Here is a 72,089-nt window from a genome sequence, read left to right on the forward strand (position 1 = left end):
ATCTCATTTCTGTTCTCTCTGTCTCTTTTGTCTGTTTATTGAACACAATTTTTTGCTGCTGTTATTTTTAATTTTTTTAAATTTAAATTCAATTTAATTAACATATAGTGTATTGTTAGTTTCAGAGGTAGAATTTAGTGATTCATCAGTTGCATATAACACCCAGGGCTCATTCCATCAAGTGCCCTCCTTAATGACTGTCACCCAATTACCTCATTCCCCCACCCAACTTCCCCTCCAACAACCCTCACTTTCTGTCCTATGATCAATGTTCTTATGGTTTCCCTCCCTCTCTGTTTTTGTCTTATTTATTTTTCCTTCCCTTCCCCCATGTTAATCACTTTTGTTTCTTAAATTCCAATTATGAATGAAATCATATAGTACTTGTCTTTCTCTAACTTATTGTGTTTAGCATAATACACATTAGCTCCCTCCAGATCTTTGCAAATGGCAGGGTTTGATTCTTTTACGGCCGAGTAATATTGCACTGTGTATATATACACATCTTTGTTATCCACTCATCTCTGGATAGACATCTGGGCTCTTTCCATATGTTGCCTATTGTGGAAATTGCTGCTATAAACATTGAGGTGCATGTGCCCCTTTGAAACACTGTGTAGGTATCATTTGGATAAATACAAATCAGTTCAATTGCTGCATGGTACAATAGCTGTTTTTTAAGTTTTTTTTAAACTCCATACTGTTTTCCAGAGCGTCGGCACCAGTTTGCATTCCCACCAACAGTGTGAGAGGGTTCCCCTTTCTCTGCTTCTGGGCCAACATCTATTGTTTCCTGAGTTGTTAATTTTAGCCATTCTGACTGCTGTGAGGTGGTATCCCATTGTAGTTTTGATTTGTTTTTGCCTGATGATGAATGATGTAACCAGTTTTTAATGTGTCTCTTAACTGTTTACAATTGTGCCAAAACTCATGTGATATCTAGGAAGAAACCGAACCAAAGAGGTAAAAGATCTGTATTCTGAAATGTGTAGAACACTTATGAAAGAAACTGAGGAAGGCAAAAAGAAATGGAAAAACATTCCATGCTCATGGATTAGAAGAACAAATATTACTAAAGTGTCTATGCTTCCCAAAGCAATCTACATATTCAAATTAGTCCTTATCAAAATACCACCAGCACTCTACACAGAGCTGGAACAAATAATCTAATATGTGTATGGAACCAGAAACGACCCCAAATGTTGAACGCAATTTTTTATGTTTCTTTACACACAGGTCAGAAAGTGGCCATTCCAAAATGGAACCCAAAATGATTTGTCCCTGAGAAGCTATGAATAGGACTTTCTGTATACTATTTCTACATTCTTTATGGGAAAGGTAATATGGTGCGTATGCATCCAAATCCTAAACACTGTGTTGGAGAGGGTTTGGCAGAGGTGGGAGGCACATGGAGATAATACACATCAGGAGGAAATGGTGTGCCAATTTGTGTGGATGTGACACTGTGTGTGTGTGTGTGTATGTGTGTGTGTGTGCACAGCACGAGAGGATCTTGATGAGTGAGAGCAGTGCTTAGGGCAGAGATATACAGCATCCTCTATTATAAGGTGACCCTTATAATACACAGGCCATATTCAATCAACAGAAGATACTAAGGAGGGATTTTCAATGGCCAAGATGCTGATTGCAACCAGATAACAAAAATGCAAGAGGTACACAATGTGGACAAGGAACTCCCTGTGTCTTGAACTTTAATAAGCTATGAGGTCACATGATTCTACAAAATTCACTGCCACCACCTCTCTCTGATCACTCTTATCCATTTCCCTCAACACACAGACTTCCTTCTGAGCCTTGATTTTCTGACAAAAGCACTTGTTCAGGGCCTTTGCACCAGCCGTTTCCTCTATCAGGAAGACCTCTCTTCTTCAACCCACTCTTCCATGAGATCTCCTTTCAAACGTCACCTTCTTATCCAACCTTGACTGAACACCCAACATAACACCTGAAACATTCTCTCCCTTAAGCTGCTTCTATTCTGTTCATATCATCTCTCCCCATCTCATGATTATTTAATCTTTATATATGCATCTACCCTATCGCCATCATTGAATTGTAGGGATATTTGCCTTTCAGCACTCTATGACCAGAGTTTCCAAAACATGGTTGGGGCTCTAAATATTCCTCAAATGCATGAAATATTTTCTTACTGAAAGTGTAAAGTACCTGACCTTTTGGGGAACATCTGATGTGGTGATGAAAATTCCTAATCAGAGAGGAACTGGAGATCCTCTCAGGAGCCTGAATCTATTCACAAAATATTGTAATTAGTTTCTTGACTGGAAAACAGAAATTGTTGCATTTCCACAATGTGAGCAATGAAAATTTGTTTAAAAATTAGTTGTGCTATTTCTCCTTGTGCTGGTAGTCACCTCCAACACATGGACCCAGGGAACTATACAGGAATTTCAGAGTTCCAGCTTCTGGGATTTTCAGAGAAACCAGAACTGCAGCCCCTCCTATTTGGGCTTTTCCTCTCCATGTATGTGATCACTCTGTTTGGAAACCTGCTCATCATCCTGGCCGTCAGCTCAGACTCCCACCTCCACATGCCCATGTACTTCTTCCTGGCCAACCTGTCCTTTGTAGACATCTGTGTCACCTCTACCATCATCCCTAAGATGCTGTGGAACATCCAGACTCAGAGTAAAGTCATAACCTACACAGGCTGCATCACACAGATGTATTTTTTCATACTGTTTACAGGATTAGACATGTTCCTCCTAGCTGTGATGGCCTATGACCGCTTTGTGGCCATCTGTCACCCCTTGCACTACAAGGTCATCATGAACCCCTGGCTTTGTGGACTGATGGTTCTGGTGTCCTGGATCGTGAATGACTTGCATTCCTTGTTACACACTTCCATGGTGTTGCGGCTGTCCTTCTGTACAGAGGTGGAAATCCCCCACTTTTTCTGTGAACTCAATCAGATGATAAAACTTTCCTGTTCTGACACGTTTCTCAATAATATGATGATGTATTTTACAGCTATGTTGGTGGCTGTTTGTCCCTTCATTGGGATCCTTTACTCTTACTCTAAGATAGTTTCCTCCATACGTGGAATCTCATCAGCTCAGGGCAAGTTTAAAGCATTTTCCACCTGTACATCTCACCTCTCAGTTGTCTCCTTATTTTATTGTACGAGCCTAGGAGTGTACCTTAGCTCTGCTGCTCCCCAGAGCTCCCAATCAAATGCAGTGGCCTCGGTGATGTACACAGTGGTCACACCCATGCTGAACCCCTTCATCTACAGCCTGAGGAACAGAGACATAAAGAGGGCTCTGATGAGATTTTATAGGATGGCAGCTCTGAAAGGGACAATCATCCTGGGGCTGAAGAAGTGCCCATGATTCCCGGGCCCAAAGCCTGATCCAAAAGTTGAGATACTTTGATCATTGTGGAAGTGGACATACCTCTTTTATTTTTTTCCAGGAATTTCTATTTTTTTTTCCTTTCAGCATAATTTTTGTAACTCACTTTACTTTTAAGCTTTGTGGTAACTCTGACATCCAAGAGATTTTCCCTTTGTCATTTTCCTACTCTCTCAGTGTCATTCCTAATCTCAGGTGAGAACTATTTGGACATTGTCACTTACCCAAAGGACTATATGAATCTATTAACAAAAATTTCTTCTCAAATGCAATATTTCATACTGACTATTTTTTCTTTTGAATGAATGGTACTCTTGTGAAAACTCTACTCTTGGCCACCACAGCTATTTATACAAGTTTATAACAGAGAACAATCTGAGACCATGTGCTTCATTTTGTGAACATCATTCCTTCGTGTATCGCTACCTTCCCTGCTCCTGCAGAGGATGCAGACTGACGTACTGATGGTCAGAGCTAATCATGGGGAATTTTCTATATATACGATCTTGTCCTGTTACACAGCTTGTGTCCACCATGCCTACCATAGTCACTGGCAAAAAAAAAAATAAAAAATAAAATTATATATACATATGATAAAATGCATGTCTCCAAGTAGAATCTACACAGAAAGACAAATATGGTTAAAATAGAGTAACAATATATGGCCTGAGAATCAACCTTGGCTTTATTGTGATACAGTAAATTATTAAAAAATATTTTGATAGCTATGCAAAATATTTCTTCTCAGGCACTCATCTGTTCATTGAATTATGGCATATCAAACTTCATTTGTAAAATGTATTCATTAGATGAAAAACTTGGCATGTTTGGGCATTTTATTAAATTACTTTTTGGATTCTGGTTGAAATTTTCCTGTACTACATTAAATATGAATCCTTCCATTTCTCTAAAGGAACATCCAAAACCTCTAAAGGGGATGAACTTATCAGTATCACCCATTATATATGATCCTCATAACCACAGGAGAACTCACCAGCAAGCTTGGATTCCTGTCCAGGTTGTGATCCATGGTCTCAAGTTCTGCGTACACTAACGCATGTCCTTCCAACCTTTCCATGTTACCTCAGAGGGGTTTCAATGGAGTCGTTTTTATATACAGTTACCTGAGATAAACTTGAAGAACAGAGTCATCTTGAAAGCTAATTTCAAGTGTCAGAACAAATGCCTAATAAAAAGAATCAGATTATTACAATGCCATGTGTTCTGCCTGATTCGATTACTATATCATTTAGCATTGCTGCATACAAAGCATCCTAAAATAAAATGGCTTAGGATGGGGGTGCCTGGGTGATTCAGCTGGTTAAGCATCTGCCTTCGACTCACATTATGATCCAGTTGTCCTGCGATCAAGCCCCCCAACAGGCTCCCTGCTCAACAGGGACTCTGCTTCTCCCTCTCCTTCTGTCACTCCCCCACACCCGCCACTCATGCTTTCTCTCTAGGTTGCTCTCTCTCTCTCTCTCTCGACTTGTAAATAAATAAAATCTTTAAAAAAATGGCTAATATACTGTCTTTATTATCAAAGTAGATCATAGAGTAGGCAGCTGTTTTGATCTCTGCAGGGATTCCCATGAGTCTGAAGTCAGTTGTGACTCTCTACATTGTGTTTCTAAGGCTGATCCATGAGCTGTGTTGCTGCAGTGCTCTTCTGTCTTGATCCAATTCATGTCATTTTACTCCTTTCACATATGTACGTAATCTTCTAGTTACAAAATAAGTGAGTTTATCAAATGTGAATTGTCTTAATTTAATTCCACTATTTTAACATCCACACATGAACCAATGCTTTTCCACAGTTGGACGAGACCGCTCCCACCCCAATAGGTGTGACCCAGCTACCTGTGCTCCAGATCTGACCCTGAGTCATGCACCCCTAGAATGTTTAAATTCTAATTATATTACTAGAGCATTATTGCATGTGAGAAACCGTACATATTTAAAGTGTACAACATTGGAAATTGAAAGAGTCATTGAGAAATCATGGGTACATACTGCATGATTCCACTTCCATAAAACTCGTGAGGTGCACAATAAGCTCTCACTACTTCATTATGCAATTGTTAGTGTGTAATCCCTCCAGCCTTCTTTATCTTTTGAAGGCAAGGTGGAATCATAATCCTAATTTCCAGGGATGTTTAACACAAGATGAAATGTGTCAAAATACCTTGGTGGGTCCAAAGAATGTTCAAGGCTAAGTGTTGTGTGTATGTAAATGTATGTATATTCATGTACATATTTATTTCAAGAAAGCAAACTCTTTACAATTTAAATGAACTTATGGGAATTATTTGAATTTCATCACACTGTTCCTACTTCCATAATTGACACTTGCTTTCCTTCCTTCTTAGAGAGCAATCTTGCAAACCGTCAATGGAGAGTCAGCTACCTGTGCTCTAGATCCTACCCTTATCGATGTGCCATAGATATTTTCCCACCTAATTCAATATTTGAATATAATGACACACAATAAACTGAATATTTAAAGGGTAGAATTTGATGAGTTAAAGGAGCTACCCCAATAATGAAGAGCACATAGTGCAGGTTTCCATTTATGTATAATTAAGACTGTTGCATAAACTTGAACTGCTTTGTTAGGTAATTGTTTAAAACTTCAAATCCTGAGCCTCTTTTCTTATTCATGAAGGCAATGTGCAATGCTAAACATAACATCATACGAATGTTGTAAGAAAAGAATGAAATATGTGGAAATCAATTTTTTTACTCCAAATAAAACAGTCAAGTGTGGTGATTGTGGGAAGAATGAATGTTGAATCAACATGAAAGAAAAGGATGCAGAAATATACATGCAAAATTGTAAATGACAATGGATGACTTTAATTCAGACCATGAGTTTCTTTCCGATGTCACTGTCTCAAAGGCCTCGTAATCAGACCACATGCACATTTAAACCAGGAGGTATTTATTGTACCAGCTGATGGGACAGAATATCTTCAAATAGATTTAGGTTTTTATCTACTTAATGTGGGTTCTGTATTGCAAATTGCTCTTATCCAAGGGAAGCTATGAGTGAATTGGAAGACCTAAAATCAGTTTCCTCAAATAATTTTATTGACTATTTCAATATGAGATTCCTCTTGCTGCTGTAAAATACCCCACACTAATTGCTTAAAAAAAAATACATGCTCTTACTGTTCTGGAGAAGAAGCTTGGAAGAAGTCTCATCAGGCTAATAGCAAGATGTCTGCAGGGCTCAGTTCCAATTTCAGTGTCTCTTGCTGGCTGCTTGAATTCCTTGCTCATGGCTTTTCCTCAATCTTCTGAGCCAGTAGGCCAGCATTTATCTTTCTCTAATACCAACTCTTTTATCCCCTTCCTGAACATTCATAGAACTGTAGTGATTAATATTGTCCACCTGGACACTCACTCTCTTTATCATAATGACAGTTGATTACCAACCCTGTACAATTTGCTACCTTAATTCTTCTTTGCTATAACAAATAAGACATTAAAGGCAGAGGATATTAGAACCCAGACATATTTGTGAGGGCCTTGTCATGCATATTATGAAGTTTTTTTTCATATGTGCATTGTTTTAGTCAATTGTAAACGCAATAAACACAGATTTTACACGGCTTGTAGAATGAGTGAATACAGGTTTCCATCATAATTTCATTCAATGGTCATGTCTGGTGCAAAAGACTTTAAACTGCCTACACCTATCTCTATCCCAGGCTCACAGCCTTGCTAATGAAGAGTGATCCACATACCAAGATCTACACATCAACATCCCCCAGGAGCTTACTGGAAATACAGACTCTCTGGGCCACCCTGGACCTATGATAAGATCCTGTATTTATAGTGGGATCCCACACAGTAGGATCTGTGTGGATACGCAGGCACACTAAAGTTGAACAGATACTGGTCTAGACGGGTTCCCCAATTTTATTGTCAACAAAAGTTGCAATTTGTGGTAGGATAATAATATTTTGGGGTGCTTTCCTTTGGATTGGAAGTGTTCAGCAGCTTCCCTTCAGACATTGCCTGACATCCCCAGGGGCCTGGTTGAGAAGCACTAGCCCAGAGCTTGAGAGCTGGAAGTGTCCTGACAGAATGACACTTAAGGCCCACAACATACGCATATATTCAATGTGGACAGATCACTACACACCACCAAGCACCATGTCTACAGCGAAGATTGGAGTTCATAAATGTACTTCACTTACTTGTGGACAAGATTTTTATAAAAATTAAATCAAACTATCCCTGTGAGATACAAGCTCACGTTCTAGTACATAAAATGACCTAAACACATCTCTTGTAATTACAACCATTTTATGACAAAGGGCTAAGTGACAGCTCTTTACTTGTATAAAGTGAGAAATTCCTAACTGTAATGGCAAATGTATCTTGAAGCCGATGTGTGTAGTGGCCAAGATTTATTATCAGAAGACCTCACTCCTCTGCCTTATTGAAAAGAAGAATAGACCCTGTCTAGAGATAGCATGGCTGAGTCCCCATCACATGTCAATGCTCTGAAGATAAAGGGACCTAATCCAGGTAGCTACTGGGTCATAGACTAGGAGAAAATTATAACCTGGAGCTAGGTAAGATGCTAGGAGATTCACATGTCAGGAAGGGGACAATTTCAGGGAAAAGGACATTAAAAAAAAAAAAGAAAGAAAAAGAAAACCCGATTTCACTTGACCTCTAACCTAGTCTTTTGGGAACTAAGATTCATTAGGAAAATATCCTTTCTGTCCAGAGGACTTCTCCACTTAGGAATCATGTACTTAGAGCCTGGTTTCACAAGGGGGAAATGTGCTAATGAGCAGACACAGGAGCTCTAAATACCTCCTTGTTGCCAGTCCATCAGCCTGTGCAACCTTGGACGGGAAGGGTCAGGCTTTGCCTGTTTATTCCAAGTCCTAATTCTGGCTGGAGGCCGATGCTTCACTCCATCCTGCTGTCTTGGCTGAGGTCAGAGCTTTAGTCTCTATCATCTGCTGTCCAGGGAGGAATTCAGACTTCCACAGACACCTTCCTGTCACACACCCAGCCAGGTGAGTCCAACACCCCTGTGAACCATGGATGACAGGGTCAGAGAGAATGGAAACCAGTAACTTTGACCCATCACCACTTGAGAGCCAATTCAACTTAGCCCAGAGTGAGTGATCACTGTGTTTGCTGGTTTACTTTATTAAATAATTAATGTATTATTAGTGCTAATGTTGATTTCACTGAGTGACCGCTACTCACACTTTTGGTGGTCTTTTATTTTCTTCATTATTAAACTGCTATTATAGCGATGCTAGAAAAAGTATGTTGAGATTGTTACACTCAATGTGTGGTTCTGATTGGGTGTGATTTTGTCCCCTGGAGGGTCACTGATCACTGTCTGGAGCCAGCTTTGCCTCTCATATTGGAGAGGGGTGACTGGAGACAGGAATGTCTAAACATCCTACAATGCACAGGACACCCCCTTCCCCAGGGCAGGCTCTGGCCAGAATGTCCATGGCACAGAGACAGAGAAGCCCTGGGGTGAAGATCATCAGTATTTGGAACACAGCTGCCTTCAGCTTCTGCCTTCACCCTTGTAACACTTTCTTCCTGCAGAAAATTCACAGTAACCCTTTGGCTACCTGTTTAAAAGTTTTAACCACAGTGGTACCTGGGTGGCAAAGGTGGTTAAGGATCTGCCTTCAGCTCAGGTCATGATCTTTAGGTCTTGAGATCAAGCCCCACAGAGGGCTTTCCGCTCAGCGGGGAGTCCACTTCTCCCTTTCCCTCTGTCTCTCAGAATGCTTGTGTTCTCTCTGTCTCTGTATCTCAAATGAATAAATGAGATCTTTAAAATAAAATAAGTTTCAACCAAAAACAATATTACACCTCTGTAAGGTTCCCCCCCCCCAGGCTGCTGGTGATCCAGATGTTTTATTTAGTGGTGTTCCCCACCTGTAACACTTCTATGTCGTTTTATTGATGTTCTACTGCATTGTTTGGTTACCCTTACCCCAAGGTCATAAGCCCTCTGGGTTTTTGTAAGGTCTGAGAGAGGGGACAGGTTTCATATTCTTCCAGACAGATATCCCTTTATGCCAGCATTTATTGAGAAATTTAACCTTTTCCAACAAAATTGAAATACAACCTTGCCATGTGATAAATGTCCTTATACATTGAGACCTAATTTATAACTCATTTAACAAGTAAATACTGAGCATTCTAAGAACATTATGTATTATGTTTTTATGTGTCTAGGACTTTGGCAATTGAATTATTGATCCATATTGATATTATTACTGATTGCTATTTTATATTCTATTTCAGTTCATTTCGGTTTTTCATGCAATTTTGACTGCAACAGGTGTTTTGAAACTACTCAATTTACATTTTAACCTGGTTCTGCAATCACTTCATTCTGTTCATTCTATACCTATCCATATTCTTAGGGCTTTTTATATTAAACACATATATTCACAAAACTTGGTGAAAAAAACAAAAATGAACAAAGAAGGTGAAGTCCCTGCACTTTTGAAACATGAATCGTAACAGTGAGGACAGAGCACAATGAAATAAATGTGTGTATGAAACAATATCCACAGACAGAATGATACGAAGTTAATTATTGAGTACAAAAGGATAGAATTGCCATGGTGTGGGCAAGATTATAGAACATGGTCTGTGGACCCCTTTGCTCACCAGGTGAAACCGGAATGAGAATTAGAGTGTGCCCACTGGGTTTGTAAAAGAGACCAATACCCCAAGCTCAAGAATATCAATAAAAGATGCCACATAGAGAAGGGAGAAAGGGACTAACCTCATCCCCTATCAGACCACACAGAATGAATTGGCCAAAAATGATGCAGGACATACAGGAACAATGTCTTCTATGCTTGATATAAAAATGCCCAACTTTTGTTGTCTGTGGACACTTCCTTTTGTGAAGTGTTTGTTTAATCCATTGCTCAATTTTGAGGATATCTATATCTATATTTATTTCTAGATATATGTTAATATTTAAACATATTATTTGTCCATGGGAGGCTTAGGAATTGGCAATTCTGCATTTTGCAGGGGAAAGGTCACTGATCTGACCTACGTGGGTTGGATCCATTTCTGGCACAATCAAGATGCCGGGGACAGAAAGACAGGGGAATAACACAACCCAGGAGAGGATGGTGTCTTGCATGTGGGTGACTGTGGAGTGTGAGCAGTCCCCACAACAGGGTACCAGGACTCATAAACCAAAAGGTGACACAACACAGGGGCCAGAACTCAATCAAGAGAGGCCACTAAGAATAGAATCTGGTTCAATTCCTGGGATGCCTTTGCAACACAATGAACACAGAGGGAGAGGCAGTGTGGATAAGGAAGTCCCTGTGCCTTGACGGTTCAGAGGTAGCAAAGAGGCCACTTCCCTCCTCAGCATGTCTGACAGTGTCTCTCCTCAGTCTCCCTCCTGCTCATTCCCCTTGCAGCACTGGCTTTGCTTCTTTGACTTGAACCTTGGAAACAAGTACCTTCCTCAGGGCCTTTGCACTGGCCATTCCCTCTGCTAGGCACACATTTCCCCCACAATCCTTGATCTGTTTCCATCTCTTACTTGAGATTTCTGTTCCAGTGTCACTTTGTTCACAAAATTGGCCTAAATATCCATGAAAATAGCATGCCCTTTTCACTCTCTGCTTTATCCCTATTTTCCTTTTCTTCATAACACTTGGCACCTTCTGAAATGCTACTTATTTTCTTATTGGTTAATGTATTCTTTCTCCATCATTCAATGTTAGGAAATTTTTTTCTCTAGCATCCTATACTCCTTCCCTAGATAATGGCAGGACTTGACCAGGACTTAATTTGTATTTCTGGAATGTGGAATAATTTTTATTTAAAAGTGTGGAATACATGGCTTTTTACAAAATAGGTGATTGGAACAAAAATTCCATAACTATGTTGGTGTAGGTGATCCCCTGAAATGGACCAAAATCATGCACAAAATATTAAAAATAATACTTAGACTACAAAATTTAAAAAGTAGCATTTTAATTCTGTGAGTAATACAAGTGAATGAAAATTAATCATGCTATTTGACTCTGTCCTTGAAGTCACCTCTACCACATGAAACCGGGCAATGATACACGAATTTCAGAATTTCTTCTTCTGGGATTTTCAGAAGAACCATAATTGCAGCCCCTCATATTCGGGCTTTTCCTCTCCATGTATCTGATCACTGTGTTTGGAAACCTGCTCCTCATCCTGGCCGTCAGCTCTGACTCCCACCTCCACACCCCCATGTACTTCTTCCTGGCCAACCTGTCCTTTATAGACATCTGTTTCACCTCCACCACCATCCCCAAGATGCTGATGAATATACAGACAGAGAGCAAAGTCATAACCTATGATGAGTGCATTACTCAGATTTATTTTTTCATACTATTTGCTGTGTTGGACGTCTTTCTCCTGAGTGTGATGGCCTATGACCGGTTTGTGGCCATCTGTCACCCCCTGCACTACACAGTCATCATGAATCCCCAGCTCTGTGGACTGCTGGTTCTGATGTCCTGGATCACGTGTATCCTGAATTCCTTATTACAGAGTTTAATGATGCTGTGGCTGTCCTTCTGCACAAAGGTGGAAATCCCCCACTTTTTTTGTGAACTCAATAATATGGTCCAACTTGCCTGTTCTGACACCTTTCTTAACAACTTGGTGATGTATTTTGCAGTTGTCCTGCTGGGTGGGGGTCCTTTTGCTGGGATACTTTATTCTTATTCTAAGATTGTTTCCTCCATACGTGGAATATCCTCAGCTCAGGGCAAGTATAAAGCATTTTCTACCTGTGTGTCTCACCTCTCAGTTGTCTCCTTATTTTATTTTACGATGCTCGGTGTGTACCTGAGCTCTGCTGCTACCCAGAGCTCCCACGCAAGTGCCGTGGCCTCGGTGATGTACACGGTGGTCACCCCCATGCTGAACCCCTTCATCTACAGCCTGAGGAACAAAGACATAAAGAAGGCTCTGAAAGCATTCTTTGTGAAGGAGACTTTACATGACCAATTGTCATAAGACAGAACAAATTCTGAAGATTGCTTAATCTCAGTTTCCTGAGCAAAATTTTATTGAATAAATGTTTGTATTCGATTCCTAATGCTAATGTAAAATGACTACGTTAGTGTTTAAAACACATTTATGTTCTGACAAATCAGGGCATCAGAAGTCTGAAATGGTTCTCATTGGGCTAAAAAGATGTTTGCAACACTTGCTTCATTCTGGAAGCTACAGAGAAGAATCTATTTACTTTTCTATTCCAAGATCATAAAATAGTGCAAAGAAAATCTAAATATATTTCTTTTTTTCTTCTTCTCTTTTTTAATAATAATATTTTTTATTGCATTATGTTAGTCACCATACAGTACATCCCTAGTTTTTGATGTAAGGTTCCATGATTCATTACTTGCATATAACACCCGGTGCACCATGCAATATGTGCCCTCCTTAATACCCATCACCAGCCTATCCCATCCCCCCCGAAACCCTCAGTTTATTTCCCAGAGTCACTAGTCTCTCATGGTTCATTCCGCCTTCTGTTTAACCCCCCTTTCTTCTTCCCTTTCTACTCCTATTGATCTTCCTACTTCTTATGTTCCATAAATGAGTGAAACCATATGATAATTGTCTTTCTCTGCTTGACTTAAATATATTTCTTATATTTAAAAAATGCTTTACAAACTGAGAGCTTCATAGGGGAGGAGGGTAGGGGAATGGGATAGGCTGGTGATGGGTAGTAAGGAGGGCATGTATTGCGTGGTGCACTGGGTGTTATACGCAACTAATGAATCATGGAACTTTACATCGAAAAATGGGGATGTACTGTATGGTGACTAACAATAAAATAAAAATATTATTATTAAAAATTAAATAAATAAAATTAATTAATTATTTTATTAATTAAAATGCTTTACAATAAGGGACCAAATGACAGCTCTTAATTTACAAGTATGAAATTCCTAATCATTTGGCAAATCTTTCATGAAGCTGAGGTATGTCTTGCTCAAGGTTTTTTGTTTGCTTCTTTTTAAGATTTGTTTTATTTGTCAGAAAGAGAGAGAACACTCACAAGTAAAGGCTAGCTGCAAGAAGAGGGAGAGGCAGACTCCTTCCTGAGCAAGGAGCCTGATGTGGGACTTGATCCCAGAATTCTGGGAGCATGACCTGAGCTGAAGGCAGACGCTTAACCAACTGAGCCACCCAGGAATCACTTGCTCAAGGTATATATCAAAAAACTTAGTTATCCTTGTTCAAAAGGACAATGGTGATATTCTGTAGATGGCAGGGCTGTGTGTCCACTGCAAGCCAACATTTTGGAGATCCAAGGGATCTAATCCAGACAGATTGCTCAGTCCTAGACTTTGGGAAAAAGTTGAAGTCAGGGTTGGATAAGGTGCTGGAAGGTCTTACTTCTGGTAGCAGCAGAGCTCCTGAGGACAGGGTAATTGACTCTGGATTCACTTGGTTATAAGCTGGTCTGTTGGGAACACGGACTCTCCAGGAAACATTTCCTTTGTCCACACCAGTGTCCCACAGGGAAATCATGTGCTTAGAGGTTGGGGGAGCAGGAGGGAAACGTTACTCATGAACAGACAGAGGAAGCTCTAAATATCTCCTGTGTGGCAGTCCCTCTGCCTGTGCCACCTTGGGCTGGATGGGATCTGGGTGTTGCTTCTGGAGTCCTAAGCTTGGCCGGGAGACTGACGGTAGCCTCCTTCGTGCCGTCTTGTGTGGGGACAGACTTTAGTCACCAATATCTCCACCCAGGAGGAATTCAGACTGCCAGACGGAGACCCCATCCCCAGGGTTCCCATGAAGGTGATTCCCAGAGCCCAGCAGGTCCTGCAAGAAAGGGTCAGACACAATTCAAACCAGGCACACTGACCTGAGGTCACCAGGCAGCCAACAACCTAGCCCAGAACCTAGAGATCTCTATGGTCTTATCCTTGCCTGGTGAGCTCATTAATGGAGTCACTGATGATGTTAAAGAAAGAAGTGAACTTTGAGCTCAGCAGCACATGGGTGATTGCTGACAATGAAGCGAAGGGATGGGAGGCATAAAGTACTTCCAGTAAAAGTAGAACAAACCAGTGAGTTTTGGAATTAAACAGAGTAGGAATATTGGGGATAGAAGGATGTCCAGTGAAGTCAGGGCATTTCTTTTTTGTCTTTAAATTGGGGCATATTGGATTCTGTTTCCATACTGATGAGAAAGACCTAGACCGATTTATTGCTTGGAGATAAGACCTTGCAACAGTAATTCATGAGACATACATTTGCACAGGGTCCCATGTACTCTGGGTATTCACATGAAAACAATGATCTGAGAATGAAAACTATATGAAGGAGCTTTTCTTTGCAATGATTTCATTACCCGGGGAGCTGAATATATTTATGGATTAGTTATTCCTTGGTTTTATGTATTGTACCCTGTCTCTACCAGGTCTTTCCATTTGTACAGTGGAGTCAGGGTTTTTTTTTTTTTTATTATTCCTGTTGTGGATTGCGTTCTTTCAAACAAGGAATTAGAGGAGGGTTTTGTGTCTGTTTTACCAACATTGCTGTTTGCATCGAGTTCCAGTGTGTATGTATAGACGTGTATGTGGGGAATTGTGCTCATTAGTAGTGTGGGCTCAAATCTGTCCCTCAGTTGTATGGTGTTCTCTATATTGCTTTTTTATATTATCCATCCGGAAACATTGAGCTGCCTCTAATATTCTTCATTTGCCAGTCCTTGCAATAAACAAAAATGAAAATAAATGGCATTTGTACATTGAGTGCTAATAAATGACCTCAATACGTATTTCCCGCTTGTTTCTGCATCTCTGTCATTCCCCATGGGTCCTTTTGTCTCTGTGTGATGAGATCCATTTCTAACAGTTGCATCATCTTTGACCATCATCTCTTCTTTCCATTTGACTCAAGATTGCCTTTACCTTCATAAGTATATTTGATTCCATATTTCTTTATGTAAGATGAAATTACCACTTACAGAGTGCCTGCTCCCCGGTTGTAAAGGTCATTCTCTCATATTCTTTTTATTCCAAGTCTTTGGACATTTAATCCAGAATTAGTGACCCATCTTGATAGCACTGAATTGCTATTTTATGTCTTTATATATATTAGTTTTAGATTCTCATATAATTTTGTTTCACAGTTGTTTTGAAAACACTACACTTGACCTAATTTCATTCCTCCTGACCATCTTTATTCCTTATGTTCTTAGAGTCTTTAAAACTTATCTTCCTAGATGATGCACAAACACACATTCGACACCATACAAATGGATGAGAGGTATCCTGTGCTCATCATAAATGCTCTTTAAGTTTCAGGGCAGTCTTCTTTCCTACCTGTGTACTTTCTTCCTTCTTTCTCAATAATATCTCATGGACTTGCCTCCAGTCTACTAGAGAAGTGCTGATTCTTTATTTCAGGTTCTGCATAGTATTTCCCTGTGTGGCTGTCCTAACCACACTTGAAACCTTTTTCCATTCTTCTCAATACATTGATATTATAACAATTCTACAAAAATATCCGGAGATCATTATGTTAAAAATCTGGTTCTCCACTGGAGGAAATATCATTCCCCAGGGTGGTCCTGAGGAATTTGGAGTCACATGGGAGGTGTCAGGGGAGGCCAGGGACACTCTAAACATCCTACAAAGCCCAGGACACAGGACACCACAGAGAACAGTCTGGACCAGAATGTCAATACTATCACTATTGAGAATTGCTAGGATGAAAAAAAATGTGTATTTTCATATTAATAGCTGTCTTTAGGTTGTTTTCCCAACAATGTAACAGTTCACATTTCTGCAAGCAAAATTAGAGGAACTTCTTTTGCTACCTGTTTAAAAATTCCAACCAAATCAGCGCTGGAGATCTTTACATTGTCTCACAGGCTGATGAGTGTGCAATAGATTTCTTGTTGTTTTCTTAAACCATTACTAAATTTGAGCAAATATTCATATACTTGACCCCCAGGTTCATTGTTAGCTGCCTATTATTACTATATGTCCATGAACTCTATGCCTATTCTTCCTCTAGTGGTATTTCAAATGCAGTTAACATTATTTATTTATTGACTTTTGGTTGGATATATTGTCTATAAAAAGTTTTAAATTTTATATAGGTAACATATGTCTGTCCATGCGAAGCTTGCTGATCGGAATGTCAGGTAGCATTTTACATTGTTTAGGGGAATGATCAGTGATCTGGACAGCCTGAGTTACTGCCACTCCAGGTTCATCCTTGGACCATGGGTGGGGACTCATGGTAAGAATACAGTCCAGGGAGCAATGATGTGGGGTGTGTGCAAGTGTGAGTGTGTGTGTGTGTGTGTCTGTGTGTGTGTGTGTGTGTCTATGTGTGTCTGTGTATATATGTCTGTGTGTGTGTGCCTTGTGGAATGAGAACAGTCTTCAGAACAAGGGCACATAGTGTAATATATTCCTAGGTGACTCGTATAATACAGAGGCCAGAACTCCATCACCAGACGGTACTCAGGAGGGGCTCTATTTCCATTTACAGGATACTTTCGCAAGTAGATTATAAAATACAAGAAGTATATAGTGTGGGTGAGTGACTCCTTTTTTCTTGAAGTTGAATCAGCAGAGAGGCCACTACTTCTTTGAAACTGCCTGACACTATCTCTCATCACTCTCCTGCTATTCCCCTTCCCACGCTTGGTTCCTTTTCTGGACTCAACAGCTCAAAGTAGTCGAATCCTCAGGGCCTCCGCAGACGCCATTCCCTCTGCCAGCACACACTTCCCCAGACATGACTGCAGATCTTGCCCTCACTTCCCTGGGGCCTCTGTTCAAATGCCACCTTGTTTCCTGGTCTTGTCTGAAAACCAATTACAAAATAACACTCATATCGGCTCTCTCCTTGATATATACTCTTGTTTTCTTCATAGCACTTGTCAACTGCTAATGTATTATTATTATTTTATTTGTTTCTGCTCTCTCTCCACTATTGGATTACGGTGGGTTTTGGTTTTCAGGATCCTGTACTCATTGCCTAGACGTTGCCTGGACATGTTTGACACTCAGTACATATTCCTCAAATGCACAAAAGATATTCTTAATAAAACAGTAGAATGCAGGACCTGTGTGGGGGAAGGTGGGGAATGAGACCCAATGCCTAATCAGAGATGGGATGGGAGGGAATCTCTTCAAGGGGAACAATCCCTACACAAAATACTGAAATTAATTTCTTGACTATAAAATATAAATTGTTGTATTTGAACCATGTGAGCAATGCTTTTCATGAAAAATTTATGATGTCTTTTTCTCTTTGCTGATAGTGCAACCACGTGCGACCAGGCAATGATACATGGATGTCAGAATTCCTACTTCTGGGATTTTCAGAGGGACCAGAAGGACAGCTCCTCAGATTTGGGCTTTTCCTCTCCATGTACCTGATCACTGTGTTTGGAAACTTGCTCCTCATTCTGTCCATCGGCTCAGACTCCCACCTCCACACCCCCATGTACTACTTCCTTGCCAACCTGTCCTGTGCAGACATCTGTTTCACCTCTACCACTGTCCCCAAGATGCTGTGGAACATCCAGACTCAGAGCAAAGTCATAACCAATGCAGACTGCATCACCCAGATGTACATTTTCATAACATTTTCAGGGCTGGACAACTTTCTCCTGTGCAAGATGGCCTATGACAGGTTTGTGGCCATCTGTCATTCCCTGCACTACACGGTCATCACGAACCACCAGTTATGTGCACTGTTGGTTCTGGTGTCCTGGATCATGAGTGTCTCACATTTCTTGTTACAGACCTTAATGCTGTTGGGGCTGTCCTGTACAGTGGCAGAAATATGGGATAGATTCCTTTCACTATTGTAACAAATATCCACACCAGTGTCTCAAAACAAATAATTCTCTGAAAGTTCTGTGATCAGAATCATGAAAGGGGTTTCATGGGCTACAATAATGATGTCTGTGGGCCTTGATCCTTCTGAATGCTCTGGGGAGAACATCCCCTTTCCTGCTCCAGTATCCAGTGGCCCCCACATTCCTTGGCTCATGGCCTTTCCTCCACCTGTGAAACCAGTACAATAGTAGTTTCAAATGTCTCTCTGACTCCATTCTTCTTCCTCACTCTTCTTAGTACTAGTCCAACATGGATAATCCAGGCTTATCTTCTTATTGTAGGATAATGACTAGTAGCTTTAGTCCATCTACTATCTTAATTACCCTGCTAAGTAAGCTAACATTTTCAAGTGTTCCCCAGGATGACATCTTTTGGAGGCCCTTCCTGTGCCTACCATAAAATCTCCTCAGTATGTATTATTTGATATCCCCCAAGAGCCCTTCTACTTAAAAAATTGAGCACAGACTTTTTTCCCCACCCAAAGAGTGAGTGAAAAACATTTCTTTCAAAAATATGTGCAAGGAAGATTCTTGGTGGAGAAGACCTAAAACTACTTACAAGTGACTCTAACACAGGACCACAGCGTTTTTCTCAAACTGTGCTCCAAGACCAGGACCTGAAGAATCAACACCACCTGGGAGCTGACTAGAAATGCAGAGTCTCTAGTGGTGCCTGGGGGTGGTGGTGCTCAGTCAGATAAGTGTCCACTCTTGGATTTGTCTCAGATCATGATCTCAGGATCATGAGATTGAGCCCCATGTCAGGCTCCATGCTCAACTCAGAGTCTGCTTGACATTCTCTCTTTCCCTCTTCCTCTGCCCCTTCCCCAATTCTCAATAGATAGATGATAGATATAGATTATAGATATATAGATAGATAAAATCTTGTTTAAAATGCAGAGTCTCTGGGCCCACTGGAGACCCGAAGAGTCAGAATTTGCATTTTAACTGCAAACTTTGGTGATTTGTATGCACAATGGAGGCAGAGAAGACCTGGTCTAGAATCCTGTTTCTCACCTTCTCACTTTTTGCACTGGGGCTGGATAATTCCTTTTGCTGGGTGCTGGCCTGTGAATTACAGGTGTTTGACAGCAGCCCTTTAGACATGGCAAAATATCCCCTGTTCAGAGCCACCATACCATTGGTTGTTTTTTCCCACTTTGTCAAAGATTAGTTGACCCTAGAGTTGAGGAACCATTTCTGGGGCCTCTATTCTGTCCCATTGGTCTATGTACCTGTTTCTGTGCCAGTACCTTGCTGTCTTGATGATCATAGCTTTGTAATAGACCTTGAAGTCAGGCATTGGGATGCCTTGGATTGGTTTTCTTTTTCAACATTCCCCTGGCAATTTGGGTCTTTTCTGGTTCCATGCAAATGTTAGGATTCTTCCTTCCAGCTCTGTGAAAAATTTCTTGGTATTTTCATAGGGATTGCACTGAAAGAGTAAATTGCTCTGGGCAGCATACACATTTTTTTTAATTAAAGATTTTATTTTATTTTATTTTATTATTTTTTCCTAATAATTTTTATTATGTTATGTTAGTCACCATACAGTACATCCTTAGTTTTTTGATGTAGTATTCCATGATTCATTATTTGCATATAACACCCAGTGCTCTATGCAATATGTGCCCTCCTTAATACCCATCACCAGCCTATCCCAATCCCCCACCTCCCTCCCCTCTGAAGCCCTCAGTTTGTTTCCCAGAGTCCATAGTCTCTCGTGGTCCATTCCTCCTTCTGTTTACCCCCCTTCATTCTTCCCTTCCTTCTCCTACCGATCTTCCTGCTATTTCTTATGTTCCATAAATGAGTGAAACTATATGATAATTGTCTTTCCTGCTTGATTTATTTCACTTAGTATAATCTCTTCCAGTCCTGTCCCTGTCACTGCAAATGTTGGGTAATGGTTCTTTCTGATGACTGTGTAATATTCCATTGTATATATGGATCACATCTTCTTAATCCATTCATCTGTTGAAGGCCATCTCGGCTCTTTCCACAACTTAGCTATTGTGGACAATGCTGCTATGTCCATTGGGGTGCATATGGTCCTTCTCTTCACTACGTCTGTATCTTTGGGGTAAATACCCAGTAGTGCAATTGCTGGATCATAAGGTCCCTATATTTTTAACTTTCTAAGGGTACATAGACATTTTAACAATGTTTATTATTGCAATCCATAAGCATGGAATGTGTTTTCATCCCTTTGTGTCTTCCTCCATTTCTTTCATCAGTGTTCTGTAGTTTCTAGAGTAGAGAGTCTTTACCTCTTTTGTTAGGTTTATTCCTAGGTATTTTATGGTTTTGGGTGTCATTGTAAATGGGATCAATTCCTTAATTTCTTTTTCTTCAGTAACATTGTTAGTGTATAGAAAAGCAACTTCTTTCTGTGTATTGATTTTGTATCCTGCCCCATTGCTGAATTCTTGTATGAGTTCTAATAACTTGGGCTTTTCGTACATGATTTTTATGATATGAGGTATGGTCCCTCTATGCCCATACTTTAAAGTGTTTTAATCAGGAACTGATACTGTATTTTGTCAAATGCTTTATTTGCATCAATTGAAAAAAAGACAGTCTCTTCAATAAATGGTGCTGGGAAAACTGGACGACCACATGCAGAAGAATGAAACTAGACCATTCTCTTACACCATACACAAAGATAAACTCAAAATGGATGAAAGACCTCATTGTGAGACAAGAATCTATCAAAATCCTAGAGAACATAGGCAGTAACCTCTTTGACAATGGCCACAGCAACTTCTTCCAAAATACATCTCTGAAGGCAAGGGGAACAAAAGCAAAAATGAACTATTGAGACTTCATCAAGATAAAAAGCTTTAGCGTAGCAAAGGGAAGAGTCAACAAAACTAAGGGACAATCCACAGGATGTGAGAAGATATTTGCAAATGACATTTCAGATAAAGGGCTTGTATCCAAGATCTGTAAAGAACTTATCAAACTCAATACACACACACACACACACACACACACACACACACAAAACAACAACAAAAAAAAACAAAAACCAAAAAAAACACAAAGAATCCAGTCAAGAAATGGGCAAAAGATGTGAACAGACACTTCTCCACAGACGACATACAAATGGCTAACAGGCACATGAAAAAAAATTTACAACATCACTAGCCATCAGGGAAATACAAATCAAAACCACAGTGAGAAACCACCTTACACCAGTATAAATGGCTAAAATTAACAAGACAGGAAACAACAAGTGTTGGTGAGGATGTGGAAAAGGGGAATCCTCTGACACTCTTGGTGGGAATGCAAGCTGGTACAGCCACTTTGGAAAACAGTATGGAGGTTCCTCAAGAAGTTAAAAATAGAGCTACCCTATGACCTAGCATTCGAACTACTAGGAATTACCCCATAGATACAGAGGTAGTGAAAAGAAGGGGAACTTGCACCCCAGTGTTCATAACAGCTATGTCCACAATAGCCAAATTATGAAAGTAGCTTAGATGTCCCTCAACATTTGAATGGATAAAGAAGATGTGGTTCAAGGAGTTAAGATGGCGGAGGTGTAGGAGACACTTTTTCAGCCGGTCCCCCGAGTTGAGCTGGATAGGTACCAGACCAGCCTAAGCAACCACGGAACCAGCTTGAGACGCAGGAAGATGCATCTGGATCTCTACAAATGAACATCTCCAGCACTGAATATTGAGGTACGAAGCGGGGAGCCATGAAACCGTGCACAGATATCGGAAGATAAACGGAAGGGGGAGGGAGCTGCCACGTTCAGGCACTGGGAAGCGGTAGCCACTTGCACAGGAGAGCGGGCGGGGCTCGCGGACAGCACCCACAAAATAGCAGACTGAGACCATGAACCGGGTGCGCAAGCCACCAGGCATCACGCAGAACACCGGAATCCCAGTGCGCTCACTGGATCCAGACTGAGACCGGGAGCTTCCGGAGCGTGCGCAGGGCGGCTGGTGGCATTAGAAACACGAAGGACAGAGATGCGCCGGCCCTGGAAGTGAGGGCAGGGACACCGGGTGTGGGGCACACATCCCGGGACGCTGCAGGGTTGAGCAGCACCAACAGTAACAGAGTTAAAGTGGCCAGAACATCAGTGGAGAACGGGCCGCAATCCCTGTGTTCTGTGACAGAGGCTGAAATTCCACTGCTGCTGCTCTGACTCTCAGAAGAGGCACAGCAAACCACTGGGGAAAGCCGCCAGAGAACAAAAGCCGGGAAATACCGGCTCAGAGAGTGCCCATCCCCATCCCACCTCGCAGGGGACACGGAGACTCTACCCAAACAGGGATGCCTGAGTATCTGCGCGGCAGGCCCCTCCCCCAGAACACAGAAAGCAGGCTGAAAAATCAAGAAGCCCACAGTCTGGGCGCCTGGGTGGCGTAGTCATTGAGCGCCTGTCTCCGGCTTAGGGCGGGATCCCGGGATTCGGAAAGGAGTCCCTCATCGGGCTCCTCCGCTGGAAGCCTGCTTCTTCCTCTCCCACTCCCCTGCTTCTGTTCCCTCTCTCGCTGGTTGGCTGCCACATAAAGAAATAAATAAAATCTTTAAAGAAGAAGCCCACATCCCTAAGATCCCTAAAAAACAAGGGGCATGGCCTGGGACCCAGTCAATAATTTGGGCTCTGGACAACCCCGCAACCTCTCCTCATCAGAATGACAAGAAGGAGAAGCCCCCCCCCCCCCCCCCCCGCCCAGCAAAGAAAAGACAGTGAGTCTGTGGCCTCAGCAACAGAAGTAATGGATATGGATGTAACCAAAGTAGCAGAAATGGAATTCAGAGCAACGATGGTCAAAATGATGAGTAGAATTGAAAAAAGTATTAATGAAAAGGTTACTAAGAATATAGAATCCCTAAGGACAGAAATGAGAGCAAATCTGACAGAAATTAAAAATTCTATGAGCCAAATGCAGGCAAAACTAGAGGCTCTGACGGCCAGGGTCACTGAAGCAGAGGAAAGGGTTAGTGAATTGGAGGATGGGTTAATAGAGGAAAAAATGAAAATAGAAGATGGTCTTAAAAAAATCCACGCCCACGAATGTAGGTTACAGGAGATTACTGACTCAATAAAACGATCCAATGTTAGAATCATCGGCATCCCCGAGGGGGTGGAGGAAAACAGAGGTCTAGAAGAGATATTTGAACAAATTGTAGCTGAAAACTTCCCTAATCTAGTGAGGGAAACAAACATTCGTGTCCAAGAGGCAGAAAGGACCCCTCCCAAGCTCAACCACGACAAACCTACGCCATGCCACGTCATAGTGCATTTCGCAAATATTAGATCCAAGGATACAGTATTGAAAGTGGCCAGGGCAAAGAAATTTCTCACGTACCAAGGCAAAGGCATCAGAATTACATCAGACCTGTCTACACAGACCTGGAATGAGAGAAAGGGTTGGGGGAGCATATTTAAAGCTCTTTCAGAGAAAAAACATGCAGCCAAGGATCCTTTATCCAGCAAGGCTGTCATTCAGAATTGATGGAGAAATAAAGACATTTCAGAATCACCAGTCACTAACCAATTTCGTAACCACAAAACCAGCCTACAGGAGATATTACGGGGGGTTCTATAAAAGTAAAAAGGCCCCAAGAGTGATACAGAACAGAAAGTCACAGTTAATACAAACAAAGACTTTACTGGCAGCATGGCATCATTAAAATCATATTTCTCAGTACTCAGTCTTAATGTGAATGGCTTCAATGCTCCCGTAACGCCACAGGGTTGCAGATTAGATAAAAAGAAATGACCCATCCATTTGCTGTCTACAAGGGACTCATTTCAAACCCAAAGATGCATTCAGACTGAGAGTAAGGGGATGGAGTACCATCTTTCACGCAAATGGACCTCAAAAGAAAGCTGGGGTAGCAATTCTCATATCAGATAAATTGGATTTTAAACTAGAGACTATAGTTAGAGACGCAGAAGGGCACTATATTATTCTTAAGGGAAGAATTCAACAAGTGGATATGACAATTATAAATATATATGCCCCCAACAGGGGAGCAGCAAGGTACACAAGCCAACTCTTAACCAGAATAAAAAGACATATAAATAAAAATACATTAATACTAGGGGACCTCAACACTCCACTATCAGAAATAGACAGAACACCCTGGCAAAATCTAAGCAAAGGATCAAAGGCTTTGAATGCCATACTTGACAAGTTGGACCACATAGATATATATAGAACACTACACCCCAGAACCAAAGAATACTCATTCTATTCTAATGCCCATGGAACATTCTCAAGAATAGACCATGTTCTGGGACACAAAACAGGTCTCAACAGATACCAAAAGATTGAAATTATCCCCTGCATATTCTCAGAACACAACGCTCTGAAATTGGAACTCAACCACAAGGAAAAATTTGGAGGAAACTCAAACACTTGGAGACTAAGAACCATCCTGCTCAGGAATGACTCGATAAACCAGGAAATCAAAAATCAAATTGAACAATTTATGGAGACCAATGAGAATGAAAATACAACAGTCCAAAACCTATGGGATACTGCAAAGGCAGTCCTAAGGGGGAAATACATCGCCATCCAAGCCTCACTCAAAAGAATAGAAAAATCTAAAATTCAGTTTTTATATTCTCAACTCAAGAAGCTGGAACAGCAACAGAGGGACAGGCCTAATCCATGCATGAGGAAGCAGTTAACCAAAATTAGAGCTGAAATCAATCAAGCAGAAACCAGAAGTACAGTAGAGCAGATCAACAGGACTAGAAGCTGGTTCTTTGAGAGAATCAATAAAATTGACAGACCACTGGCAACACTTATCCAAAAGAAAAGAGAATGGACCCAGATTATTAAAATTATGAATGAAAAAGGAGAGGTCAAGACGAACACCATTGAAATTGGAAGGATTATTAGAAATCTTTATCAACAGCTATATGCCAATAAACTAAGCAATCTGGAAGAGATGGAATCCTTCCTGGAAACCTATAAACTACCAAGATTGAAACCGGAAGAAATTGATTCCTTAAACAGGCCAATGAATTATAAAGAAATTGAGTCAGTGATAAACAACCTTCCAAATAACAGAACTCCAGGTCCGGACGGTTTTCTTGGGGAATTCTACCAAACATTCAAAGAAGAAATAATACCTATTCTCCTAAAGCTATTTCAAAAAATAGAAACAGAAGGAAAGCTACCAAACTCATCCTATGAGGCCAATATTACCTTGATCCCCAAACCAGGCAAAGACCCCATCAAAAAGGAGAATTACAGTCCGATTTCCCTAATGAATATGGACGCCAACATCCTCAACAAGATACTTGCTAATAGAATCCAACAGTTCATTAAAAGGATTATCCACCACGATCAAGTGGGATTCATACCTGGGATGCAAGCATGGTTCAATATTCGCAAATCAATCAGTTTGATACATCATATCAACAAGAAAAGACTCAGGAACCATATGATCCTCTCAATCGATGCCGAAAAAGCATTTGACAAAATACAGCATGCTTTCCTGATTAAAACCCTTCAGAGTGTAGGAATAGAAGGTACATTTCTCAATCTCATAAAAGCCATCTATGAAAAGCCTACTGCAAATATTATTCTCAATGGGGAAAAGCTGGAAGCCTTTCCCTTGTGATCAGGCACTCGACAAGGATGCCCACTCTCGCCACTATTATTCAACATAGTACTAGACATCCTTGCAACAGCAATCAGACAACAAAAAGGGATCAAAGGTATTCAAATCGGCAAAGAAGAAGTCAAAATGTCTCTCTTCGCAGATGACATGATACTCTATATGGAAAACCCAAAAGAAGCCACTCCCAAACTATTAGAAGTTATAGAGCAATTCAGTAACGTGGCGGGATACAAAATCAACGCTCAGAAATCAGTTGCATTTCTGTACACGAATAACGAGACCGAAGAAAGAGAAATTAGGGAATCCATCCCATTTACAATAGCACCAAAAACCATATGTTACCTTGGAATTAACTTAACCGGAGACGTAAAGGTCCTATATTCTAGAAACTATAAATCACTCTTGAAAGACATTGAGGAAGACATAAAAAGATGGAAAGATATTCCATGCTCATGGATTGGAAGAATTAACATAGTTAAAATGTCCATGCTACCCAGAGCAATCTACACTTTCAATGCTATCCCGATCAAAATACCGAGGACATTTTCAAAGAACTGGAACAAATAGTCCTTAAATTTGTATGGAAACAGAAAAGGCCCCAAATCTCCAAGGAACTGTTGAAAAGGAAAAACAAAGCTAGGGGCATCACAATGCTGGATTTCGAGCTGTACTACAAAGCTGTGATCACAAAGACAGCATGGTACTGGCACAAAAACAGACACATAGACCAATGGAACAGAATAGAGAGCCCAGAAATGGACCCTCAGCTCTTTGGACAACTAATATTTGATAAAGCAGGAAAAAACATCCGGTGGGAAAAAGACAGTCTCTTCAATAAATGGTGCTGGGAAAATTGGACAGCTACATCCAAAAGAATGAAACTTGACCACTATCTCACACCATACACAAAAATAAACTCCAAATGGATGAAAGACCTCGATGTGAGACAGGAATCCATCAAAATTCTAGAGGAGAACATAGGCAGCAATCTCTACGACATCAGCCAAAGCAACCTTTTTCATGATACATCCCCAAAGGCAAGAGAAACAAAAGATAAAATGAATTTATGGGACTTCATCAAGATTAAAAGTTTCTGCACAGCCAAGGAAACAGTCAGAAAAACTAAGAGGCAGCCCACGGAATGGGAGAAGATATTTGCAAATGACACTACAGATAAAGGACTGGTATCCAAGATCTACAAAGAACTTCTCAAATTCAATACACGAGAAACAAATAAACAAATCAAAAAATGGGCAGAAGATATGAACAGACACTTTTCCAATGAAGACATGCAAATGGCTAACAGACACATGAAAAAATGTTCAAAATCATTAGCCATCAAGGAAATTCAAATCAAAACCACACTGAGATACCACCTTACGCCAGTTAGAATGGCAAAAATAGACAAGGCAAGAAACAAGAATTGTTGGAGAGGATGTGGAGAAAGGGGATCCCTCCTACATTGTTGGTGGGAATGCAAGTTGGTACAGCCACTCTGGAAAACAGTGTGGAGGTCCCTTAAAAAGTAAAAATTGAACTACCCTATGATCCAGCCATTGCACTACTGGGTGTTTACCCCAAAGATACAGACGTAGTAAAGAGAAGGGCCATATGCACCCCAATATTCATAGCAGCAATGTCTACAATAGCTAAATCGTGGAAGGAGCCGAGATGCCCTTCAACAGATGACTGGATTAAGAAGTTGTGGTCATATATACAATGGACTATTACTCAGCTATCAGAAAGAACGAGTTCTCAACATTTGCTACAACATGGACAGCACTGGAGGAGATAATGCTAAGTGAAATAAGTCAAGCAGAGAAAGACAACTATCATATGATTTCTCTCATCTATGGAACATAAGAACTAGTATGATTGGTAGGGGAAGAAAGAGATAAAGAAAGGGGGGTAATCAGAAGGGGGTTGAAACATGAGAGACTATGAACTATGAGAAACAAACTGAGGGCCTCAGAGGGGTGGGGGGTGGGGGAATGGGATAGGAACGTATTGCATGGCGCACTGGGTGTTATACACAACTAATTAATCATCGAGCCTTACATCAGAAACCGGGGATGTACTGTATGGTGACTAACATAATATAATAAAAAATCAATAAAAATCACCAGCAAGATAGTCTTACTTCCAACCAAACTAATTACACAGACATTGATACAAGGCAAGCTGTCTTTCCCCTAAAAATATAAAACTGCATGCAAGTTCTGGAAGTTAAGTCTCCTATGAGCATGTAATCATGGGTCTCCATTTTAATAGGATCATTTTGTGTACAGTTTGTAAAGAAACAAAAAATCAGTTCCAAGCCTTTGTGGGAAAACGTGGGGAGAAAGATCTAATAAGCTACTTTTGTAAATGATCTAAAATGCAAAACTTTTATAATAAGAAAGTCATGTTTCGCATTTTGAACCTAAGCATGTTTGTTATTTGTACTTGGAGCACCAACCAAATTTTCTGAATGTTAAAATATTCTCCCAAATCATAGGGCTCAAGCTGTCCATCCTCCTCAGGTGGTTGACAGATTTAGTGAATAGATGGAAAGATCTTAGCAGAGTTTCCTCCCCTTGATAATGAGTGGTTATCACTGGTGACGAGATTTGGCTGAGTGTTTTTTTCTCCCCAAGCCCACAGCCTTATTTCTGTTCCTTCTTGGCTCTCCACCTACCAAAGACTGGCGCCCTCTAGCCAATATTCACATTTACTCAGAGAGATCTTTCTATTTTGCAGTTAAGTCCAATTCCCTATCATAACCCCTTCCCAGTGACTCCCTGCTGGAGACTGCAACCCAAATTCCACAGCTTCCAACACTTGGCTTGCCCCCCCTGGCCCACCCACCAGGTTCCCACTCATGCCACCTTGCCCACATCGATGTCACAAACACTGAACTCGAGTTGTAGCTTCACCTGAATAGGAAGTCTCCAGGCTCAGAGCCTCCATACACCTGCTGCCTTCTGCGTGGAGTCATCACTGGTCTAGTCGGGATTATTCACCTGTCTATCTTCAAAATCCCATCGCATCTTTCAGACTGCAAGGAGTGATTGACTTCACCAACCTTTGGTTTTCTTTGTTTGTTTTTTTTTAACATTCCGGCAGAAAAAGGACACTTTCTCTTGCAACAAGATAGATGTAGGGGTTACCACTGTGTAACTTTTCTTCATTCTAGGTATGTTTCCTTGCTATACTGTGAGTGCATGTGACTACCCTTTACCCGCAGACACAGTTTCATTGGGAATACTATGAATAAGTACATTGAGTCATATATTTAAACAAATTAACTCAACCCAACTGAGACAAATACCTTATGATTTCACTCAGAGGTGGAATTAAAGAAACAAAACAGATGAACATGGGGAAGGGAAGGAAAAATAAAACAAGATGAAAATTCTTTCTGCTCAGTGGGGAACCTGCTCTTCCTTCTCCCTCTGCCTGTCTCTCTGCCTACTTATGTTCTCTGTGTGTGTGTGTCAAATAAATAAATAAATAAATAAATAAATAAATAAATAAATCAAAATTGACAGGAAGGCAAAACGTAAGAGGTGCTGAACTCTAAGAAACAAACTGAGGGTTGCTGGAGGGGAGGTAGGCGGGTGGAAGGGATAATTGGGTGTTGGGCATTAAGGAGGGCACTTGATACAATGAGCACTGGGTGTTATATGCAACTGATGAGTCACTACATTCTACCTCTGAAACTAATTTTATAAAATTGTGTAATTGGCTTAAGCTTAAACTGGCATCAAGAGAGAAGAATGGTAAAACACAAATCCTATAAAATAAAAATCTGTTATATTATAAAAGAGGAAACAAAACCAATAGAAAGGGGTGCCTGTGGAACTCAGTGAGCTAAGCAACCAACTCTTTTTTTTTTTAGTGTTTTTTTTATTATATTATATTAGTCACCATACAGTACATCCCTGGTTTTTGATGTAAAGTTCGATGATTCATTAGTTGCGTATAACACCCAGTGCACCATGCAATACGTGCCCTCCTTACTACCCAGCACCAGCCTATCCTATTCCCACACCCCCCTCCCCTCTGAAGCCCTCAGTTTGTTTCTCAGAGTCCATAGTCTCTCATACTTCATTCCTCCTTCTGATTACCCCCCCTTTCTTTATCCCTTTCTTCCCCTACCGATCTTCCTAATTCTTATGTTCCATAGATGAGAGAAACCATATGATAATTGTCTTTCTCTGCTTGACATATTTCACTTAGCATTATCTCCTCCAGTGCCATCCATGTTGCAGCAAATGTTGAGAACTCGTTCTTTCTGATAGCTGAGTAATATTCCCTTGTATATATGGACCACAACTTCTTAATCCAGTCATCTGTTGAAGGGCATCTCGGTTCCTTCCACGATTTAGCTATTGTGGACAACGCTGCTATGAACATTGGGGTGCATATGGCCCTTCTCTTCACTACATCTGTATCTTTGGGGTAAATACCCAGTAGTGCAATGGCTGGGTCATAGGGTAGCTCAATTTTTAACTTTTTAAGGGACCTCCACACTGTTTTCCAGAGTGGCTGTACCAACTTTAAGCAACCAACTCTTGATCTCAGCTCAGGTCTTAATCTCAGGGTTGTGAGTTCAATCCCTGCCTTAGGATCCACACTGGGCATGGAGGCTACTAAAAACTAACAAAGAAAAAAACTTGCCAAATTTCTTTTCTAACTCAAAAGCTTTCATTAAATCAATACACTTTTATTTTCTGGTCCTGATGTATTTAACCACCCAACCATCGGTTTTTCACTCAACAAATATTCACTGAGCATAAACTCCATCCTGAGAACTGTACTAGGCACTGCAGTCTCAATGACAGGGAAGAGACAGTTCTGAAGTTCAAGGAGTCTATATTGTGGGTGATCAGAGAAATTTAGTAAAGTCAATGTCACTGGAAGGAAAGTGAATCAGATCAGGATAAAAAGGGAGGGGAATCAAATCTTTGAGTTGGTTTTATCCAGGTGACTTGAGAAAACATCTCTGTAAATGAGTTTTGGGGACATTTCCAAGCTAGGTACACATCCATCATTCTGAGGATAGATATTAAATACATGAGATTTGACTTATTTTTTTAAGAAATCCAAACCATTACCAAAGATTACTGAGAAATACCAGCTTGTATACATACCAAGTGAAAGCAACTGGTTATAAAGTGAAAAAGGTAACCCAAGATATACCCTGAAGGAAAATAGAGAAGACAAGGAAGACCCAAGAATAGACCTGACTTAAAATGTGTACACCTGGGGAAAAAAATTAAAATAGTGGATGAAGGAAGCCAGGGTCTCTGGGCTTCCATATTGTGTGCCCAGCTACTCAGGAGAGTCCGGTGATGGTCCTGACGCTGAGAGGCACCACCCTGCCGAGGAGCCTGCTCAGGGCCCCCTTCATGTCCCTGTTCCTCAAGCTGTAGATGAAGGGGTTCAGCATGGGGGTGACAATGGTGTACATCACTGAGGCCACCAGACTCGTCCTGGAGGATGAAGTTGCTATAGAACTGAGGTATTCCCCGAGGCCTGTGCCATAGAACAAGGAGACCACTGACAGGTGAGACCCACACGTGGAAAAGGCTTTGTACTTGCCCACAGCTGATGAAATTCTCAGGATGGAGGAGAAAATCTGAGAATAAGAAAAGAGGATCCCAGAGAGAGGAAGAACACCTAGGACAATAGTCACAAAATACACCACAACGTTATTGATGAAGGTGTCAGAACAGGCGAGCTTCAGGACTTGAGGAAGATTGCAAAAAAAGTGTGGGATTTCCATGTTTGTGCAGAAGGACAGCCTCAAAAGGGTCAAGGTCTCAAGCAGGGAGCCCATGACACTGATGCACCAGGACCCCAAGGCCAGCAGCCCACAGAGCTGGGGGTTCATGATGACTGAGTAGTGCAGGGGGTGACAGATGGCCACAAAGCGGTCATAGGCCATCACGGTCAGGAGTAAATTGTCCAGGCATCCAAACACAAAGAAAAAAAATGTCTGGCTGAGGCATCCTGCATATGTGATAACTTTACTCTGAGTCTGGATGTTCAGCAGCATCTTGGGGACAGTGGTGGAGGTGAAACAGATGTCAGCAGAGGACAGGTTGGCCAGGAAGAAGTACATGGGGGTGTGGAGGCGGGAGTCTGAGCAGATGGCCAGGATGATGAGCACATTCCCAGTGAACATGACCAAGTATACGCACAGGAACAGCCCGAAGAGCATGAACTGAGTCTCCGACTTTGCTGAAAATCCCAGGAGGAGAAATTCTTCAGCGTGTGTTTGATTTCCTGATTCCATGTGGGTAAAATAGCTAGAAAAAAAGGGGAAAAAAACAGCATTCAATGACCATCACAGTGACAGCACAGAAATGTGATTGCCTTTAATTTCCAGCGAATGGATTAACAAAGTACTTCCCGGTTACAATTGCCTCAGTTGGGGAATTTGAGATGCTTCCATCCTTCCCTCTGCTGCCACTATCATCTGGAAATGTAGTCCTAGTTTCAAAGCAGTCATGCCCTTTATACCCGGCTACTCAGAGTGCGGTCCATGGACCAGCAGGAGCAGCACTGCTCAGAGCTTTTTTGAATGCAGAATCCCAGGCCACATTCAGACTTGCTGAATCACAATCCACATGGTGACAAGATCACGGGGGATTCCGCTGCTCATTCATGACTGAGTTGTGCTGGTCTACATCATCTGTGGCTTCCAGTCCTTCACCTTTTATCTTCTAACATTTATTTTCCTTTATGCCTTCCCTCAAACCTTACTTCCTATGTATGTAAAAAATAGGCGCTTGATAATTAGGGCATTTTTATGCCATGTATGTGGAGTTTACAATTTTCATACATTGGTATTAATTATTCTAAACACTGTGTATGAATCCTGTATTTACTTTTTCAATGCAAATACCGATAACTTTTACATTCTTTGCATTGTTTACATGACCAGATTACATTATTTTGCATGTTCCTTTTCTGATACTCTGTTCTTTGTCATTGGAAGATCTGCCAGCCACTGTGCCTTCTTTCTTTCATCTTTGAGTAGAATTTCTTTAAATATCACTTCTAGAAGTAAAAAAGCACCACATAATATGTTGATGGTATACTTGGGCATGTTTTGTTTTTAAGATCAGGATTCCAAATGCTGCCTATTTCATGACTCCAAGTCAAGGCTCTTCTCACTCTGCAGGGCTGCCCCAGCCAGTGCTTAACAAATAAGAGGAAAAGCTAATGTTGGAATAAAGCACAACCCAAGAGGTGAGCAGACATAGGGGAGGGTTGTTGGTTCCTGCTGCAGGAGGCGAGAGTCCCTGCGATGATGCTCTGAGAAGAGAAAAAAGAAAAGCCGAGAAGGAGTGAGGAGCAAGAATCCTCATTGGACATGAAATGTGCAGGACTTGAAATCAATCCTATTGCACTGTCTCATCAACCTGTTTACCCAGAACACATGGTTAATTAAAGCTTTCCTTCCCTCCACACCATTTTCCCAGAGTACTTACTGGACTGTTCTAGCTTTCCCTGATGCCTCACTCAATGGCTCTACAGGTCCTTCCTTCCAAGGACAATTGATGCAGAAAGGACAGGAAATGGGGGACTGGCAATTGTTCTTTGGAATAATTGGACATCTCAGAGAAGCATGGAGATGATGCCTTTAGCCTGTGGCTGATGAGAAGAAGGTGAGCCCTGCCAGGGGTTTCAGAGGCTAAATGCTCGGAGCCTCTTATTAAATAAATTCCCTTCATGTTGTTCAATTCTCCAAGCAATTCAGCTCTCCTGAAGCCAAGGGACCATAAATAAAGGAAAAATTTCTGCCACATCAGTCCCCGTGTGTCCACCCTTTCTACCAATGAGTCTGTATCCCCTGCTAATGGACATCTCTCCAATGTATATAACCACTCATGCAGGCACATCAGAAAGACCACCCTGTGGGCCTCTGAGCTGCAGCAAGTGACAGTCTCCAGTGTCTGACTCAGAGATATAGCTATGTCACCTGACCGCATCAATCCCAACTAGGATCCTCCCTGGAACTTCATCCTGACTTCTATTTTGAAAACTTCAGGCAGATTCTGAAAAAAAAAAAAAAAATGCATGTATCATTGCATTTGGTAGATGGTAAATTTTTTGGATACAGAGCTAGAGTTTTCTTTATACATGTTCCCCAAATCTGGTTATTCAGGTTTTTCATCTGGGGTAAAGGCATTCACATCTTTAAACACAGATAGGTACATTTTTCTTGCTATATACCCAGCTAGGTTACTCAGAGCATTCCTTTCCAACGAGAAAGAGTACTTTGTGGGTTTTTTGTGCGTTTTTTTTGTTTGTTTGAGCATAGTTGACACACAATGTTACATCAATTTCAGGTGTACGGCATAGTGACTTGACAAGTTTATTCACTATGCTATGTTCACCCCAAGTGCAGCTACCATCAGTCCCAATACATCGCTATTACAATATCGTTGCCTGTATTCCTTACACTGTGCCTTTTATCCTCGTGACTTATTCATTCCATAACTGGAACTCTGTACTTCCCTCTCCCCTTCACCCACTCTGCCCATCCCCCACACTCCTCCTGTCTAAAAATCATTTGTTTCTTCTCTGTATTTTTATAATTTTTTTTATTATATTATGTTAGTCACTGTATAGTACATCCCTAGTTTTTGATGTAAACTTCCATGATTCATTACTTGCGTGTAACGCCCAGGGCACCATGCAACACGTGCCCTCCTTAATACCCATTTATAGGTCTGATTCTGCTTTTTGCTCACTCATTTTTTAGATTCTACTTATGAGTGCAATCATAGGTAATTGTATTTCTCAGTCCGATGTAAGTCACTTACCATAATATCTTCTAGGTCCATAAATTTTGTCTCAGATGGCAGGATCTCATCTTTTTTATGGCTGAGAAATATTCGTGTGTGTGTGTGTGTGTGTGTGTGTACCACATTTTCCTTATCCATTTGTTATGATAGATACTTAGGTTGCTTCCGTATCTTAGCTATTGTAAACAATGCAGCAGTAAACATAGGGGTGCATGTTTTTTGTCAAATTCGTGTTTTGTTTTCTTTGATAATAGTAGTGGAATTATTGGATCTTATGGTAGTTTCTATTTTTAAGTTTTTGAGGAACCTTCATACTGTTTTACACAGTGGCTCTACCAGTTTGCATTCCTTCCAACAGAGTGTAAGGGCTCTTTTTCCTCCACATCCTCACCAATAATTGTTGATTCTTCTGTTTTTGATTTTAGCCTTTCTGACAGGTGTGAGGTGGTATCTAATTGCAGTTTCCATTCGCATTTCCCTGATGATGTTGAGCACCTTTTCATGTGTCTGCTGGCTATCTCTATGTCTTCTTTAAAGAAATGTCTACTCAGATTCTCTGCTCATTTTTAATTAGATTACTTGTTTTTTGTTGTTGTTGTTGAGTTGTAGGAGTTCTTTATGTATACTAGATATTAACCCCTTATCAGATATATTATATCTGATCAAATGTCTTCTCCCATTCAGTAGGCTTTTCTTTTTGTGTTATTGATTGTTTCCTTTACTGTGTAAAATCTTTTAATTTTGATGTTGTCACAATAGTTTGTTTCTGCTTTTGTTTCCCTAACCTTAGGAGACTTATCTAGAAAAATGTTGCTACAGCTGAGGTCAGAGAAATTGCTGCCTATGTTCTCTCTAGGATTTTTATGGTTTCAGGTCTCACATTTAGGTCTTTAATCCATCTTGAGTTTATTTTTGTGTATGTAATTAGAGAAAGTTCCAGTTTCAACCTTTTACATGTAGCTATCCAGTTTTACCAGCACCATTTATTGAAAAGATTCTCTTTTCCCCCATATTCTTGCCTCTTTTTTCATAGATTAACTGACCATATAATCATGGATTTATTTCTGGGGTCTCTAGGCTACTCCATTGATGTACATGTCTATTTTTGTGCCAGTACCATACTGTTTTGATTATTAGAGCTTTGTACTATATCTTGAAAACTGGTATTGTGATAACTCCAGCTCTGTTTTTCTTTCTCAGGAGTGCTTGGCTATTCAGGATCTTCTGTAGTTTCATACAAGTCTTAGTATTATTTGCTCTTGTTTTGCAAAAACCACTCATGGTATTTTGATAGAGAGTACATTAAATCTATAGATTGCTTTGGGTAATATGGACATTTTCACAATATTAATTCTTCCAATCCATGAATATGTTTTTTCTTTCCATTAATTTGTGTCATCATCAATTCCTTTCATTGGTGTTTTATAGTTTTGGAGTACAGGTCTTTTTTACCTCTTTGGTTAAATTTATTCCTAAATACTTTACTCTTTTTGCTGCAATTGTAAATGTTTTTTTTTTTTTAATTTTTACTCAAAACATGTTTTTCTTCTACTTCATTGTTAGTGCATAAAAATGTTACTGATGACTGGGTATTGATTTTGTATCTTGCACTTTACTGAATTTGTTTATGACTTCTAGTAGATTTTGGTGGAGTCTTTAGGATTTTCTATGTATAAAATCATGTCATCTGCTGGATTAAGAAGTTGTGGTCCATATATACAATGGAATATTACTCAGCTATCAGAAAGAACGAGTTCTCAACATTTGCTGCAACATGGACAGCACTGGACGAGATAATGCTAAGTGAAATAAGTCAAGCAGAGAAAGACAATTATCATATGTTTCTCTCATCTATGGAGCATAAGAACTAGGAAGATCGGTAGGGGAAGAAAGGGATAAAGAAAGGGGGAGGTAATCAGAAGGGGGAATGAAGCATGAGAGACTATGGACTCAGAGACAAACTGAGGGCTTCAGAGGGGAGGGGGAAGGGGGAAGGGGGTAGACTGGTGATGGGTAGTAAGGAGGGCACATATAGCATGTTGCACTGGGTGTTATACGCAACTAATGAATCATCGAACTTTACATCAGAAACCAGGGATGTACTGTATGGTGATTAACATAATATAATAAAAACCATTAAAAATAAATAAATAAATAAATAAATAAATAAATAAATAAATAAAATAATGTCATTTGCAAATAGTGACAATTTAACTTATTTTTTCCCAATATGGATGTCCCATATTCCCTTTTCTTGTCTGATTGCTGTGGGTAGGACTTCGAGTACTATGTTGAATGAGAGTGGTGAGAGTGAGCATCTTTGTCTTGGTCCTGACAAGAGAGGAAAGGCTCTCAGTTTTACACCATTGAATATGATGTTAGCTGTGGGTTTTTCACATATGACCTTTATTATGTTGAGGTCTGTCCTATCTATCTCAACTTTGTTGAGAGAATTTGTCATGAATCAATGTTGATTCTTGTCAAATGCTTTTGCTGTATCTGTTGACATAATCATGAGTTTTAACCTTCATTTTGTGGATGTGATGTATGACATTGATTGCTTTGCAAATATTGAAACATCGTTGCATCCCTGAAATAAATCCCATCTGATTGTGGTGAATGATTTTGTCACTATATGGTTGTATGTGGTTTGCTAGTATTTTGTGGAGGATGTACATATCTATCTTCATCAGGGATATTGGTCTGTGCTTCTCTTTGTGATGCCTTTGTCTGGTTCTGGTATCAAGGTAAGGCTGACCTTACAATGTATTTGGAAGCTTTCCTTCCTTATCTGTCTTTTGGAATATTTTGAGGTTCTTTTTTTTGTTTTTCTTTCAATGTCTGGTAGACCACTTGTGAATCCATCTGGTGCAGAACTTGTACATTCGGATGTTTTTTTGATTACCAATTCAATGTTGTTATTTATAATTGGTCTGTTCAGATTTTCTATTTCTTCCTGGTTCTGTTTTGAAAGATTGTATGTTTCTAGGACTTTATCCATTTCTTCTAGGTTGTCCATTTGTTGGTATATAATTTTTCATAATATTCTCTTATAATTCTTTGTGTTTCTGTGGCATCAGTTGTTATTTCTCCTTTCTTATTTCTTTTTTTTTGGAATTTTTTTAGTATTTTACTACTAATGAAAAGTTTTATTATAGTATTGCTATTGAAAAAATGTTACTTATTCTTGTTTGCTTTTTGCAGGTTTATTGAAATTCTGATTTATGTATTTGTGTCCTTTCTCTTTTTGTTCTCTATGAGTGCAGCTAAAGCTTTGTCAGTTTTGTTTATATTTTCAAGGAAACAGCTCCTTATTTCATTGAATTTTTCCTTTGTTTTTTTTGTCTCTGTATCATTTATTTCTGCTCTGATCTGTTATTTCCTTTCTTTTACTCATGTTGTGTTTTGTTTGTTCTATGGGAAAGAGAGCTTTGAATATAAAATCAATACCTGGTAGTGAATTAGAACAGGCATATCAAATATGAATTGTCTTAATTTAATTTCATTGTTCCATATCCATATAGACACCCTGCTTTGTTTCTGGTTAGAAGAGATAGCTTCCATCCCTGCCCAATGTGAATCAGCTATGTCAGTGCTCTAGATCCTACCCTAACCCATGTTCCGCTAGACGTTTTCCTTTCAACTCTATTGTTGAAGTATGATTACACATAATAAACTGCATCTAGTATATAGTTTGACTTTTGTGGTGAGCACAGCATAACATAAAGAGTTGAGGGTTGAATCACAATGTTGTACACATGAAGTTAATGCAACATTGTGTGTCAACTACACTTCAATAAAAATACTTTTTTAAATATAGTATACAGATTGCTCTATTAAAGGAGTCATACAGGGGCACCTGGGTGGCTTTGTCAGTTAAGTGTCTGCCCTTGGCTCAGGTCATGATCCCAGGGTCCTGGGATCAAGCCCCACATCGGGCTCTCTGCTCAGCAGGAGCTTGCTTCTTCCTCCCTGCTGCTCCCCTTGCTTGTAATCTCTCTCTTCCTATCAAATAAATAAATAAAATCTTTAAAAAATAAAAAAAAAAGGGGCACCTGGGTGTTTCAGTTGTTGGGAATCTGCCTTTGGCCCAGGGTGTGATCCCAGGGTCCTGAGATCGAGCCCCACATCAGGCTCCCGGCTCTGCTGGGAACCTGCTTCTTCCTCTCTCACTCCCCCTGCTTGTGTTCCCTCTCTCGCTGGCTGTCTCTCTCTCTCTCTGTCAAATAAATAAATAAAATCTTTATAAAATATAAATAAATAAATAAAAATAGAATAAATTAATTAATTAAAATAAAATAAAATAATTTGTAAAAGTCTTTTATTATTTCATTTTTAAAAGTCCCCTTATGGGGACACCTGCGTGTCTCAGTTGGTTAAGTGTTCGCCTTCAGCTCAGGTCATGATCCCAGAGTGCTGGGATCAAGCCTGCCTCTTCCTGTCCTCCCCACACCTGTTGCTCATCTCCCTCATGCTCTCTGTTGTTATCTTTGTCTCTCTCTCTCAAATAAATAAATAAATAAATAATCTTTTTAAAGAAATCCCCTGATGTTGTCATACACTGTATATTTTCTGTTGTGAATTGCAGGTTTATTCCCTTTGCACATTTTTCTAGAGGGATATTCAATCAGTAAAATGTCCTGACGCCTTAAAAATACCACTCCTTTCTTCTTTGGATGAATTGTGTTTTTTTCTGCCTTGTTATTTATTCTGAGCATCAAGGGAGGTGAACTGGGGCTGGAATGTTGCCAGAACCAGGGAAGCTTTCTTCTCATCAATCTCTCAGGGACTGCCTGAGCTTATTAGATCTCCTTTGTCCCTTGTGTCCATTTCCTTCCACTCTGTGTTTTTGGAATGGTGTTTTTTTTTATGTTTCTTTAAATACAGGACACAAGATGATCATATTAAAATGGAGCCCCGTGTTTCCATGTCCTTAGAAGTCTTACTCACTAGAATTTAAGTACTATTTACACATTTTTCTAGGTAAAGGTAATTTGATGTTGACAGCTTGCCTTGTACCATTTCTTTCAGCATTACTGTGGCTGAGAGACAGAAAAGCATGATAGTAACACAGTGCCAGGAGGTCAGAGTGCACTATGTGTGTGTGTGTGTTGTGGGGCATGAGCAGTCCTCAGGGCAATGGTACCCGAGTTCATATACTCCAATATGTGACCTTTAAATACCAGAATGTTCACCAATAAAGGGAAATAAGGACGGGATCTATACTCACAGAACACCTTGGAACAGAATTAATAAGATGCAAAGAACACCATGTGAAGGAAGGACTCCCTATGTCTTGAAGTCCCATCAGTGGCAGGAAAGCCACCTTGGTCCTCAACATTCTCTGCCACCACTTCTCATCTCTCTCCCTCTTGCTCATTCCCTCACCGCACTGACTGCATGTTGAGATCTGCAGATCTGCAGTAAGTGCCTTCTGCAGGGCCTTTGCTCTGCTTTCCATGCAAGGGAATACGGATATCCTTCTGTCTCATGCTTTGCCTTTTCCTGAAGCTTCTGTTAAAATGTCCCCTTCTTTGCAGGTTTTCCTGAACTACTTTGCACCCCCCTACTCCATTTTATACCCACTTTTGTTTCTTTTCCTTCATGGCACGTGTCACTAGCTGACATGAGCATGATTTTATATGTATGTGTGTGTGTGTGTGTGTGTGTGTGTGTGTGTGTATGTATGTATATATATATATATATACATATATATATATATGTATATGTATATATATGTATATATATGTATATATATATCTTCTTTCTCCATCATTGGACCCTATAGACTTTTCTTTTTTTTCTCCAAGTTTTTTATTAAATTCCAGTTCGTTAACATACAGAGTAATATTAGCTTCAGAGTAGAATTTAGTCGTTCAACACTTCCATACAATACCTGGTGCTCATCACCACAAGTGCCCTCCTTCATTTCCATCATATTTTTTACCCATCCCCCCACCCAGCTCCCTCCAGCAACCCTCAGTTTGTTCTCCATTGATAAGAGTCTGTTTCCTGGTTTGCCTCTCTTATTTTTCTCCCACTGTGTTCTTTGTTTTCTTTCTTAAACTCCACACATGAGTGAAATCATATGGTATACATCTTTCTCTGACTTATTTCACTTAGCATAATACACTCTAGCACCATCCACATCATTGCAAATGGCAAGAATCATTCCTTTTGATGGCTGAGGATTATTCCAGTGTGTGTATGTATATATACCAAACTCCTTTATCCATTCATCCCTCGATGGACATTTGGGCTCTCTCCATACTTTTTCTGTTATAGACATTGCTGCTATAATGCTTGGGGTACATGTATTCCTTTGAATTAGTATTTTTGTATCCTTTGGGTAAATACGTAATGCTGCAACCTATGGAATGGGAAAAGATATTCGCAAATGACATATCTGATAAATGGTTAGTATCCAAAATCTATAAAGAACGTATCAAACTCAACATCCAAAAAACAAATAATCCAGTTAAGAAATGAACAGAAGACATGAAAAGACACTTTTCCAAAGAAGACATACAGTTGGCCAACAGATGCATGAAAAGAAGCTCAACATCACTCATCCTCAAGGGAAATACAAATCAAAACTACAATGAGATACCACCTCACACCTGTCAGAATGGCTAAAATCAACAAGGCATGGCGAGGATGTGGAGAAAGAAGAACCTTCTTGCCCTGTTGGTGCGAATGAAAACTGGTGCAGGTACTCTGGAAACCAGTATGGAGGTTCCTCAAACAGTTAAAAATAGAATAACCCTATAATCCAGCAATTACACTACTATGTATTTACCCAGAGAATACAAAAATACCAATCCAGAGGGACACATGCACTCCAAAGTTTATAACAGCATTATCTACAATACCCAAACTGTGAAAACTACCCAAGTGTCTATACACTGATGAATGGATAAGAAATTGGTATTTATATACAACGGAATATTATTCAGTCATCAAAAAGAATTAAATCTTGTTCTTTACAATGACATGTATGGAGCTAGAGAGTATTGTGCTAAGTGAAATAACTTGATCAGAGAAAGACAAATACCATATGATTTCACATGTGTAAATTAAGAAACAAAACAAAGGAAGCTTTCAGGGAAAAAGAGAGAGAGAGAGACAAACCAAGAAACCAAGTCTTAATTACACAGAACAAAGTGACGGTTGCCAGAGGAAGGAGGGTGAGAGGATGGGGGAAACAGGTGGTGGGGATAAAGGAGGGCACTTGTCCTGATGAGCACTGGGTGCTGTATGGAAATGTTGAATCACTATATTTTCCACCAGAAACTAATATTACACTGTAGGTTGACTAACTGGTTTTTAAATAAAAATTTTAAATGAAAACAGAAAGAGTAAAATAAAAAATGATAAAAAAAATAAACACTGCATTTGCTTGAAAATTTATCATGTTATTTCTCTCATTCCTAGTGGTCATCTCCAACACATGGTACTACAAAATGACACATGAATTTCAGAGTGTCTTCTTCAGGGATTTTCAGAGGACCCAGAACTGCAGCCCCTCATATTTGGGCTTTTCCTCTCCATGTACCTGATCACTGTGTTTGGGAATCTGCTCATCATCCTGGCTGTCAGCTCTGACTCCCACCTCCACACCCCCATGTACTTCTTCCTCACCAACCTGTCCTTTGTAGACATCTCTTTTACCTCCACCACCGTCCTGAGGAAGCTGTGGAACTTCCAGACTCATAGCAAGATCATTAACTATGCAGACTACCTCATCCAGATGTATTTTTTCCTACTCTGTGCAGAGTTGGATGACATTATCCTGTCATCAATGAGCTATGACTGCTTCGTGGCCATCTGTCACCCCTTGCAATACACAGTTAGCATGAATCCCCAGCTTTGTGGACTGCTGGCTGTAGTGTCCTGGTTCATAAGTGTTCCCAATTCCTTGTTACATAGTTTAATGCTGTTGCTGCTGTCCTTCTATATAGGGATGGAAATCCCTCATTTTTTTTTGCGATCTCAATCAGGTAGTTGGGCATGCAACTTTGCTACTGGGTGGTGCTCCCCTGGCTGGGATACTCTACTCTTAATCTAAGGTAGTTTCCTCCACATGTGAGATCTTCGGAGCTTGGGGCAAGTATAAAGGACTTTCCGTCTGTGCATCTCACCTCTCTGTTGTCTCCTTATTTTATTGTACAATCCTAGGAGTGTACCTTAACTCTGCTGCTACCCAGAGCTCCCATTCAAGTGCAGAAGGCTTTGTGATGTGCACGGTAGTCACACCCATGCTCAACCACTTCATCTACAGCCTGAGGAACAGAGACATAAAGAGGGCTCTGAAAGGAATCATTGAGCTTCCAGTGATGTAAGGGCCCATCATCCTAGGACCAAAGAATTGCCCATGTTTGCAGGGCTCACAGCCTCAGAACCAGGAACTGTTATTCTTTGATGAGAGTATGGATATAGAATCTACTCCTTCTATTTATTTCCTGGAATTTCCATTTGTTTGAATTCAACTTCTTTATACATTTAAATAACTCACTTTATTGAGCTTCTGCTCTGCCTGAAGTACAGACAGTTCTCCCCTTTGTCCATGTGCTACTTTTTCAAAGTTTTTCCCAGCTCTGATCAAATATATTTGGAAATTCCCATTTATGTCATGGGGCACCATGGATTTCATAAGATTACTTTCTACTCAAACAACATATATCATTCCAAGTAATTTTTCTCTTGTTTTGCTGAAAGGATAGTCATGAGTCATAATATTCATATAGAAAAACTACTTTTGGTAAGTGAAGGCATTTATGTAATTTTATAATAAAGGAAAGTATGAGACTCAAATTATTCACTTTTTTGTGCATGATTACTTTGTAGATCTCTGCCTTCACTGCTCATCCTGATGATGTAGACTAACTTATAGTTTGTCCTATAGGGAGTCACTGAACTTCATTCTCCTTCTTATGATCATGTCCCTCTATGCAGCTGTGTCCACCACACTAATTGGCAATATGATTACCAAGTACATGTCTCCAAGTGGAGTATACACCGATACATGTATTAGAATAAATATATTATACTCAACTAGTGAATCATTGAACATTGTATCAAAACCTAATGATGTACTATAACTTGGGTAATTGAACTTAAATATAAATAAATAAATAAATAACAACAACAAAAACAAAAACAAAGAATAAAGAGATTAGCTTCATATGGCCTTTGGGCCAGGAAAGATCTTAGTATGATGAAAAAGAATTGAAAGTATACTTCGCATTACTGAGCAAAATATTTCACTTTATGCTGCCCACCTATTCACTGAATATATAGTTTGATATCCATGGAGAAGAGTTGGGTTTTCCCCGTTGGAGTGAAGAATTAGAGAGCACGTTTATGGTGTGTTTATTTCATCATCTATATCTTTCTGCTACACACAATAGGACTCTTTCCTCTGCTCTAAATGAAATATCTCCTTTTCTAAATTTTGTCATAGCCACGAAATAGGCAATGATTGAACAAGATCAATATCATTCATTGTATATCATCTATATATATGCTCAAGATCAGAGGATGACTCATTAAGGAGGTTGAATTCCTGTCCAGTCATGTACTTCAGGTCACATCTTTTGTGCAAAGAGGCATGTCCTTCTGGCCTCTCTTAGTTACCTGGAAGGAACTCTAATGAAGTCTGTCTTTCTTACAGTCATCAGAAATAAACATGGAGAAGCACATTGTTGAATCCAAAGGAAACGTTCAAGATTAGGACTGTGAGTACGTTTATGTGTGTGTACATTTGTATACATCTTGCTCTCAAATAAACACATTCACACATTTATGTAGACACACAGAGACATATTTAAATCCCATCTGTTGTGTTGGAAGAAAACCTGAACATTGGAAGGGATACACATGACAAGAAGAAACATTTGAATCATCATAAAAGAGAAAGAATGTAGAATTTTGACACAAAGATTTTCTTAATTTTAATAAAGAATTGTATTTTACCTCAAATCTTCAAGAGCCTCAGAGTCAAAACCACATTTACATTTATGCAGCGGGAAATCACTGTCCAGCTAACGGGGCAGAATATGTCCAAACTAAAACTAATTATCTCCTTTCAGTTAAGGAGGGATTTCAATACCAAATGCCTTAACCTAAGGGAAGTTCATTGAATGAGTTGAAAGGCTCAAACTCCATTCCTACAAACAATTTTTTTTCTGGACAAATGTCTGTATCCAATTCCTGCTGTAACAGATGACCACATGAGTGGCTTAAAACACAGATTTATCCTAAGTTTCTAGAAAGTCAGAAGCATGAAATGGCTCTCACTGTGTTAAAATTAAAAGGTCTACAGAGCTGTGATCCTTCTGGACACTCCAGAGGGGAATTCACTCCCTTTCCTATTTCACTTTTCAGTGGCGACCTTTCTTGTCTCGTGGCTCTCCTTCAATCTTCAAATCTACAGCAGAGAATCTGAAAATGTCTCTCAGATTCCAATTCTTTGTCCTCCCTCTTTCACATTTAGGGTACTACTGTGATTACACTAGTCCCATCTAGATAATCCAGGCTAACCTTTTTATATGAAGATCAGGGATTAGCAGCCTCATTCCATCTACTAGCTGCATTTCTCCTTGCTTTGGATCAGGATGTGGACATCTTTTGGAAGCCCTTGTTCTGCCTACTACAAAGTCTTCTTCAAATATAAATTATCTGATGTCACTCAAGAGCCCTTATATAAAAGACTTGAACAGAGAATTTATCAACACCTATAGAGTTATGTGGAAACTTTTTCTTCCAAAATTACAAACACAGGAGATTCTTAGTGGAGATGACCAAAAACTACTTACATGTGACTCTAACACAGGAGCACAGTCTTGCTCTCAAACTGTGCCCCTTAGACCAGGACCTGCAACATCAACACCACCTGGGAGCTTGTTAGAAATGCAGAGTCCCTGGGCCCCTAAGAGACCTAATGAATCAGACTTTGCATTTTAACTACAAACTTTTGTGATTTGTATTCACAATGAAAGTAGAGAAATGCTGGTCTAGAATCATATTTCTCACCATCCCACTGTTGATATTTGGGGCTGGTTAAATATTTCTGTTGGGTGCTGTCTCAGGATTATAAATGTTCAGCAGCATCCCTCAGACATGGGCAAATATTGCCAGGGGCAAATCATGTCTGGTTGAGACTGGGAAGCATTTTGACAGAATTCCAATCAAGGCTTGTTCCAATACTACATTTATAAATGAGATATTGTGATTTATAGTAAATATATATGTATATATGTATATATACATGTATATATGTATATATGTATACACACACACACACACACACACACTTGCTTCTTCATTGCTTAATTTATTGGCATATAGTTGTTGATAATAGTTTCTAATGATTGTTTCTATTTCCTTGGTGTTAGTCGTGATCTCTCCCCTTTCATTCAAAATTTTATTAATTTGGGTCCTTATCTATTCTTTTGAATAAGACTTGCCAGTAGCTTATCAATCTTATTAATTCTTTCAAAGAACCAGCTTCTAGTTTTGTTGATCTGCTCTACTGTATTTCTGGTTTCTAATTCATTGATCTCTGCTCTAATCTTAATCAATTGTCTTTTCGTGTGTGGCTTAGGCCTGTTCTTCTGTTCCATCTCCAGCTTCTTAAGGTTTGAGCATAAGGACTGCATTTTAGATTTTTCTATTCTTTTGAGTGAGGCTTGAATGGCTTAGTATTTCCCCCTTACAACCGCCTTTGCTGTGTCCCATAGTTTTTGGACCGATGTGTTTTCATTCTCATTGGTTTCCATAAATTGCTTAAGTTCCACTTTAATGTCCTGGTTTACCCAATCATTCTTTTTTTTTTTTTTAAAGATTTTTTTTTTATTTATTTATTTGACAGAGACAGCCAGCGAGAGAGGGAACACAAGCAGGGGGAGTGGAAGAGGAAGAAGCAGGCTCCTAGCCGAGGAACCTGATGTGGGGCTCGATCCCAGAATGCTGGGATCACGCCCTGAGCCGAAGGCAGACACTTAACGACTGTGCCACCCAGGCGCCCCTACCCAATCATTCTTGAGCAGGATAGTTCTTAGTTTCCAAGTGTTTGAGTTTCTTCCAAATTTTTCCTTGTGATTGAGTTCCAGTTTCAAAGCATTGTGGTCTGAGAATATGCAGGGAATAATCTCAGTCTTTTGGTATCAGTTGAGACCTGTTTTGTGACCCAGTATATGGTCTATTCTAGAGATAGGTCCATGTGCATTCAAAAAGAATGAGTATTCTGTTGTTTTAGGGTGTAGTGTTCTGTATATATCTATGAGATCCATCGGGTTCAGTGTGTCATTTGAAGCTCTCGTTTCTTTGTTGATTTTCTGCTTAGATCATCTGTCTATTGCTGAGAGTGGAGAGTTGAGGTCCCCTACTATTAATGTATTGTTATCTATATGTCTCTTTATTCTGAATAAGTGTTGGCTTAGGTAGTTGGTTACTCCCCTGTTGGGGGCAGAGATATTTATAATTGTCATATCCACTTGTTGGATACACCCTTTAAGAATAATATAGTGTCCTTCTGTATCTCTAACTACAGTCTTCAGCTTAAAATCTAATCTGTCTGATATGAGAATTGCTACCCCAGCTTTCTTTTGAGGTCCGTTGGCATGAAAAATTGTTCTACATCCCTTCATTTTCAGTCTGGATGTATCTTTAGGTTGAAAATGAGTCTCTTGTAGATAGCATATGAATGGCTCATGTCTTTTTAACCAATCTGCAACCCTGTGGTATTCTATGGGAGCATTTAGGCCATTCACATTGAAAGTGATTATTGAGTGGTATGATTTTAATATTGTCATGTTGCCTGTGAAGTCCTTGTTTCTATAGATTGTCTTTGTAAATTTTTGCTCTGTATCACTCTTGGGGTCTTTTCCTTTTATAGAACCCCCCTTAATATTTCTTGCAGGGCTGGCTTGGTGGTCACATATTCTTTCAGTTTCTGCCGGTCTTGGAAGCTCCTTGTCTCTCCATCCATGCTGAATGACAGCCTTGCTGGATACAGTATCCTTGGCTATGTGTTCTTCTCATTTGGTACCCTGAATATGTCTTGCCAGCCCTTTCTGGCTTGCCAGGTCTCTGTGGATAGGTCTGATGTTATTCTGATGTTCCTCCCTCTGTATGTAAGAAATCTCTTCCTCTCTCACCACTTCAAGATTGTTTCATTGGATCTAAGATTTGCAAATTGTACTATTATATGTCGTGGTGTCAGTCTGTTCTCATTGATCTTGGGAGGGGTCCTCTCTGCCTCTTGGACATGAATGCTTCTTTTCTTCCCCAGATTAGGGAAGTTCTCAGCTATGATTTGCTCCAATATATCTTCTAGACCTCTCCCTTTCTCCTGATAATTCTGATATTGGAAAGTTTCATTGAGTCAGTAATCTCTCTCAGCTTAATTTCTTGAAATTAGATTTGTTTTTCCATCGCCACCTCATTTTCCTTCTTTTCTATCATCTTACCCTCGAAATCACTAATTTGTTCTTCTGCTTCATTTACCCTGCAGTCAAAGCATCCAGTTTATTTTTTTATTCATTTATTTATTTTTTTTATTATATTATGTTAGTCACCATACAGTACATCTCTGGTTTTTGATGTAAAGTTCCATGATTCATTACTTGCGTATAACACCCAGTGCACCATGCAATACGTGCCCTCCTTACTACCCAGCACCAGCCTATCCCATTCCCCCACCCCCTCCCCTCTGAAGCCCTCAGTTTGTTTCTCAGAGTCCATAGTCTCTCATGCTTCATTCCCCCTTCTGCTTACCCCCCCTTCTTTATCCCTTTCTTCCCCTACCGATCTTCCTAGTTCATCCAGTTTAGACTGCATTTCATTCATAGCATCTCTAAGTTCGGCCTGATTAGATCTCATTTCTGCCCTTAGTGCTTCTATATTTTTGTTAATATTTTTCTCAATCCTAGATATCATCTTGATAATTGTTACTCTGAAATCCATTTCTGACATCTTGGTTATATCCATATCCATTAGTTCTGTGGCAGAGGCCACAGTCTCTGTTTCTTTCCTTTGTTGGGGGTTCCTCCTCTTTTTCATTCTGATGAGGTGTGGTTGAGGGAATGGACAGAGTCCAAATTATTGACCAAGACCCAAGTAGGTTGCACCTGTTTTCTAGGGATCTTAGGGATGTGGGCTTCTTGTTCTTCCAGGCTGCCTTCTGGGGGAGGGGCTTGCCGAGCTGATACTCAGGCAACCCTGCCTGCCCCCAGCGTGGGAAGGATGAGCTCAGTGAGAACTGGTTTTGGGGGCTTTTGTTCTCTTGCAGCTTGCCTGGTGCTTTCCACATCCATGTCTCTTCTGAGAGTCAGAGCAGCAGTCACCATATCCAAACCTCTGTCTCAGAACAGAGAGATCACAGTCTGCTCCTCACTGAGCTCTCCAGGCAACACTGACTCCATTTCTGCCAGTGCTGCTAAAACCCTGCAGCGTGCCGGGTTGTGCACCCCACAGCCACTCTCCCAGTCCTCGCTCCCAGGGCCAGCATGTCTCTGCCCTTTGTGCTTAAAACAGCCAGCCACCCCTGATTCATCTGCGTGCCCCCGAGCTCCAGGTTTCAGTCTGGGGGGCTGCCCTAAAGACCTTTCCCCACCACTACCGGCTTGTGAGTCCAGCCTGCTTCCCAGTACAGGCTTCTGCCTTCCCAGCACAAGACCATGGAGTCTCCCTCCCCTTTCCATTTATCTTCCGATATCTGTTACCAGACTCTCGGCTCCCCACTTCATACCTCGAGACCAACTGCCAATGATGTTTTGTTCGTAGAGATTCAGATGTAACTTCTTACATTTCAGTCTGATTTCATAGGTGTTCAGAGTGGTCTGGCAGATATCCAGCTCAATTCAGGGGCCCGTTTGAAATAGGTCCCCTACTTCTCCTCCATCTCCCCCCCTGCTTTGTGATTTTAAAACTACCAGTGGCGGCTAGCTCAAGGGGGCACCTGAAGCTCCTGGATCATATCTGAGCACTGCACTAAAACCTTTTCTGGACTGCTACCACCCTGTGAAGTTTTTGCCTGGATATGGATGCAGTTTCCAATTTTTTTTCAGGATGCCAAAGAAAAGAGTGGCCTGGCCACGATGAGGAGTGGCAGCCGGCAGCACACTGCAGGGACCATGGTCTCTGACTGCGACCTCTCTCTGGAAGCAGCGAACTTGGACATTGCCCCCCTGCTTGTGTTCCCTCTCTGCTCCTTTTATGATCACGTTCTTCACCTCTGGAAGTGGAAGAGCCACTGAGCTAGGGAAGAGTTTGGTTGGTTTGACGTCGTAAGGACCACTTCTACAAATAAAACCCAGAGTGTGACTTTGTGAGTGAACTGCCCTCAGGCCATCTCATTGAGAGTCTTCCTGTCATCTTCTACAGGTGACTGTGTAGGGCTCAGTGCAGCTTACGGGCTTTCCAGTGTGAGCAAAGAAGCTGTTGGCTTCTCTTACATAAACCTCATCTATCTGCTGGCGAGGTGGTGGCAACTCTGCCTGATACCGAGGAGTCTGCTGTTAAGGGAGTGGAAGGGTCTTGGTTCTCAGCTCTCACACTTGTCAGTTTCTTGTGTGAATTGGACACTCAAATTCTTCATACGTATTTAAATTAACTAAATGAAAAAAAAAAAACTGACTCATTGTTTATGGAGAGCTGAGCTAAGAATCCCTTCCTGGGCTCACTGGACCATAACCTGCTTCCTGGCTCCACTGCTCGGGTACTCTACTGGTTCAGGGACCCCTCCTTTTGCTCTGCACCTCCTTGTATCCTGAAACCACAGTGCCCTACCTAGAATTCTGCCTTTTCATTTACAGAGCCCCTTTCAGAGAGGGATGTCTCTCCCTAGAACAGAATTCTGAGGGTTCAAATTTTGTGCTCCAGTGTTCTACCACTTCCCAGAAGCCAGCATAGGGAGGTTCCCCCCCCCCTTCTGTTTATCTTCTTATATCTCCCTGCAGATTCACGACTCTGCACATCCTACCTTGCAGTCACTTTTCTGCTTGTAGAATTCCAGATATATATTCTTACATCCCAGGCTGATTTTATGGGTGTGCAAAATGGTTTGGTAGATATCCAGCTAAATTCAAGGTACCAGTGGAAATGAGGTCCCCTTCTTGTCCACCATCTTGCCTCCAATCTCCTACTCTAAATTGTTTTGTCTAAATTTCTACATTCCTAGGATTTTATGTGAATGCAAACGTTCACTCTTTTCATTTCTTTACCCTCCAAGTTTCTTTCAAGCTTTCTTTCAACACATTAGATAGGTTATAATGGGTTATAATGAGTGCAGTGAGTTTTGTGCATGCATATATATGCACGAGTGTGTTTTTTGAAATAAATATGTACATGACTATACATACATTTACATACACACAACCCTTAGTCTTGAACACTCTTTGGACCCAAGAAAGTATTTCCACACATTGCATCTTGCCTTACAACATCGCTTGAAGTTATGTTTATGATTCCACATTGCCTCCAGAAGAAAATGTAGGAAGAAAGGATTACACCCTAACAATTGCATAACGAATAATTTGAATTTATTCTGCACCTTCTTGAGTTCTATGGAGATGGAACCATGCAGTATGTACCCATGATTTTTCAATGACTCTTTCAATTCCTAAAATTGTACACTTTAAATATGTACAGTTTGTCACATGCAGTAATGTTCCAATAAAATAATTAGAATTTAAAAATTCTAGTGGGGCATGACTCAGAGTCAGATCTGGAGTGCAGGTATCTGAGTCACACCTAATGTGGTGGGAGACTGTCTTCTAACTGTGAAAAAACAAAGGTTCACATGTGGATATTAAAATAGTTGAAGTAAATTAAGACAATTCACTTTTGATAAACACATTTTTTTCTAAGTAGAAGATTAGCCTACATATATAAAATGAGTAAAATGGCATAGATTTTTCAGGACAGAAGGGCACTACAGCCACACATGTCATGGATGAGCCTTAGAAACACAATGCAGAGATTGCCCCTGAAAAAGAACTCATGTGGAGCCCTGGGGTGATCAGAACAACTCTCTACCCTCCAATCCCCTGCAATAATAAAGACATTATATCGAGCCATGTTATTTTAGGACGCTTTGTATGCAGCAATTGCTAACTGATAGAATAATCAAGTCAGGAAGAACTGATGGTGTTTGTAGTAATATGATCTTTTTATTCTAGGCATTTGTTCTGATACTTGAAGTTAGCCTCCATGATTACTCTGTTCTTGAAGTTTATTTCATATAACTATATTAAAAATATGGGGCACCTGGGTAGTGCAGTCATTGAGCATCTGCCTTCGGCTCAGGGCATGATCCTGGAGTTCCAGGATCGAGTCCCACATCAGGCTCCTCTGCTAGGAGCCTGCTTCTTCCTCTCCCACTCACCCTGCTTGTGTTCCCTCTCTGCTGGCTGTCCCTGTCACATAAATAAATAAAATCTTTAAAAATAATAAATAAATAAATAAATAAATAAATAAATAAATAAATAAATAAAACTCCATTGTGGCCCCTGGTGATAACATGGAAAGGTCGGAAAGGCATGCCTGTTTGCACAGAACTTGAGACTATGGATCACATCGTGGACAGGAGGCAAGGCTTGCTGGTGAGTCCTCCTGTGGTTATGAGGATCATATATAATAGATGATACTGACGTTCATTCACTGTGTATTTAGAGGTTATGGCAAAGTTTAGAATAGTGGGAGATGTTTCATTTAGTGAAATGGAAGGAATCATATTCGTATGCAGCACTGGAAGTTTTCAACCAGAAACCAGAAAATAATTTAATAAAATCCAAACATATCACCAGTGTTTCATCTTACTAACTATCCCTTACAGACGGACCCTGATAATTCATATTTCAATGAGTAGATGAAGCATCTGAGAAAGAAGTATTTTGCATAGGAATAAATGTATGTGTTAATATTCTCTTCATCATCCTTAAAGTCACGTTTGACTCTAAGGTCACGTTATGTCAATCTATTTTTTCCATATTTGTCTTTCTGTGTAGATTCCATTTGGAGACATGTATTTTATTATCATTTCTATTGCGAGTGACTATGGGAGGCATGGTGGACACAAGCCGTGTTATACAACAGGGCTCCTAATATGTAGGAAGATCACCATGAACAGCTATAACAAACAGTACGCCAAAGTCTGCATTCTCAGAAGAGCAGTGAAGGTAGTGATGCACAAAGGAATGATGTTACAAAGGGAAACACAGTCTCAGATTTTTCTGTTATAAATTTATATAAATAGCTATGGTGGCCAAAAGTAGATTTTCCATAGGAGTAGTATGACTCATGACTGTTTTTTTTTTTTAGTAAAACAAAAGAAAAATATTCATTATGATGTATTTCATTTGAGAAGAAATTGTTCTTAGCAGATCCATGTAGTCCTTTGAAATAAGTGAGAATTTCCAAATATATCACATACAATGTTAGAAATAACTTTGAGAGAGTAGGAAAATGACAAAGGGAAAATCTCCTGGGTATCAAAGATATCAGTAAGCTTAATAAAGTGAGTAAATACATTGTACAAGAGGTCAAAATAAACAAGATGGAAATTACAGGAAATAAATCAAGGAAGCAAGTTCTACTTCCAAAATCTGCATTAAAAAAACACACCTTTTGATTCTAAGGCCTCGACCCTGCAATCATGGCAACTTCTTCAGCCTCAGCACAATTGTCCCTTTTAGAACTGCCATCCTAGAGAATCTCATAAGAGCCCTCTTTATGTCTCTGTTCCTCAGGCTGTAGATGAAGGGGTTCAGCATGGGCGTGACCACCGTGTACATCACCGAGGCCACTGCACTTGCGTGGGAGCTCTGGGGAGCAGCAGAGCTAAAGTACACTCCTAGGCTCGTACAATAAAATAAGGAGACAACGGAGAGGTGAGATGCACAGGTGGAAAATGCTTTGTACTTGCCCTGAGCTGATGAGATCCCACATACAGAGGAAACTATCTTAGAGTAAGAGTAAAGGACCCCAGCTAGGGGACCACCACTGAGGAGCACAGCTGCAAAATATATCACCATGTTATTAAAAAATGTATCGGAACAGGCAAGTTGGATCATCTGAGTTCACAGAAAAAGTGGGGGATTTCCACCTCTGTACAGAAGGACAGCCACGACACCATTAAGCTTTCTGACAAGGAATTCAGGATGCTCATGATCCAGGACACCAGAACCAATAATCCACAGAGCCAGAGGTTCATGGTGATCATGTAGTGCAGGGGGTGACAGATGGCCACAAAGCGGTCATAGGCCATCACAGTCAGGAGAAAGACATCTAATCCTGCAAAGAGTGTGGAAAAAAAAAAAAAAACATCTGGCTTAGGCAGCCTTCATAAGTGATCACTTTGCTCTGAGTCTGGATGTTCCACAGCATCTTGGGTACGGTGGTGGAGGTGAAACAGATGTCTACAAAGGACAGATTGGCCAGGAACAAGTACATGGGGGTGTGGAGATGGGAGTCAGAGCTGACGGCCAGGATGATGAGTATGTTTCCAAACACAATGATCAGGTACATGGACAGGAAAAGCCCAAATATGAGGTGCTGCAGTTCTGGATTATTTGATAATCCCAGAAGAAGAAATCCTGAAATTTGGGAATCATTGCCTTGTCCCATGTGGTGGTTGCGATGACTAGAAATTAGCACAAAAATGATTAATTATAACACAAATGGGGATTAGTAACATGGTGGAAATGCTACAATTACAATGACAGTGGGAGAAAAAAAAAGCAGGCATAAATGAAAATAGATGAGGTGTTATTTTTTTGGGAGTTCAGGAAGACCTAAAAGAAGGTGACATTTGAAGGCAGAGTTCAGGGAAGTCTGCACGTAAGACACGAGTTTATCTGAGCATGTGTGTGCCCTGCAGGAGAAAGAGCCAGTGCAAAGGCCCTGAGGAAGCCACTTGTTTCAGATGGATATCCAGGACTCAAAATGGAGCCAGTGTAGTCAGGAGAAGAGCAAGAGGGAGAGTGATGAGAGGTTATGTTAGGGAAGGTTGAGGAACAAGATGGCCTCCCCGCTGTAGTGGAGACTTCAAGACACAGGAAGTCCTCATTTCATTTGGTGTTCCTTACACTTCATTTTTTGTTTACAAGGAGTTCTGTCAATAAAAATGGATCCCTAACCGGGTGCCAGAGTGGCTTAGTCAGGGAAGCAGCTGCCTTTGTCTCAGGTCATGATCCCAAGGTCCTGGAATGGAGCACACTGCAGGGCTCCCTGCCTATTGGGGAGTCTGCTTCTCCCTCTTCCTCTACCCCTCCCCCCACTCATGCTTTCAATCTCTCTCTCTCTCAAATATATAATAAATAAAATCTTTTAAAAAATGGATCTGAAAAATGAAGGGAGGGGGAATCGGAGGGGGAGATGAACCATGAGAGAGTATGGACTCCAGAAAACAATCTGAGGGTTTTAGAGGGGAGGGGAGGGGATGGGAGGAAGGGCTAGCCTGGTGATGGGTATTGAGGAGGGCATGTACTGCATGGAGCAAACAATGAATCATGGAACACTACATCAAAAACTAATGATGTATTACGGTGAGTAACATAACATAATAAAAAAAATTTTTTTAAAGGATCCTTTCCTTATTTCTAAGTGTTGGTTAACATTCTGGTACCCCTATTTCAAGAGTCCCATTTTGGCACACTACAGACTCCTGGAGCCATGAGACTACCAGGCTCTTCTCACCCCCAGCTACAATATTTAAGAAAGAAATCATACTCTTTAAGCTCTCAACATCAAATTCTCATTGCCGTAAAAATTATAGAAAAGTACCCAAATTCCAGGTGGTAAGACTCCCATGAACATGTAACTTGATGCTCCATTTTAAATGACCATTTTGTCCTGTATTTAGAGAAATATAAAAATCTAAAAAGAGACAGAGAAAAGGAAGGGGGGAGAAAGATCTAATAAGCCCAAGCGGTCACTGAGAGATCATGATGATGAGAAAACTTCCCTGAGTCTGGCAGCATTCCAACCCTAAATATATCCCCTTGGTGCCCAGAATAATTAATAAAGCAGCAAACCCCCCAATTTTTCCAAAAGAGAAAAGAGTGATATATTTATGATGTCAAGACCCCTCAATGTATGAACTTCCACTAGAAATATGAGTAAAATGAACAAATCCACAATTGACAAAAAGAAATACACAATGTGCAAAAAAAGTGGTTATTTATGAAGATGAAATGGAAAAAGACTTTTCTATATCACATTAAATGCAATATTTTGGAATCAGTGAATGAGTGTTGAGTCTTGGATCTACCACATGTGGGCTGTTTGAATTTGGAAGACAAACAATTCATTCTAAAATGTTAATATTCTCACCAGAATGGTGCAGGTAGTCATATCCATCCTTCTAAGGTGGTTGACCTATTGAGTCCATATATGTAAAAAGTTGAGCATAGTTCCTTCCTGTTAGTATATGAATGGTTATTCTCTTTGTTCAGTTGTGTTTTATGTGTGTGTGTGTACAAACATGTAGATTCGTGTGTTCGCATGTGCACACATGCTTGATCATAATGTAAAAGGCACGTTTACTGTGGACAGTTAAAAAAAGTTGGAATCTACTGCAGTGAAGGGTGAAAATTGTTTAATAGAGGGCTTGTGCCTGCTAATGTGGGAGAAACAGTATGAGAGAAGAGTCCCTTTGAAGACCGGATTGCAGAGGGAAAAGGCAGTCAGCATGGGTGCTGATGTTACACCAGAGACTAGGGAGCCTGTGCTGACTGACCCACGGGCTTCATCATGGGGTCCACCTCAGGCCCCTATCTAATTGTCATTCCTGTTCCCATGCCCTGTTTATTTGACCACACTTCTTTTTATGTGGCCCAAGAATGGATAAGACTGGCTCTTCTTTTACTTTCCTTGCTGTCATTCATTTCCTTGTTATCTTGGACTTTGGGGTTTGGTCCTTGTTGGATACAAAATCCAATGAGTATGCACTGTCCTGATTCTCTGTTCCTTGTCTGACATGCAGAAACCTTCCCAGACCATACTCTGCGAAATCTGGCATGTTCTGTGACAATCCATCCCCTCTCTGTATATGATTTATCTTTGAAGACCCTGTATCATATGAACACTTAGTTCCCTGCTCTCCATTATAATCTATGTTGCAAAGGAGCAGGGGCCTCACCTGCTTTGTTCACGCCTTTGCGTCACAAAGGTGTGCATTTGTATAGAAACAAGTTTTACAGAAGGGGGAATGAACCATGAGAGACTGTGGACTCTGGGAAACAAACTGAGGGCTTCAGAGGGGAGGGGGATGGGGGGTTGGGATAGGCCCGTGATGGGTATTAAGGAGGGCACGTATTGCATGGTGCACTGTGTGTTATATGCAAATAATGAATCATGGAACATTGCATCAAAAACTGGGGATGTACTGTATGGTGACTAATATAACAAAATAAAAATTATTTAAAAAAGAAACAAGTTTTAAGAAAATGTGAATTTATTAGATAGAAAGAATGTTAGGGAAAATAAAATCATGTTAAATATGGTGGATTCAAATAACTCTTCAACAAAACTGAATAATATCTAATACTAACATCTTACAGAAAAGATATAAAGCAGCAACAGTCACATCAATATGGGTCTTTAATTTAGGCTGAAATGGCTAAAGGCTTGGAAGTAAAAGAAAGGGAAAACATTCTTTTTAAACACACAGTCCAGGAAGCAGTAGCTCAAGTTATAATTTGACTGTATGTAACCAAAAATGGACTCAATCATGCTTATGAAAAAGATGGAGGGATCGTTAGTTGAATACAAAAGAGCCTGTTTCACATAATGACAGGAGGTGATTGCTATTTTAACAAAAACAGATCTAATTCCAAAATACAAAATGGTAGAAATAACAACAATGGGATGTGCAATAAGGTGACAATATGTATAAAAAACAGTTCTTACTACTAAGGATGCAGAAGAATTTCAATGTTTAAAAGCAATGAGGGGAACACGATGTGACCAACTGTTAGATTGGACCTCACAAAGTATGTAGGCTCTCACTCGATCCCATAAATACATCTAAACACAATACAAGGATTAAGTGGAAAACAGCAAACTTGGTGAAAACATTACCATTCTTAGGGGAAGGGAGGGAAAACTGGAGGGGTGGAATCAGAGCGAGTCAAACCGTGAAAGACTATGGACTCCAGGAAACAAACTGAGGGTTCCAGAGGGAGGGGTGGTACTGGGGGATGTGGTACTGGGGTGATGGGTATTAAGGAGCGCACATGTTGAGATGAACACTGGGTGTTACACACAACTAATGAACCATTGAACACTACATAAAAAACTAATGATGTACCAAATGGTAACTAACAGAACATAATTAAAAGAAAAAGAAAGAATGCAATCAAAACACAATAAAAACACACAGATCCCAGTATATGAAAGCAATGTACTTGCAAAAACAATTTGCATGTAGGAAGTAAATGGCAAACAAAACAAAAATATATTCAGCCTCCTTGGTAATAAAATACTTGCAGAGTAATGCCCCTTGGTATATCCCTTCATGCATATTAAGTACATTTTTCCCCCAGTGAATACCAATGGAAGAGATGATACTGTGAAATGTATGTCTCAAAAACAGCTGTCACAAGATAGTATTTACCTCCACGGACCTGGATCCTTCTAATAAATACAGAACAAGCTAAATGCACCCCATCTGAAAAATTTTAGAAAATACTCTCCATCTACTGCTCATACCTCCAAGCCTAAAACTCTGTTTTCCTACTCACCTTAGCTGCAAAACTCTTTGAATATGTTCTAATTTCACTGGAAGCACTTTACACTACCCATTCCTTTCTCTGTCTCGTCCAACTGGACTTCCCACCATGAACACATCTTTTAAAAATATATTAAATAAATATTTTTAAACTTTGTAGTCAACCCAGCAAAGAAACATGCAATCGCTTGGCTCTGGGATAGGCTGGTTAGGCTCTCAGGTGACCTCAGGTAAAGGTTCCCAGGTTCCATTCTCTCTGACCCTTTCCTGAAATACCTGCTGGCTCTGAGACTCACCTGGATGGGGTCTATAAGATAAAAGTCTGCATGTGGAGGTCCCAATTCATCCCTGGATGCTTGATCAGAGAGACCAAAGCTTTGTTAACAGACAGGACAGCAGGAAGGAATGAAGCATGGATCCCCCAGCTCGACTTAAGAACCCCAAAGTAGCAATCATGTTTTGTCCCTGCACAAGTGTGGACCATGGCCAGGGACTGCAGCAGACGAGATATTTACAGCTCCCTGTGTCTGCTCATTAGGCAATGATTCCATCGTACTCCCACTTCTGAGCATATAATTTCCCCATGGGCCACTGGCCTGAACAGAAAGGAAATTCTTTCCTGCTAATTCTGTTACCAAGTGGCCAGATTAGAAGTCAGGTGAATCCAGTTTTTCTTACTTCTTCTCATGATCTTGCACGCCTTCCAGAACTCTAACCTCCTTGCATATTATCCCAATTTTGAGTTTTCTCCTAGTCTTTTTTTTTTCATTATGTTCAGTTAGGCACCATATAGTACATCATTAGTTTCTGATGTAGTGTTCAATGATTCATTAGTTGCATATAACACCTAGTGCTCATCACAACATAAGCCCTCCTAATACCCATCGCCTTGCTCTCCCATCCTCAGAACCCCCTCCCCTCTGAAAGCCTCAGTTTGTTTCCCGCAGTCCCTAGTCTCTCATGGTTTGTCTCTCTCTCTCTCTCTCTCTCTCTCTCTCTCTCTCTCTCTTTCTCTAATTTCCCCCCTTCAGTTTTCCCTCCTTTCCTCTATGGTCTTCCATGCTATTCCTTGTGTTCCACATATGAGTGAAACTTTAAGATAATTGTCATTCTCTGCTTGAGCTATTTCAGATAGCATGATCTCCTCCAGTCTATCCATGTCGAGGCAAATGGTGGGTATTCATCTTTTCTGATGGCTGAGTAATATTCCATTGTATATATGCACCACATCTTCTTTATCCATTCATCTGTTGAAGGGCAACTCAGCTCCTTCCACAGTTTAGCTATTGTATACATTGCTGCTATGAACATTGGGGTGCAGTTGCCCCTTCTTTTCACTACATCTATATCTTTGGGGTAAATACCTACTAGTGCTATTGTTGGGTCATATGGGAGCTCTATTTTTAACATCATGAGGAAACTCCATACTATTTTTCAAAGTGGCTGTACCAGCTTGCAAGATTAGTTGACCACAGAGTCGAGGGTCCATTTCTGGAGTCTCTATTCTGTTCCACTGGTCTATGTGTCTGTTTTTGCACCAGCACTATCCTGTCTTGTTGATCACAGCTTTGTAATATAGCTTGAAATCAGGCAACGTGATGCCCCCAGGTTTGTTTTTCTTTTTCAACATTTCCTTGGTGATTCGGGGTCTTTTCTGGTTCCACACAAATTTTAGGCTGTTTATTCCAGCACTTTGAAACATGGCATTGGTATTTTGATCAGGATTTCATTGAAAGTGTAGATTTCTCTGGGTAGCATAGACATTTTAACTACGTTTATTCTTCCAATCCATGAGCATGGAATGTTTTTCCATCTTTGTATGTCTTCTTCAATTTCTTTCATAAGTGATCTGTAGTTTCTAGAGTATAGATCCTTTACCTCTCTGGTTAGGTTTATTCCAAGATATCTTGTGGTTTTTGATGGTATTGTAAAAGGAAATGATTCCCTAATTTCTCTTTCTTCAGTCTCATTGTTCGTGTATAGAAATGCAACTGATTTCTGAGCATTGATTTTGTATCCCGCCACATTACTGAATTGCTCTATAACTTCTAATAGTTTGGGGGTGGAGTCTTTTGGGTTTTCCATATAGAGTATCATGTCATCTGCGAAGAGAGACATTTTGACTTCTTCTTTGCCGATTTGAATACCTTTTATTCTTTTTTGTTGTCTGATTGCTGTTGCTAGGACTTCTAGTACTATGTTGAACAATAATGGTGAGAATGGGCATCCTTGTCGTGTTCCTGATCTTAAGGGAAAGGCTCTCAGCTTTTCCCCATTGAGAATGGTATTTGCTGTAGGCTTTTCATAGATGGTTTTTATGAGATTGAGGAATGTACCCTCTATCCCTACACTCTGAAGGGTTTTAATCAGGAAAGGATGCTGTATTTTGTCAAATGCCTTTTCTGCATCAATTGAGAGGATCATGTGTTTCTTGTCTGTTCTCTTATTAATGTGATATATCACACTAATCGATTTGTGAATGTTGAACCACATTGCATCCCCGGGTTGAATAACACTTGGTCTTGATGGATAATCCTTTTAATGTACTGTTGGATTCTATTAGCTAGGATTTTGTTGAGAATGTCGGTGTCCATATTCATCAGGGATATCGGTCTGTAATTCTCCTTTTTGATGGGGTCTTTGCCTGGTTTGGGGATCAAGGTAATACTGGCCTCATAGAATGAGTTTCTATTTTTTGAAACAGCTTCAGGATAATAGGTATTATTTCTTCTTTGAATGTTTGGTAGAATTCCCGGGGGAATCCGTCAGGCCCTGGACTCTTGTTTTTGGGGGAGGTTTTTGATGACTGCTTCAATCTCTTCATAATTCATCAGTCTGTTTAAATAATCAATTTCTTCCTGTTTTAGTCTTGGTAGTTTATAGGTTTCCAGGAAGGCATCCACTTCTTCCAGGTTGCTTGATTTTTTTGGCATATAGATGCTGATAAAAATTTCTAATAATTGTTTCTATTTCCTTGGTGTTAGTCATGATCTCTCCCCTTTTATGTATAACTTTATTAATTTGGGTCGTTTTTTTTTTTTCTTTTGTATAAGTCTGGCCAGTGGTTTATCAATCTTATTAATTCTTTCAAAGAACCAGCTTCTAGTTTCGTTGATCTGCTCTACTCTTTTTTCTGGTTTCTATTTCCTTGATCTCTGCTCTAATCTTTATTATTTCTCTTCTCCTGCTTGGTTTAGGTTTTATTTGCTGTTCCTTCTCCAGCTCCTTTAGGGGTATGGTTAGCTTGTGCATTTGGGATTTTTCTAATTTTTTAGTGAGAGGCTTGGATAGCTATGTATTTCCTTCTTAGGGCTGCCTTTGCCATATCCCATAGGTTTTGGACTGATGTATTTGCATTCTCATTAGTTTCCATGAATTATTTAAGTTCTTCTTTAATTTCCTTGTTGACCCATTCATTCTTTATCAGGATGCTCTTTAACTTCCAAGTGTTTGAGTTCCTTCCAATTTTTTCCTGTGATTGAGTTTGAGTTCCAAAGCATTGTGGTCTGATAACATGCAGGGAATAATCTCAATCTTTTGGTATCAGTTGAGACTGATTTGTGACCCAGCATATGGTCTATTCTGGAGAAAGTTCCATGTGCACTCAAGAAGAATGAGTATTCTGTTGTTTTAGGGTGGAATGATCTGTATATATCTACAAAATCCATCTGGTCCAATGTGTAACTCAAAGCTCTTGTTTCTTTCTTGATCTTCTGCTTGGATGATTTGTCCATTGCTGTCAGTTGAGGTCTCCTACTATTAATGTATTACTGTCAATGTGTTTCTTTATTTTGGTTATTCATTGGTTTATATAATTGGCTGCTCTGATGTTGGAAGCATAGATATTTACAAATGTTAGATCTTCTTATTGTATAGACCCTTTATGAACAATATAGTGTCCCACTACATCTCTTATTATAGTCTTTGGTTTAAAGAGAAACCCAAAATGGATGAAAGACCTCAGATGTGAGACAGGAATCCATCAAAATCCTAGAGAACATAGACAGTAACCTCTTTGACATTACCCACAGCAACTTCTTTCATGGCACGTCTCTGAAAGCAGGGGAAAGAAAAGCAAAAATGAACCTTTGGGACTTCATCAAGATAAAAAGCTTCTGCACAGCAAAGGAAACAGTCAACAAAACAAAGAAGCAACCCACAGAATGGGAGAAGATATTTGCAAATGACACTACAGATAAAGGGCTAGTATCCAAGATCTATAAAAAATTTCTCAAACTCAACACCAAAAAACAAATAATCAAGTCAAAAATGGGCAGAAGACATGAACAGACACTTGTCCAAAGAAGACACACAAATGGCAAACAGACACATGAAAAAATGTTCAAGATCACTAGTCATCAGGGAAATTCAAATCAAAACCACAATGAGATACCACCTTACACCAGTTAGAATGGCAAAAATTGACATGCAGGAAACTAATGTTGGAGAGGATGTGGAGAAAGGGGAACCATCTGACACTGTTGGTGAGAATGCAAGCTGGTACAGCCACTGGAAAACAGTATGGAAGTTCCTCAAGATGTTAAAAGTGGAGCTCTCCTATGACCCAGCAATTGGACTACTGGGTATTTACCCCAAAGATAGAGATGTAGTGAAGAGAAGGACCATAGACACCCCAATGTTCATAGCAGCATTGTCCACAATAGCTAAACTGTGGAAGGAGCTGAGATTCCCATCAACAGATGAATGAATAAAGATGTGGTTGATACATAATATGGAATATAACACCGCCATCAGAAAGAATGATTACCCAACATTTGCATCAACATGGATGGGACTGGAGGACATTATGCTAAGTGAATAAGTCAAGCTGAGAAAGACAATTATCATATGGTTTCACTCATTTGTGGAACATAAGGAATAGCAGGGAGATCGGTAGGAGAAGGAAGGGAAAAATGAAGGGGGGGTAAACAGAGGGGGAAATTAACCACGAGAGACTATGGACTCCAGGAAACAAACTAGGGTTTTAGAGGGGAGGGGAGTGGGGGGATGGCCTGGCCCAGTGACGGGTATTAAGGAGGGCACATATTGCATGGCGCACTGGGTGTTATACACAAACAATGAATCATGGAACACTACAACAAAAACAAATGATGTACTGTATGGTCACTAACGTATCATAATAAATTAAATACACACACACACACACACACACACACACATGCACACATTTGGTCTTCATCCCCATTTCTGGCACAGAGTTTCTAAAACTTCAAATTTCCTAAGTGACGAGAGCCATAAAGATGCCTTTTCTAGGTTAACGAGGTGACTTTGGAAAAGTACCTATGGAGAAAAGCTGCTTGCCAGGAGGACCAACCATGTAATTACAGATTCAGAATTTTAGTTCCCACCCCCTGACCTCCTAGGATGTGTGAGAGGCTGGAAATGCAGTCTAATCACCAATGGCCAATGATTTAATCATGTCTATATCATGAAGTTTCCATGAAACCCAAAAGGATGGTTCAGAGAGCTTTCAGGTTGGTGGACACATGGAGACTGATAGAGTGGTGTATCTGGAGAAGGCATGGAAGCTCCACACCCTTTCCCCATGCATCTCCCCCATGCATCCTGCCCTATGCATCTCTTCCATCTGGCATCATCTCAACCAGAGACAGCACAGCTAATGGGGAAAATACTCAAGAGGCATGCACAAGTTCAACTACTGAGTCCATCATGTGACCACCTAAGGTCAGACCTGAGGTGAGCATGAGGATTCTGGGTAGAGGAGGTCTAAAATCAATTATCCCTGAATCAAACACTGAAACATGGTCTTAATACTCAAAGAGTGGTCCACAGACCAGGACTGATGGCATCAGTATCAACTGGGAAGCAGTTACAATTACAGGACTTCTGAACCTCATCCACAACCTTTGTTCGGAATTTGAACAGGATCCTCAAGTGATTCAAACACATGTTAATGTTGGAGAAGTTCTTGTCTAGAAAAGAGTTTCTTAACCTCTCCACTGTTGACATCTGTGCTAGATAATTCCTTGTATTGGGGGCCATACTGTGCATTGTAGGATGTGGGGCATCAACCGTGGCCTCAACCCACTAGGTGCCAGTAGACATCCATAGTTATGACAACCCAAGATTTCTCCATAATTGTCAAGTGTTGTCTGGAGGCAAAAATCCCCTGCTTGAGAACAATTGATCTAGGGCATGCAAACTGGAAGTATCTTGGTGGAGTTCCAGTCAAAACTCATCCCTCCCTCAGCTCATAACTCTGGATAGCTAATTTCACAATTCTGAGCTCCGCTTTTACAAATGTAGATTAAGGTTCATTATAAGACCTTACAGCATGGAGTCTTGCAAAAATGAAATAAAACAACCCACCTAGGATTCTCATTTCAGGGTATGGTACATTAAAAGATCTAACTATCTCATAATTAACAAACGTTTGAAAACGGAGCACTAAATGGAAGCTCTGAATTTGTGTTATCACCATGAATCAGCAATTGATTAGTCAAAACCATCAGGCAAACAAGGGCAGAGTACCCACATGTTTATAGCTAATTAAGGTACTCCCTCTCTTGTCAAAGAGGGGAATAGCAATTTCCTAGAGATATGAGGAGATCTCTACCCATGAGACCTGGTTAAGCAGGTTCCTCAGTCTTAGATTTGGAGAAAACATTAACTCAAAATTTGGATATAATGCATGGAGGTTAAAACTCTGGAAGGCAGGCAAGATCATGGAGAAGAAGTAATAATAACTGGATACACCTGACTTCTAATCTGGTCTCCTGGGAACAGAGAATTGGCAGGAAAAACCTTTGTTTCTGTCCAGACCAGAGACCCAGGGGGAAATAATCTGTTCAAAAGTTGGAGTAACAATGGAAACAGTGCCTAATGAGCAGACACAGGGAACTATAAATATCTCCTCTGCTTCAGTCCCTGGCCATGGTGCATCCTTGTGCAGGAAAGAATGTGGTTGTTGCTTTTGAGCTCCTAAGTCTGGCTGGGGGACTCATGCTTCACTCTTTCCTCCTGTAATGTCTGGGAACAGAGTTTCAGTTTTCAGTATCAACCACCCAGGGATGAACTGGGACCTCCACGCAGAGACTTTCATCTTATAGACCCCCAACCAGGTGAGTCTCAGAGCTCAGCAGGTATTTCAGAAAAGGGTCAGAGAGAATGGAACCTGAGAACATTTACCCGAGGTCACCTGAGAGCCCAACCAGCTTATCCCAGAGCCAAGAGATTACATGTTTATTTGCTAGGTTGATTATTAAGTTTAAAAATAATTTACTTAATATATTTAAAAATAAGTGTTGGTTGGACTCACCATACAGGGATCATTGCTAATGATACATGGTCTGAATAAAAGTCCAGTTGGATGAGACAGAGGAAGGAATGAGGGGCATAAAGTGGTTCCAGTGAAATTAAAACATGTTCAAGGAGTTTTGCAGCCAAGGGGAGTAGGAAAGCAAAATATTAGGCTTGGATGTGTGAGCAGTGGAGGGACAGCATTTTTAAAAAAATTTTCAGGTGGGATGCATTTAGCTTGTTCTGTATTTATTAGAAGGATCCAGACCTATGGAAGTAAATGCTACCTAGTAATGGCAGTTTTTAAGGCATGCATTTCACAGTCTTATCTCTCCCACTGCTATTCACTGAGAAAAAAAAATGTACCTAATATGCAAGAAGGGATATGCCAAGGAGCATCACTTTGCAACTATTTTATTACCAAGGAGGCTCAATATATTTTTGACTTTGTTAGCCATTTACTTCAGATAGGCAAATTGTTTTTGCAAGTACATTGCTTTCATGTACTGGGATCTGTGTGTTTTTATTGTGTTTGAATCCCATCCTTTCAAGAAAAGAATGACAATTTTTTCACCAAGTTGCTGTTTGCCACTTAATCCTTGTATTCTGTAGAGATGTATTTATGGGATGGAGTGAGAGCCTACATATTTTATGTGATCAAGTCTGTCAGTTGGTCACATTGTGTCCCCCTCATTGCTTTAAAAAACACTGAAATTCTTCTTCATCTTTAGTAGTAAGAATTGCTTTTTACACATATTCTCATCTTATTGCACATCTAACTGTCCTTATTTCTACCATTTTATATTCTGGAGTTAGATCGGTGTTTTAAAATAACAATCACATGCTGTCCTTATGTGAAACATGCTCTTTTGTATTCAACTAAAGATCCCCTGCATCTTTTTCATAAGCATGATTCAGTCCATTTAGTTTACATACAATAAAATTATAACTTTAGCTACTGTTTCTTGTACTATGTATTATAAAGAATATCTTCCTATTATTTATTTCCAAGCTTTTAACCATTTCATCCTGAAATACCGACTGAAATTGATGTGAAGGTTGGTATTGTTTTTTTTTAATAATAATTTTTTATTATGTTACGTTAGTCACCATACAGTACATCCTTAGTTTTTAATGTAAAGTTCGATGATTCATTATTTGCATATAACACCCAGTGCTCCATGCAATACATGCCCTCCTTAATGCCCATCACTGGCGTATCCCAATCCCCCACCCCTTCCCCTCTGAAGCCCTCAGCTTGTTTCCCAGAGTCCATAGTCTCTCATGGTTCATTCCCCCTTCTGTTCACCCCCCCTTCATTCTTCCCTTCCTTCTCCTACCAATCTTCCTACTTCTTATGTTCCATAAATGAGTGAAACCATACGATAACTGTCTTTCTCTGCTTGCCTTATTTACTTAGCATAATCTCCAGTCCCATCCATGTTGCTGCAAATGTTGGGTAATCGTTCTTTCTGATGGCTGAGTAATATCATTTCTGTAAGATGTTATTGTTAGAATATTGTTCAGTTTTGTTGAAAACAGTTATTTGAGTCCACCATCTTTAACATGATTTTATTTTCCCTACCATTCTTTTTATTTAATAAATTCTCATTTTCTTAAAACTTGTTTCTATACAAATGCAACGTTTGTCAACAAAAGACATGAACAAACCAGGTGAGGCCCTGCTCCTTTGGATCATATATTAGAATGGAGAACAGGGAGCTAAGTGCTTATTTGACATTGGGTCTTCAAGGATAAATCATAAACAGAAAGTGAGTAGATTGTCACGGAACATGCCAGATATTGCAGGGTATGGTCTGGGAAGGTTTCTGCATGGCAGACAAGGAACAGAGAACCAGGACAGGCATGTACCCATTGGATTTTGTGTCAAACAAAGACCAAACTCAAAAGCCCAAGATAACAAAAGGAATAAATGCCACCAAGAAAAGTCAGAGAAGAGCCAGCCTCACCCATTCTCAGGACACATAAAAACAAGTGTGGTCAAATAAACAGGGCATAGGGACAAGAATGACACTTAGATCAGGGGTGTGAGGTGGCCCTCATGATGAGGCCTGGAGAGAGGTCAGCATGGGCTCCTTGGAGTCTGATGTAACATCAGCACCTGACTCACTGCCTTTTCCCTCTGCAACCTGATTCTGGTGGACTCTTCATACTGTCTTTCCCACATTAGAAGCCACTGACCTTCTATTAAAACCATTTTTTTCCCTTTACTGCTGTGGATTCCAATTTTTTTTTGTTTACTGTGCATAGTAATCATGCCTTTTACATTAAGATCAAGCATGTGTGCACATGGAAACACACAAATCCTCATGTATACACACACACACACACACACACACACACACACACACATAGAAACAGCACTGAACAAAGAGAATAACAATTCAAATAGTAACAGTAAGGAACTATGCTCAGCATCTTACATGTAAGAACTAAATCTGTCGACCACCTTAGGAGAAGGGATACCACTTATCCCCATTCTTCCAGTGAGAATATTACCATTTTAGGATGGATTTATTGTCTCCCAAATTCAAACAGCTACTGTGTGGTAGATAACAAGATTCAAAACTCCTACACTGATTCCAAAATTTTGCATTTAATATCATTTAGGAAAGTGTTTTATCATTTCTTCTTGATATATCACCACTATTTTTGTAGATTATATATTTCCTTTTGTCAATTATGGAATTTTTCCTTTCGCTCATATTTCTAGTGGGTGTTCATACATTGAGATGTCTTGACACCATAAATATATCACTCTTGTCTCTTTCGGACAAGTGGGTTTTTGCTGCTTTGTTAGTTATTCTGGGCATCAAGGGGATACACCTAGGGTTGGAATGCAACCAGAACCAGGGAAGCTTTCTCATCAACATGATCTCTCATGAACCACCTGGGCTTATTAGACCCTTCTCTCCCTTCTTCTTTTTCTCTTACTTTAAATTTTTTATACTTCTCAAAATACAGAACAAAATGGTCATATTAAAATAGAGCACCAAGTTACATGTTCATGGGTGTCTTACCACCTGGAATTTGGGGACTTTTCTATATTCACTAGAGTAATGATAATTTGATGTTGGGAGCTTAACTAGTACATTTCTTTCCTAAATAGTGTAGATGGAGGTGAGAAGAGCCTAGTAGTCACATGGTCCCAGGACTCCATAGTGTGCCAAAATGGGACCCTTAAAATGCAGACTCCAGGATGTTAACCAACACCTGGAAATAAGGAATGGATCCATTTTTGTTGACAGGATTTCTTGGAAACAAATTAATGAAGTGCCAGGAACACCATGTGAATGAAGAACTCCTGTGCCTTCAAGTCTCACCTGTAGCAAGGAGGTTACCTCATTCCTCAACCTTCCCTGACACCACCTCTCATCACTCTCCCTCTTGCTCCTCTCCTGACTACACTGGCTCCATTTTGAGTCCTGGATATCCCTCCAGGGATCAAAACAGGTGACTTCCTCAGGGACATTGCACTGGCCCTTTCTCTTACAGGGCACACACATCCCTAGTTAATTCTATCTCCCATGCAGATTTCCCTAAGGTTTCTTGTCAAGTGTCATGTTGTTTTACATGTTCCTGAACTCCCAGTAAAGATAACACCCTATCCACTTTATTTTATGCCTGCTTTTATTCCCACATGTCTTTGAAGTTATAGCATTTTTACCATGTTACTAATGTTCATTTGTATTAAAATTAATCACTTTTTTCCTAATTTCTAGTCATCAAACCACCACATGGGACCAGGCAATGATACCCACATTTCAGGATTTCTTCTTCTGGGATTATCAAACAAACCAGAACTGCAGCACCTCCTATTCGGGCTTTTCCTCTCCATGTATGTGATCACTGTGTTTGGAAACCTGCTCATCATCCTGGCCGTCAGCTCTGACTCCCACCTCCACACCCCCATGTACTTCCTCCTGGCCAACCTATCCTTTGTAGACATCTGTGTCACCTCTACCATCATCCCAAAGATGCTGGTGAATATACAGACACACAGCAAAGTTATAACCTATACAGGATGTATTAGCCAGATCTGCTTTTCCCTACTCTTTGCAGGCTGGGAAGACTTTCTCCTGGCCGTGATGGCCTATGACCGCTTCGTGGCCATCTGCCACCCCCTCCACTACACGGTCATCATGAACCCCTGGCTCTGTGGACTCCTGGCTCTGCTGTCCTGGATCATGAGTGCCCTGAATTCTTTAATACAGAGTTTAATGGTTTTGACGCTCTCCTTCTGTTCAGAGGTGGAAATCCCCCACTTTTTCTGTGAAATCCATCAGATGATCCAACTTGCCTGTTCTGATAACTTTCTTAATGACACAGTGATGTATGTTTCAGTTGTGGTCCTGACTTGTGGTCCCCTCTCTGGGATCCTTTATTCATATTCTAAGATTATTTCCTCCATATATAGAATCTCATCAGCTCAGGGCAAGTATAAAGCATTTTCCACCTGTGCATCTCACCTCTCAGTTGTTTCCTTATTTTATTGTACGGTCCTGGGAGTGTACCTTAGCTCTGCTGTTACCCAGAGCTCCCATGGAAGAACAGTAGCCTCAGTAATGTACACGGTGGTCACGCCCATGCTGAACCCCTTCATCTACAGCCTGAGGAACAAAGACATAAAGGAGGCTCTGATAAGATTCTTCAGGAGGGCAACTATAGCCAGGTGATGGGTATTAAGGAGGGTACGTGTTGTGATGAGCACTGGGTGTTATAGGCAACTAATGAATCTTTGAACACTACTTCAAGAACTGATGATGTCTGTATGCTGGCTAACTTAACATAATAAAAAATAATAATAAATAGAAGGGCAATTGTCCTGGTGGTGAAGAAGTGCCTTGATTGTAGGGCTCAAAGTCATCATTTTTGATCATTGTGAAATAGAATTAGCTCCTATAAATTTCCAGAAATTTCATTTTTTTAAAATCCAACTTCTCTATACAATTTCAGAATACTCCATTTACAAAGCTTTCTGCTCTATCTGATGTACATACAGTTTTTCCTTCGTTTATTTTTATATGTCCCCACAGTTCTTCCTAACCTTGCATCAGGAATATTTGGAAACTTCCATATATTTTACAAGACCACTTTGAATTCTTAAAAATGATTTCTTTTCATTCATATATTCTTTGGAGAAGTGTCTGTTCATGTCTTCTGCCCATTTTTTGACTGGGTTATTTGTTTTTTGAGTGTTGAGTTTGAGAAGTTCTTTATAGAGCTTGGATATCAGCCCTTTATCTACAGTGTCATTTGCAAATATCTTCTCCCATTCCATGGGTTGCCCCTTGGTTTTGTTGACTGTTTCCTTTGCTGTGAAGAAGTTTTCATCTTGATGAAGTCCCAAAAGTTCATTTTTGCTTTTCTTTCCCTTTTCTTTAGATATGTGTCCTAAAGAAGATGCTGTGGCCAACATCCAAGAGGTTACTGCCTATATTATCCTCTAGGATTTTGATGGATTCCTGTCTCAAATTGAGATATTTCATCCATTTTGAATGTATCTTTGTGTATAGTGTAAGGGAATGGTCCAATTTCATTCTTCTATATGTAGCTGTCCAAGTTTCCCAGCACCACTTATTGAAGAGACTGTCTTTTGTCCGTTGGATATGTTTTCCTGATTTATCAAAGATTAGTTGACCATAGAGTTGAGGATGCATTTCTGGGCCCTCTATTCTGTTCAATCAATCTATGTATCAGTTTTTGTGCCAATACCATGTAGCCTTGATAATCACAGCTTTGTCCTATAGCTTGAAATCAGGCATTGTGATGCCCCTAGCTTTGCTTTTCTTTTTCAACATTGCCTTGGTGATTCAGGGTCTTTTCTGGTTCCATACAAATTTTAGGATTGTTTTTCCAGCTCTTTGAAAAATGCCAATGGTATTTTAATAGGGATGGCATTGAAATTGTAAATTGAAAAAATGCTCAATATCACTAGCCATCTGGGAAATACAAATCCAAACCACAATGAGATACCACCTTACACCAATTAGAATGGCAAAATTTAACAGGACAGGAAACAACAAATGTTGGTGAGGTAGTGGAGAAAGAGGAACCCTCTTACACTGTTAGTAGGAATGTAAGCTGGTACAGCCACTCTGGAAAACAGTATGGCAGTTCCTCAAGACATTAAAAATAGAGCTACGCTGTGACCCAACAATTGCACTATTAGGTATTTACCCCCAAAATACAGATGTAGTGAAAGAAGAGCCATGCACACACCCAATGTTCATAGCAGCAATGTCCACAATAGTCCACAATAGTCCACAATAGCCAAATAACTATGGAAGGAGCCGAGATGCCCTTCAACAGACAAATGGATAAAGATGTGGTCCATA

The 72,089-nt window shown here is 40.2% G+C and overlaps 3 protein-coding genes and 2 pseudogenes across 3 annotated transcripts; 3 read left to right on the plus strand and 2 right to left on the minus strand.

The window, feature by feature from the left end:
- The first annotated feature begins 2,402 nt into the window (after window positions 1-2,402).
- LOC125280926 (olfactory receptor-like protein OLF4) lies at window positions 2,403-3,371 on the plus strand. The gene has a single exon (XM_048211676.1). The coding sequence runs from the start codon at window positions 2,403-2,405 to the stop codon at window positions 3,369-3,371; it is 969 nt and encodes a 322-aa protein (XP_048067633.1).
- An 8,115-nt stretch (window positions 3,372-11,486) lies between these two features.
- On the plus strand, window positions 11,487-12,434 carry LOC113250067 (olfactory receptor-like protein OLF4; annotated as a pseudogene).
- An 18,797-nt stretch (window positions 12,435-31,231) lies between these two features.
- LOC113249123 (olfactory receptor 7C1-like) lies at window positions 31,232-32,194 on the minus strand. Its single transcript, XM_026490674.3, has one exon. It carries the CDS (start codon window positions 32,192-32,194, stop codon window positions 31,232-31,234), a length of 963 nt encoding a protein of 320 aa, XP_026346459.2.
- A 21,270-nt stretch (window positions 32,195-53,464) lies between these two features.
- On the minus strand, window positions 53,465-54,179 carry LOC125280924 (olfactory receptor-like protein OLF4; annotated as a pseudogene).
- Window positions 54,180-69,488: 15,309 nt separating this feature from the next.
- LOC125280923 (olfactory receptor 7A10-like) lies at window positions 69,489-70,427 on the plus strand. The gene has a single exon (XM_048211661.1). The coding sequence runs from the start codon at window positions 69,489-69,491 to the stop codon at window positions 70,425-70,427; it is 939 nt and encodes a 312-aa protein (XP_048067618.1).
- Window positions 70,428-72,089: the final 1,662 nt, after the last annotated feature.

The sequence above is a fragment of the Ursus arctos genome, unplaced genomic scaffold, assembly GCF_023065955.2.
Source record: "Ursus arctos isolate Adak ecotype North America unplaced genomic scaffold, UrsArc2.0 scaffold_14, whole genome shotgun sequence".
Classification (NCBI taxonomy): Eukaryota; Metazoa; Chordata; class Mammalia; order Carnivora; family Ursidae; genus Ursus; species Ursus arctos.

Coding starts and splice junctions, on each gene's coding strand:
- LOC125280926 (XM_048211676.1), top strand. CDS start 2,403: ATGGACCCAGGGAACTATACAGGAATTTCAGAGTTCCAGCTTCTGGGA.
- LOC113249123 (XM_026490674.3), bottom strand. CDS start 32,194: ATGGAATCAGGAAATCAAACACACGCTGAAGAATTTCTCCTCCTGGGA.
- LOC125280923 (XM_048211661.1), top strand. CDS start 69,489: ATGGGACCAGGCAATGATACCCACATTTCAGGATTTCTTCTTCTGGGA.